The sequence below is a fragment of the Carica papaya genome, chromosome 9, assembly GCF_054855325.1.
Source record: "Carica papaya isolate Zhongbai chromosome 9, ASM5485532v1, whole genome shotgun sequence".
Classification (NCBI taxonomy): Eukaryota; Viridiplantae; Streptophyta; class Magnoliopsida; order Brassicales; family Caricaceae; genus Carica; species Carica papaya.
Window position 1 is genome coordinate 9259681 of NC_142317.1, and position 54450 is coordinate 9314130.

Below are 54450 nucleotides of genomic sequence, written 5' to 3' on the forward strand. Positions count from 1 at the left end.
TATTTTTGGTCTTTGCACATAAAAGACTCACACTTTATTTGATATACTAAAGTCTAGTTCTATTTAACCTTAACAGATCACTGTTACATTGGACTCAATTAATTTAATAAGCTTTCATGTACAATAAACCCACATATAAGTTCACATGGTTGGTTAAGTTGATATTAATCATGTAGTTCCATCTTAACCATTGGCCAAAAGGAAGACAAAAAACTTATCAATAAAGTGAAGATAAATTATTCTTTCCATACTTACTAGGACATTTCGCAATCTTTGATAGCATGAAGACCATCTTCCCTGACATGATCACATTGCCCACACTAGTCATCTATTGTAATATGACATTTGAGCCTTTCAGAATTAATCAATAATCTATTTAACGTAAGGAGCCACGTGAATTGTCTAACTCACTTAGGCATAAGATGGGTTTAAACATGCTTCCAAATGTTATCGGGGTCCAGAATATCAAATGAAATCAGATAGTCATAAACATACATAATAGTGAGGTTACCATCACTAAAGTGGCACCAAAATATTTTATCTTTGTTGTCACTCCTAGGGATGAGCATGAGGCAAGCTTGTGGTAAATGTATTTTTACCATACCTGCCCCAGTTAAAAATGTATATATTCATACCTACCTTGTGTACCCTTTACTCACTACTTGACCCGCAGGTGTTTTTACCTACCACTCTCCTCAATTACCCGCAATCACATGTTCTGTCATTTATCCATCCTCATTTGTCTGGGACCCCAAAACCCACTCTATTTACCCTTTTTTTTTCCAAACAATCTTATAAAATATCAAAAATTAATTTAAGTATAATTAAGAATATTAAATACTAATGAAAGTAATGTGTAATTTATAATAATATTCCAACATAATTAAAACTCAAAAACAAATATAAAATAACAATATAAAAATATAACAATATATATTTAAACTAATTTAACTATTCATAGAAAATGAGAATTAATCAAATAAATTTAATAATTATACACAAATGAATATTTAAAATGTAACTATATATATTAAGGGGTGATGTTGGTTGGGGAGGGACAGGTATACCACCAAATCCATATTGCCCCATACCTATTTCAGGTTTTTGACTTTTTACCTATACTCACCTTATTACTCGTTAATTATAAGTTTTTATCCATCTTAAATGGAGTGGGATGGGGTGGATTAGCTGGAAAACCTACCTCAATGTCCTTTCCTAGTCACTCATGACCCTAACTCTAATATAAGAGATGGCCAAATAGGTTCAGGATTAGAGGAAGTCCATAACTTCATCTCATTTCTAAATGCCTTCAGGGTCAATAAAAGAAGACATTTCTCTCAAGCTAAGGGGATGCAATCACACTCAAACTTTATGGGATGAGAGGTTGATCCTCAATGCAACTATCTCTCCATAAATTAATATGTCCCCCACTCCCCAAATTCTATCGAGTTCTCCCTTTTAAAGGATTTGGACATGTCTATAAAGGTTTTTCCCCATGCTAGAACATGTTTGTGGAATGTGATCTATATCCAAGACATCCTTGGTAGGAAAGTATTTAGCCTTGAGTATTTTTATCCATATGTTGTCTTGCTCATCTAATAGGCGTTACCCCTACTTCATATGGAAAAACTTGTCCAAGGTTTATTATGGATACCAAGTTCTCCTTTATCTTTACCCTGATATAGTTTCTCTCATCTCACATATTCTTCTATGTCCCACCCAAAAAGATTAAATGAATTTTTTTATGGGCTTGTAAATTTAGTTTGTGATGGATGAAAACAGGGAGAAAATCTACATTGTGTATGAAGGATAAAGTAAATGATAACCTTAGTTACAGCCAAAGAAGGATTAGGGATTTTGTCATCCAGTGAGTCTAGTCCTAACTCGATCCCCAAACACTTATTACATAGTCTTGATGATTTTAGTGTGAAAAATAGGGACCCTAAGATATCTTCAGAGATCGTTTATAAAAGAAAAGGTACTCCTGTCATTCAATTATTAGGCGAAGTCTCTATTGATATTTGAAATAAAAGATATGCAATTTAGCTAGATTGACCTTTCAATCAAAATATTCTTTAATAACATACAAATACTCCATGGATGCTATAATACTTGGGCCCAGAATTTGGCCTGAGATTAATTTTAAATTTTAAAAAATGTATAAAAATATAATTCTAAAAGTAATAAATTTTTATTTAATGTGAAAATAGGGGAAAAAAACAGATTGATGATGAAATTTAAAATAATTTTGAGAAAAATGGGTGAAAATTTGGGCTCAGATGATGTTTTTGAAAGAAAAATTAGAAATTAGAAGTCAAAATGCAATTAAAGAAAATTGGGCCACGTTGTACCACCCAGTCAGCAGTCCCGACGAATCGGAGTGCGTTGCATGGCAAGGTATGCTAATCTGGTGCCACGCGGGAGGCCACACTGGAAATCCGCGTGCCCGCAATCAGACAGCTCGGAAGCATTCCCGTATGCATGGACGATCCGGATATGTTCCCTCTTTAAGCGCGATCGGACGGTTACGATTAAATGCGATGAACGGTTCAGATTTATTCTCACTTTAAACGCGATCGGATGATCGAGATCAAATCGTAATGAACAGTCCATATTTATTTTTTCTTTAAACGCGGTCGGACGATCTAAATTAAATGCGAAGAACGGTCCAAATTTAAGTGAGACGAGTATAAATATCTCGCATCACACCAAATTCAAACCCTAGCCTTCAGCCTCTTGCCGAAGAAGAAGAACCAGTCGCGGGAGAATGGAGCTGATCGCTGCCCACCGCTACACCAGAGCCACCTCTGACTGCCAAAAAGGTAAAAATTCTTCTATTCGCTCAAAATTTGATTTCGTGCTCCTCCATGATCAAATCAGAGCAAAAAGAATGACAAATGAGCTGAAAACTGCATGTAAAGACCGGCGGCACCGTCGCGGGTAAAACCCGAAATCGCCTCCGATGAGCTCCTTCTCTTTTTTTGTTTCGTGTGATTTTTCTACAATTGTGTTCTCCGTTTTGCTTTCTACTGGTTGACTAAAGAAAAATACCCAGCAGCGAAGGTGAGCCGATGGAGTCGTTATATCGAAAAATTTTGTCGCCGGTACGTTTCCGTTTTTTGACTTTTTTCGACCAACTGAGGTCCCATAACTTATTTTCTCACAGGAATGGGTGTAAAACAGGTCAAAACTGGCCAAAACTGGTTGAAAGTGGCCAAACTGAGGTGAATTATCGCCGCAGATGGCAGTGTCGTCACTGGAGCATGGTGGTACCGCCGTGCTGAAATTCTGAAATTAGTCAAAAAAAGTTTTTAACACTGATTTTGGATTTTTTGGAGTATTTTTAGGTGAAATGTGTTTTAATCTCCGCAGCAAAATTCAAAAAAATCGGAGATTGCCAGTATCCGTGGTAGAAAGTTCGGTAGTTTAGACACCGATTCAGATAAGAATCTCTCACCTTATTCTCTGTTATGGAATTGAAGCTTAATAATCGATAATATAGTATTTTATATAATTTAGAAAACTTTGAGAATAATTATAGGTCACTCATGGAGCCAGAACTGATTAGTTCTTTATTTGTCATGTTTAACTGATTGTTAAATTTAAAGCTTTAAAAACATGATGATATAATGTAATGGTTGAATAATTCAGTTGTACTTCCTTGATATATATATATATATATATATTGCTTATTTTGCATGATTTACGGTTGATTTGTAAAATTAGAAATTAATATGCAAATAGAAAATTGATTGGTCATGTGAATTAATGAATGATAGCTTAATGGATATTCTGTGAGATGGTGGATGGACCGGGTACATAGAAAATTCTATCGTTAATGTTATTTCATACTAGACAGGGTATCAAGAAATGACAGTTTTGGCGCTCATATCGAACAGGAATGGGGACAACCCTATTCACCCTCATACCGGACGAGATATTGATGGATGGTATTTTTGGCGCTCATACCGGACGGGATATGGGGACAGTAAGTTAGTTGACAATGTTGAATATTGGTTCACATGTAGTGGAACATACTTATGGACTTCCAGGGATACTAGTAGACAAATAAAAAAGAAATTGATTGCTATTGCTCACTTGAAAATGAGATTGGAATATTATTTGAATTATTGTATTTCTATAGGTTGATTTTAGAAATCTTGCAACAGTAAATATATGAAATAAATTATTTTTCCTTATTATAAATAAATTTACTTAAATCAAAAGCTCTATTTGTTGTTTTTATGATTTTTACCAACATTCAGTTTATGTATCGTGAGTAGTGTGATATTCTTACTGGACTAATGTGGCTCACTCTTTCATTAACTATTTCAGATCAAGAGGATCAAGACCCAGATCCTGATCAACAAGAGAGTTGTGAATAGTTCACCACCTGGACTTCCTTCAAAGTTAGTGAAGGTCGTCCTAGAATGCTCAGTATATTGCCTTTTTGCTTATTTCTTTGATTTTTGTTTGTTTTTTTTAGAAATGACATTCTCATAACTCTATTAGGTATTCTAAATTATTGTGTAAAGAATATAAACTCTAAACTCAATTATTTTGCTTCTGCATTTAATTCATGATTTATTACCTTTTAAGTTTTAGGTCTTTACAGATGTTTTTATCAAAAAGATTAAATCATTAGCAAAGAAATGATGTGATAACAAAAGACCTATCCTCCCGAATTTGAGAGGTTTCTGCTCCTCTATAGATATTCTATGGTGTATCATATGCCCTAATTACTTAGTATAGGGAATAAAGATATAAAAAGACATGGGATCAATCTATCTGATACCCCTAAAAGTGGTATATTTCTCAAAAAGAGCATCATTAATTGCCACTTTCATCTTGGACAACTTGATGCACTCCATGGTGCAAAAAACCATTTTAAAGGGAAACTAGCAATTTTTAGAATGAAGTTACAACTCAATCTATCATAAGTTTTTTCAAGGTTAATTTTAATAGCCATGAAACCCTTTTTTTTTGTTTTTTTCTTTTTACCTCTCAGTCATTATATTGATAGGTTTCTGGGCAATAATAATACTATTAATAATTGATCTATTTGAGAAAAAAAAAAGTCGAATAGTTTTATTGTGAAAAGGGAATCGATCACCAATTTAAATTTATTTACAAGAAATTTATAGAATAACTAATTAATCTAAGGATGACAAATGTCTGATAAGAAGATGGTATGATCAATTATCTCAACGTAGCTTATTATATTGCCCGCTGAATAATCGTAGAAAATTTTTGCACTATAGTTTTATATTTAAAAATATGGTTTATAAATTTTTTTTTAAAAAAAAAAGAACATAAAATGTGGGCTGAAAAGAAGGTGGAAGATTAATTAACGAGAGTAGTCACTGGAATTTAGATTTTTATAAAAGCCTTATCCTATCTGCATCATTATTACTTTATTTTAAATAATTATAATATTTTTTTTACCAAGAAAAAATAAAAGAATAATTTTACTGACAAACCATTTTGGTGTCAAGTGATGGCCGTAAGAGCTCAAATTTATTTTAAAAATAAATAAATAAATAAATCGTTTTGGTTTTTTGGTTTTTTTATGGAAGAAACGAATTTAATTAATTAATTTATTTATTTATTATTATTATTATTATTATTATGTGCGTCATCAATTCAACTTATAACATCATCCTTCCAAATTGCTATTTTTTACTTATAATTTTTAAATAAATAAATAAAACGCCAAAGAGTGATGAATTGAACACACGACTCAAACTCATTCTATATTTTGTCTTCTCTGCTTTAATCAACATAAATTTTCACTTAAGATTACAAAATTATATATTTTATAAGTTATTGTGGAATCTATTATTTTAAAAAAAATTATTAAGAATAGTTGGATAATTTTATAGTTAATATTACATTTTATAATGATCAAATTGAAGTTTAAGGTTATATAAGTTGTAAAATAATTTATAAAGTATAAAAAATATTTGCTGTTTATCTTTTCAAATAAATTTTGTAAGTTGTGGTATTAGAATATTGAGGGCTTTTGTTTTTGTATTGCATTCATGTGTCTCACCTACACCAAAGTCTTACAAGAAGTCAATATGAGCTTGCTAAATGGAGTGTTTGTCATAATAGACCTTATAAATTCTATCCTCTCTTTTTTATTTTTTTATTTAATATGAACTATATTCTTAATAAAACAAAATTTATGCATATAACATAAAAAGTAAATGAAATTATAAAAAGTATCTTCCTATAAAAAAAAAAAAAAAGATGATTTGAAAGGGAGGTTGCAATATTAATTAACAACATATAATAATTTATTTATAATTTTTTATTTAGTGATATCAATAGTTTAATTGACAAATATTATAATAAAATTACAGTGAATAAATTATAATTCATTCGGACAAAATATAACATATTAGTTAAAAAATAAATAAATTATGTAGTGATTAAATTTTTTTAATTGAATTAATTACAATAAAATTAAAAAAAATTCTAACTCAGAACAATTTCATTCTAAAAACTAATAAAATATTAAATATTCAATTATATTGCAATCATATTACTAAAAAGAGTTTGTTGGTTCTGGGACCAAATGAAGGTAGGTTAGGTGTGGTAATTAAGACCTAAAACCTAGTATTGACTGTATTAATTATTTTTTACTGTATTTTTGGACAAATTAATCAAAATAACAGTTTTTTTAATTTTTTATTTATTATTATTTTTTTTTTTAAAAAAAAAGTAAAAGTAATTATTGTATAATGTGAAGATTGGAAGAATGATTTAAGATGCGACTTGTCAATTATTTTGGGTCACACATCTTTTCAAACTGTGGTTGATGGAGAGCACTCTCTCAAAGTTTCTATTACCATTTTATCAAAAAACTAAAAACAAAAAAGAATTATTTTGACATAGCTATGGGAAAAATTAATTTACTTTGTATCTAATAAAATATATATGTATATTAATTGTCAATGAAAATTAATTGAGACCCAAATAACTAAAACTTGAAATTAAACTCACCCATGTTGAGTGATTTTATAAAAAAAAAAAAAGTATAGTAATACACGAACAAAAAATTAAAAAAAAAAATAAAATAAAAAGCATAGAATTGGATGGTCTTGTCCAATTATTTTTGGAATTTATGAATAGAAAATTGGCACATCGAAGGCTTTATGTAAAAGCTAAAAGGATTTTCGGGTTCATAAAAGTAGAATATCAAAGCAATGGCTCTACCCCTCCAATAGCACCTTTTACTTTACCCATCACCTCTATTAGTGGGGCAACTAATCTAATTACTTAGTCATAAAGCCAACTATTTAATTTTTTGACTCACATTTATATTTATATATATATATATATATATATATACACATGAACTAAATCTTATAATATTGTTCAAATGTCTCTTTCTATTAATAATTATTTATTAATTAGATTTTTATTTTTTATTTTTTATAAAAATTCAAATCAATTTCACTTAAACTAATAAAATATCTACTTTTTCAATCTAAAATATCTTTAGAAAGACTCATACCCAATTCAATTTGAAGAAGAAGAACTAAAAGGAGGGTTTTGGCCTATCACAATCCATACTCATTACAAGCAATCTGGGTTTCAGCCCAACACCACCAAAAACGATTCGTGATCAAGGATCCCTTCTTCGTTATTATCATTACTACATCAAACAAAAACAAAAGAATGGTTTTGGAAGAAAAAAAGGAAAACAAATGTAAAAACGGTCAATTGTTTTTGTGTTTGGATATCCATTCTGATCTTCCTCTCACAATCTCTGCACCATCAGCTTGCAGGCGGAGGAGGTGTGTGTATTCCAACTCTGGTTTCCGATTGTTGTTGCCCAAACTCTCTCTCGCACTCGTCAGTGACTCCAGCAAATTTGTCTGCCGACATTCCCGTCTGTACTCAAGTGTCATGCTTCTCAGCTTATAATCTTCCAACACTTTTATTGGCACACTCTGCGTACACATATTTCTAATCTTGCATCAACACTACTCTTTATTAATTTCTATACACACACACACACACACAGACATATATATATATATATATATATATATACCTCCAAAATCCATCCAATGTATTTTACATTATTGACATGCTGGTTAGCATCCATGTCGTTCCATCTCGGCTGGAGTATTGCATTTGCATACATAGGAAAATCACGTTACCGCTGAGGGTGTGAAAACATATATATGATATATGTAAAGGTTTGGTGATGCATATATACTTACAGCTAGACCTGGGCGGATGATCTGTGCAGTTTGATGAGTAAGTTTGTCGATCTTTTCAGTGTCATTCTTTTCTGGGGCAATTGCATATCTGGTTAGGTAGAATGGCTCTACTTCTTGCTTTACTTGTTGAGGGATTTTTGATATTCTTCTTGTTTCTCTGTTCATCATCACCCATGTGCTGCATTTTCGTTCAAATTTTAAATTATATATATATATATACATATATATAGATGAGTTAAAGTGGCATAAAGATTTTTGTAAATTAAACATGTTGAGATGTTGCACCTGGTTGCTCTTGTTATGATCTCCTGAGTCTGACAGTCCCGGATAATCCAATCTCTACACATTCCGTTCTTCCCTGCTGCATCCACCCATGTATCTATCTCAACAACATCTCCCCTATCGCACATTAATTCAGCTTTTATATATCTATATATACTTTTGAAATGGTAAGATCTTAAGTAGAGTCATGATAAAATTGTGTTTTATACCAGCAACTGTATCTCTCTACTTGAATATGGATACGAGTAACAACCCATATGAGTTTTCTTAGGTTCATCTCACGAGTGGCGCCAAACCCATCTCCGGCAAGCCCAGAGCTCATTACATGATTCAACGCCGTCTCCTATAAACATCATATATACAACATCTGAAATCTGTACATATTTGTATATTGTGTTTCAATCAAATGATATAAAATGGGAGAAAAGAAATTATACTCTAACCTGTAGGAGATTCATGAGTGTTTCCATGGTGGCAGTCTTGTCTGGTCCAATCTCATACGATCGAATAACAAAGGTTTGCCTGTACACAAACATGTCCTCCACAAAGCTACCAATCATACTTCTTTCTTTCACATCTCTATCCTCCTTATGCTTTACGGAATTGGGAACGTAAACACCGTTCACTTTTTTCCCGTTGATCATGTCTAAACTCCCAGTTCCAGGATTGTTAATTCTCCCTCCAGGACCCATCATTAAAACACTTGTTTTTTTGGGTCTGACTATCAAATTCCTCTTCTTCCATTCCCCAATACATGATATTGCTCTCACATCACTTGCAGCTGCCATTAATGGCAGTCGTTGTTCATTCGTTTTTGTTGGGAATTAGATAGTAAAAGGAACCCAGAAATAAACTTTTTTCTTCAACTCCTCAGCGAACTACTAGGGCTATATATCTTCAAGCCGAGGTTATTGCGTTGTTTATTCACAACAAGAAATTGGAAGGTGAAAAGAAAACGAAGTGAAAAAACAAAAGAAAAGATTACTTGAGCGAGGGAGATGAGGCTTGTCGCTCAACCACCTTTAATGGGTGGGCAAGAAATTAATCAGGACTTGTTAGCGTTAGCTTACACGAAATTGTTCAGGGATTTCAAAGGTGTTTTTCTATTTTTTTAATGGAGAAGATGACTTGTAAGATGAACTGTTTGCCCTGTTAAACCATTGGTTCAGTTCCCGTAGCTTTGCCATTAATTTGTGCTCTGTGCTATAAAACAGGGACGCCTCTGAACTCTCCAACTTAGACCATTGGTCAAACCCTCCAAGAGTATGTAATATATATATATATATATATGTTAATATATAGTATAGATATAAACGTAAATATTATTGATAAGAAGATAGATAATATAGAGCATCAAATTGAAAGGCAAAACTCCAACAAACTCATATGGGAATCCCATTTCTCTTGTATCCATGAGTGTCTTCTCATTGGCTCACTAATCTTGGAAAACCCAGTTGACTAAAGATGAACATCATGTTTCTTATATTTTTTAGAAAATATTAATTCTATTTTCTGCAGTATTACTATTTTTTTTTTATATAGAAAATAAAATATATTTTCGTGTGCACAGATTGTATTAAATTACATTAATCACTGTTCTTTTTTTTTTTTGTAATTTTTTAAGAATTATGTTAATCACAAAAATTAGAATGTGAATATGTATAAAATTATTATTCAGAATTCATTGGGAAATTATATTGAATTTATTTCTTATTTATAAACATTGCTTCTTGGCATCTTTTATTAATGTTTTGGATTTTAATTTCTCATTCTCTGCTGTCTTGGTTTGACTGGACAGACTAATGACTTTTTCCCATATATATATTTCATTTTTAATATTTTATTTCTAATTTTCTATTTATATTTAAAATTTTACTCCTTTGCTTTTGTTCTCGACGTATCTTTAAACACACTTTATCTTTTTCCGTTCTTAATTTTCTTCATTCCTCTCTTAGTTTTATGAATTTCACTCTTCATCATTTCTTGAAATTTTTTTTCTGATTTGAATTTTCTTTAAAAGATTTTACATTATTTTTTTCCAATTAAAATAACATGAAGTTTTCCAAAACTACTCTCTTATATAAGAAAATAATTGGTAAGTTGCTTTAGTCTACTGCAACATTTAACATTACAAATGTTTTGAGATTTTTAATCTGTTCAAATGACTCTATTGTTCCCAACATTTATTTATAGCCAAAGAATGATTATATAATTCTCAAGTTTCAGTAATTTTTTTATGTGTTTTTCTATTAACAGACTCATTATTATTTGGGATCTTATTATGTTCTCAAGCTTTTGACTTAGGCCTCTAAATCTTCAAAGCATCTGGGTTCTGGATATTAGTATTGTTGAACACACTTTTTTTTTTTTTTTTTGTTTTCCCCTATGATTTCAATTGGATGATCATCCACCATTATCACTTTGGTTTATGGAGTTTGTTTAGATTAATGATTTGAACTTAGTTGTTGTAATTATATGTTTATGTTATGGTAAAAAAAAAAATGATTAAGTGAAGATAAAGTCATTACGGGCATCAAAAAAATATTCATATAATTATGAGATTATAAGAAAGCATGTACCAAATTACAAAATGATGATTTTTTTGAAAAAAAAAAAAATGTATGATAATTATTAAGTAAAAGAGTTTCTAATCCAAAAATTACAATATTAAAAAGAGATTGACAAATTTGAGATAATGGTTTTTAATGAGTATTAATAAAGATAAGCAGTATTGCCCTTGCAATTTAATAATGCTACGTGTCTCCGACAGATGAGATGAACTCGTGGCTTTCCCTCAAAGGTATTGGATTTTCATACGCGATTCATTTTAAAATTTTAACTAATTTGAATTAAAAAAAAAAATGTAAAGAAACTGCAGGCGGTGATGGATTATTTAGTGAGCATTAAACACCAATATCCATGGTGGACGGTGCGGGTGCCAAATCGAGTGCGACACGTTTAAGGCAGAATCCGATACTACCTCTTCTTCTGCTACGTGTCTCCTCCTCCTTTCTCTATATGTATCCACCTTCAGCAGTTGCTCCTCTTCTTCCTAAAATCTCTTCCTCTTTCTCTGTGTTAACCAGTTTGTAATTTGTTTGTTTCCTGTCCTCGGTAGTTAACTTCCCAGAAAGAAAACTATGGGTCGTCTCTGGACTTTGCTTACCCATGTTCATTCGCTAGCTGGGTAAACTTTCTTCGCTACTATGTACATACATACATATGGTTTCCTTTTTCCATAGATTTCTCATTACGATATTTTTCTCACATTTTAATTTACTGATGGATGAATGTTACAGGCCAGTGGTGATGTTGCTGTATCCCTTGTAAGCCGAACTCTATACACTTCACTTGCTATACGTACCAATTTTTATATGTATATAGAACATCTATGTGAGGGAATGATTTTTTTGAAATGAATTTATATAGATATGCGTCGGTGATGGCTATAGAGAGCACTTCAAAAGTGGACGATCAGCAATGGCTGGCTTACTGGATCTTATATTCATTCCTCACTCTTACGGAGATGTTGCTTCAATCCATTTTAGAATGGTAATATATTCAAGTGGCTGTTGTTTTATATATATATATATATATATACACGTATATCAGAAGCAAATTATATATATATGGATTGTAGGGTGCCAATGTGGTATACAATGAAACTGTTGCTGGTGACATGGATGGTTCTGCCACAATTCAGAGGAGCAGCTTTCATATACGAGAGGTTCGTGAGAGAACAATTCAAGAAACAGGGATTGGTTAGAGGAGATGGTGAACACTCCCATGCCGGCGCCAGGAACAAGTTTGTGCACTTCGTTCTTCCAAAGAAGGTAATTATTTAATTAATTATTGAAAGGTGCAAACAAGAATATATGTTTTAATCCTGAGATTTGACGTCAATTTGGACAGGGTGCACATGAAGCTTACTGAAGAAGAGACAAAAAGGAGAGGAGAATATGCATACGTTTTGGTTAATTTCCTTTTCTTTTATTTCCTCTTTCCATGTCTCACACATCTGTTGTCAAATATTCCTTCATCTTTCATCCACAACTTAGCTTTCGTATTTACTTTCTATATATATATATATATGTAAATGTTGCTTTGTTACTATCGTTATGTCGAATTATGTATACATATTACTTCAAGTTTTTTATATTCTACAAATACATACCTCTAAATTACAATTATATGAAAATTATAGTTAATATTTTTCACATTGTAGATTTACCTTTTTTCTAAAAAACGTGATTATAAAAAAGAAAAAAATTAAAATAACACTCATCAAAATTAGCAGCAAAAATAGAGAGAATAAAAAAAGAAAATGACTAAACTGCTTTCTTTAATCTATTAATTTCTTAACATAAATAAATCTTCTCCGTCCCATTGATAAAATTATCCTTATTTCTGTCAAATTCTTTTGTCTTCTTTATGGTCACTGTCAAAACTAGAAATAAAATTTGATAATGTTCTTATGATTTTTTCAATTCTTTGGTAAAAATAACCTTATATGTACAATCACAAGGGGTAAGAAAAAAAAAACCCAAAAAACTTTGCCTCTTCCTTCCTCAACCAAACCACACTTTCATCCTCATTCTAGTTAGAGACAAAACCAAAAGTTGAAAAAGAAAAGAAAGAAAATGTTATAATTTCTCTATATCCATATGAAGCTCTCCTCTTTCAGAAAACTCCTTACCTAAGATATTTGTATGTCATGAGCTTTTTACGATTTTCGTATAATTTTCTATGCCTAATATCTTCAAAAAGCTCCCTTGATGTTGCATTTATATCTTTTGATATTTAATTATGTTGAGAAGTAATGTTTATATCCGAAAATCACATTCTAGTTTATGTTTTTTCTCCATTAACTAAAGTGGTGATGAGCTCCTAAATTCTCCATATGTTGTGTCTTCTTCTATATACTTACATATGTATATGTATATATAGTTTGTTTAGAATTGGTGTTGTTGCTAGTTGAGTATTTTTGTGTTGTGGGTTTTGAGATGGTACTTATGATTAACTCTATAAGTGGACTACCTTAGTGCCAAAGTTCTTTTTTCGCTTAGAATGTTGTGTATAACTCAACTTATTTCAGTCATATTTTTAATAGATTTGCACTTTCTTTTATTAAAGAAGAATCGGAAAATTAACATTTTACTTTAATTCAAAATAGAATTTGTAAGAACTAGAATTAGAATATTGTGTTAATTATCATAAATTTTATTATATATATGACTATTTTATGGAAATAAAAAATATATATATAGAATCTTAATATAATTAAATCAAAAAATTTTAAATTTTAAAAAAAAAAATGGTAATGAAGTTCAGTCATCATAGTTTGAAGTGAATCAAAATAAAATGTTAAAACAAATATATATAAACTAATAAATTCTTCTCCATTCATTTACATTATTCAATATAAAAATGAACGAATGAGATAACGATTACATATAAAAGAGTATGTCATTTTTTAACTGAAAATATCTTAAAATTCATGCAGTAGATTAAATTTAATTAATATGTTATGTATAAACTTATGATTAACAATTAATTTAATTTACTAATGTTATGAATATCCAGCATACTTCATGCATACTTATTGTCTATGGTAATCATATGAATATGTAGAAACTAAATTCTAACCCAATAATGTAACGAATAGAAACTAGAGGAAATTGCTTTACTTTTTACTTTTTGAAGGGTCTAGATCCATTCTTCGTTAGAGGGAAATCAGAAATATCTCTACTTTAGCAAAAGTATGTCAATTAGTCTTTTCAATGTATACAAGAGCCAACTTTAATAACATATATATATATATATATATATGTGTATGTATATGCCCTTAGCGTCTAAGGTAACAACAATAGTAGAAGGATACCCACTAAACAGAAATTATATATTACATACCTAATCAATGAGAGACTTTGTCACTTTCACCACCCAATAAAGTTACTCCCCTTATCAAAATGTGATTTGAAATTTGTCACTTGTTAATTTATCAATTTGATTATCATTACAATAAAAATAAAAGATTGCACACATGTCTACAAACCCAAAATGTATATCACTAAGATAAACTGATTGTGATCTTCTAGGTCATCACCACTCCAATTGATGAGAATTCTGTCACATGGCACAAGTAAATAAATACGTGGGTTAATATTAATTTCTACTAGTATTTTTATTTATCATATTTATACTTAGTATATTAATTTTATAATATTTTATTATTTAATTTAAACAGATTAATTAATTACAGAGTTTAAAAAATTGTCATCGATGATTACAATTTATTTCATACATAATTTAAAATAAAAAGGTATCACGTAAAAAAGATACTTTTACTTTATATTATTTTTAATATATACCATACAATTTGGACAAGTGATTTGTTCTCTCTTAATTATCAGAGATTGAATTCTCGACTACCTATGTAAATGTGCAATAATAATAACATTGTTAATCGAACTTATATTTTTTAAAGTTTAATCTTTTTTTCTTTCAATATGCATAAATTATTTATTTATTAAGATTATCTTTTTATTCCACTCAGACAAATCTTGGTGGCAGAAGCAGAATAACGAGGTCAAAAGTTAAAGCCATTCTTTTTAACAATCCCACCTCTGCTCCAATCACTTATCTCCACACATTACCCTCCTCAAGTAATATACAAATGCTTTCTAAGCAATATAAATATAATACATATTGTAAAGTATTTTGAAAAACATAGATTATTATTATTATTATTATAGAGGTTTCTACAACACATAGTTGGGACGTGCGTCCCGTAAGTGTCTCAAACCCACTTCATAACTGAGTTAATAAACTCAAATCATCTTCTACACAAGTTTCCTAGAAAATTTAAATCCAAAGTTTAGCATTTAATCTCGTTTCCCTATTTACTAATTTGAACTATTATAACTAAACTAGAAATTAATTATGCTTTCGTGAACAAAGGAGAAGACCAGAATGTTTTGCTGGGTCTGGTTTCATCTCTTCCATCACACTCCAATCTCACCAATTCTACGATGAGTAGATGAGACCGAGCGACAGATAAAGGGAGGAGAAGGGCGAGATGGTGACCGACAGACTGGGGCTCAATTTTTTTCTGTGATGATTTGGATTTTATGGTTTGAAATTTTTTAAGTGATTTTTGAAGATGATATGAGATGGATGATGATTTTTCTGGGCGATTGAAAATTTTTTCCAAAAAAGATATTCAGTTAAAATCAAGTGTTATTGCTTCTGGAAAAATCTTGGAAGTTCATAAATTTTATTGTAATAAAACTTATATTTAAGATTAAAATAAAATTGGATGATAAAATTTAAATTAAAATTAAAATTGGGAAAGTAAAAGTATAATTTATTCAAAACAATTCAATATTCCCACTCCGAAAAAATTCAAAACCGTACGTGAAGAAATTAATAGCTTTTGAAGTAAGAGAATCCAATAAATATTAATCTGTCTCTCATATATGTGTCTCTGTATATACATACATACATACATATATATATATATTCAACTTTTAAAATAGTAATCTTCCACATACAAAGAAGAAAATGGAAGTGTTTAATCTCTCACCCAAAAGAATTCACCTTTTCTCCCCCCCCCCCCCCCCCCCCACTATATATAACCCCTTCCCTGCAACAATGCTTTACCTTCAGTACTTCAGATGGCAGTTCTTGTTTATATATAACATTGTTATCTTCCGAAACTTATTTTATCAGCTCCTGTAATTTTGCCTTTGCTCTTAATTAATCTATCAAATGATGGATTAATTAAGCCCTAAACCCATCCTTAAAATCCCAGTAAAACCCTTTTTCCTTGTCAACTATAATTTTATACACATGCATATATATATATATATATACATGGATCCTATCACCTTCCAAAAGATCCAAACCATCAAGAAATCCAAGAAGCATCAACTTGCGGACAGTTTTGTTGTGTATACATTCACAGCAGTGATTACTTGCAGCGTATTCATGTGCTGTAACCCTTTTTGGTTTTCCTCTCTGTGCTCTTCTTTTAAGCTGTTTATCCTTAATGGCCTCCCAAAATTTGGATCAGTCTTACTTGGCACCAAGGTTTTGTTTGTGATGGGCAACCTCATCGTGGTTGTTCTCCTTGCAGAATCCAAATCGTTTTCTTCAAGTCCTCCTTGTCTGGGTGCAAATGCATGCTACGATGAGTTTGTTGAGATTACTGAGAGTTGTTTGAAAAGGAGTGATCATCAGATGGGAATGGAGAAAGTAGTCGTGGAAGAAATTGTGAAGATCAGGGAAATTGATAAGGGAATACTGAGAGGTGAAGAAGATGATCAGGCAAATAATTTAACTACCGAGGAGTTGAACAGGAGGGCTAATGATTTGATTGCAAGAGTCAACAGGCGGAGGAGAGTTGAAGCTAGGCTTTTACTTGGTTGTAATGGTGAATACTAGCAACTAATAATTACTTCCAGCTTTTCATTTCTCAAATTTTGGTTTTAATATATTTTCTGTATTAATTTATTGATTTTGAATATTTATTGCACCAAAATATTTCTTCAGCAAATCAATCTTTAAGTTGGTTGTTTATCACAATTGCCTAAAACTATTTTTTTTTTTTTATTTCTTCATCATTAATTTGCTTTTGTTGTTAACTATTTAATAGTATCAAACCATTCCTCATCTTTGATAATAAACTTTAAATATTTCATCATAATCTTCACTAACTTACTTTTTTACTAAATAAATTTTGATATTATTTACTCCACGACATAAAAGCTACAATTTTAAATAAAACATATTTAAATAAAATGGATGAAGTTACAAAATTTACCTACTTTCTTAAAACAGTAAATAATAGATAAGTGCTTTTTTGTTTCTTACAAAATGCAATAAATAATTCAATCATTATATAAACAAAAATAGTTGGTATGTGAGAGTTTTTTTTTTCAATTATACAAATGAAATATTATGAGGCACCCGTGTCTACTAAAAAAGAAGAGAACATGTGATCCTTTTGAATTTGTTGACAAGCACATGCTGCTTATATTGTAATTAATCATAATTGTAAAATATGTGTCTAATTTCTACGCCTATAACTTTTCTGTTGAATTCTTATCTTTAAAAAAAAAAAAAGTTAAATTATATATATATATATATTATTATTATTATTATTATACGATTAATTTAATTAAAAAAAATTTAAGCATCAAAAATATTATTTTGTCAGAAGATGCAGATTAATTCAATTTACTTATTAAAAATTCAACTAATATACGGCTGAATTGATCATAATAAGTTTGTAATTCCTTAAACTTCAATCAGAGTTCAACCGTCTTAGATCATGTTCCTTTTACCTTTGACTTTGTCGATAAGCTTCTGTTATTTCATATTCTTTTGGGTGGAGAAGATGGGACTGAATATTGAAGGGTACGTGTCATAAGCATCCCATGCAATCCCGCCACCTCCTTCTCCTTCATCCTTCTAGACTCTTCCACTCTTCTTCCTCTTCTTCTTCTTCTTCTTACCCGTATTTAAAACCATGCACCACCACAAGTTCCTTCCCGAGCCTATTCCACAAGCCATGGATTTGATCCACAAGTTCCTTAATCTTGCAGCTCCCACTTTCACTTTCTTCTGCTTCTTCTTTTTCTTGCTACCTTTTTACTTTTTCAAGTCCCTCAAATCCATCTTCTCCACTATTTTCTCAGAGAACCTTGCCTGCAAAGTTGTTCTCATCACTGGAGCTTCTTCTGGTATCGGTGAGGTATTTATTCTTCGAATCATTAATGAGCAGTATCTACCATATTTATTGTATTTTTTTATTACTCATTTTTCGTCCATGGTATACAATGTTTATAAAACCCAGGTCTCTCCTAGTTAATTATTAATTATGTAGATAACTACGGGGAAAGAGGGAATTACTGAGGGAATTCAACTCATAAAAAGCATTAATTTATTTATTAACTTGTTGGTGGTGCGCAGCACTTGGCATATGAATATGGTAAAAGAGGAGCCCGCTTATCTCTGGCTGCCCGGAGGTTGAACAGACTCCAAGAAGTTGCTGATATGGCGCGTGAGTTGGGCTCTCCTCAAGTTTTAACCATTCAAGCAGATGTTTCAAAGCGTAACGACTGCAAAAGCATGGTTGATCAAACTATTAATCATTATGGCAGATGTAAGTTCAATTTTCAATCACTTTATTCATATTTTATTTGGATTCGACAGTTAATTGGATGGAGGTTTGATGGATGCAGTGGATCATTTGGTCAATAATGCTGGAATTGGTTCCTTCTCCATGTTTGAAGAGACGACGGACGTTGATGTTTTCAGGAAACTCATGGTAAGCAACTATGCATGGAATGATTAATAATCACGCAGGGTTTGCATATATGATGGATGGAATAGTCTTTTCGAATTTCTTGTAGAGGAATAAAATGTAATAATGTCGCAGGATACCAACTTCTGGGGTTCAGTCTACACCACTTATTTTGCAGTTCCTCATCTTAAAGAAAGCAATGGCAAGATCATAGCCATTTCCTCAGCTGCTTCATGGTTGCCCACACCCAGAATGGCCTTTTATAATGTAAGCTTATACTCCACAGATATATATGTTTTAATTATTTAATATACATTTAGTTATTGGTTAATGAAATACATGTATGTATATTAATGTCTGGTGAGGTACTCAGGCAAGCAAAGCAGCAGTTAAGAGCTTTTTTGAAACGCTGAGAGTTGAACTTGGAAACCAAATACAAATAACAATAGTGACACCAGGTTTCATAGAATCTGAACTGACCCAAGGCAAGATTCTGTCGGGCGAAGGTGAAATGCGAGTTGACCAAGAGATAAGAGATGTGATGGTGAGTACAACACCCGTAGGATCAGTAAGTGGGTGTGCCAAGGCGATAGTGAACAGTGCTTGCAGAGGAGATAGGTATTTGACACAGCCATCCTGGTACAAGATGACATATGTGTGGAAGGTGTTTTGGCCTGAAATGGTGGAATGGCATTTCCGCTTGTTCTATTTGACACATCCCTCTCGTAGGGATTTCCCCCTTGGCAAGATGATCTTAGATATTACTGGGAGTCAGCAAGTTCTCTACCCATCTTCGACTCAGTCCTCTGAAATCAAGACAGATTAATCACAAAACCATCTCTCCTGCTCCCTGCTCTTCAAATGTGTATATGTATATGTCTCTTTACAAACAGTGCTACGTTTATGTAACTAACAAACATATATAGCCACCAACTTGATTTCCCATACATGGGGTATATTTTGGTTTCGTCTTAATATGCTGAATAAGCTTCTGTGTCTTTAATTTAATTGGTTTTGTGGTGATTATATATCTTCGTTAATTACAATCCTTTTTCCCTGTTAATTAAAGACCACCCAATTTTATTTTTGGTCATTTTCTGAGACGTTTCGGCTGGTGGAAGATGTTGACTAAAAATAAAGAAGCAGAAGACTGTTAAAAGTAAACGGGTAAATGAACATGAGAAATGAGTCTGATCTTCATTTATCATTAAAGTAAAACAAAAAAGTCTTTTTATATAGGCTGTTCAGGTAACTAAAACATTAAAAAATATATGGAGTAAAAATTGTAGGTATTCTATTACTTACTAACAGCAAATTTACATAAACAAACATTGAGAAAAAATAACTACATATAACAGATTTGTAGGAAATGATTTTGACTCATTCAATTTTAGTGATTGATTTTTAATTATTTTCAACACAGCTCTCTAGATTCAAAACCAAATGTGCCTAATGGTCGTCGTAGAAAATAGTCTATTTTGAGCTGAGACAAAAGCTTTGTAAATAAGTCAGCAACTTAATCATTTGTAGCACAAAATTTCAGAACTATTTCTCCATTTGCTACCACTCTCTGAGTGAAATGATGCTGCGTTTCTATATGCTCGCTTTTGCAGTGAAAAGCTGGATTTTTTGTCATTGCAATCGTACCTTTGTTGTCACAAAAAATAGTAGTTGATGCTACTTATTCTTGATCCAAATCAACAAGAATTCTTGTAAGTCATACTGCTTGACAAGCTGATGATGTTGTCGTAATGTATTCAGCATCTAAAGATGATAATGCAACAGTATCCTTTTTTTTTTTAGCTCCAAGAGACAGCACTAGAACTTAGGCTAAAGTTGTAACCTGATGTCATCCAAGGAATCTGTCCAATCACTATTAGTGTAACCAAATAATTTGAAATATGATATTGTAGAGTACCAAATTCCAGAGTCAGCAATTCCAGCAACACATCGCAGGATTCTTTTAGTTGCTCCAAGGTAATGTTTTGTTGGATTATGCATAAATCTGTACATAATACTAATAAAAAATACAATGTCGGGTCGAGTGTGTGTCAAATAATTTAATCTGCCTATCAACTTTCGAAAATAGGTTGCATCAGCCTTTCCTGTGTTATCTTCAGCTTGCAATTTGTCATTTGAATTCATCGGAGTTGAAGTCTTGTTGCAACTTACCATGTTGAATCTATTGAGTAGATTAATTTCATACTTTTACTATATAATAAAAATTCCATCCACTCCCTGTTTCACCTCAAGCCCAAGAAAATATTCCAACATGTCTAAGTCTGTTATTTCAAATTTTTGCATTATGGAGGACTTAAAATTAGTAAATAGATGTTCACTTGACCCGAAATAAATCATGTCATTAACATAGAGACAAATAACAAGAAAATCAGCTTTTGCTTCTTTCTTTGAATATAAAGTGGGCTCATTATCACTTCTTTCAAACTCATTTTTACGAAAATAGTTGTCAATCTTACTATACCATACTCGTGTAGCTTGTTTAAGCCCATACAATACTTTCTTTAACTTAAAGACTTTATTCTCATAGCCGGCTACAACAAAACCTTCAGGTTGAGAAAAACAGAAAGAGATAAATGAGTAATTAAAGCAAGCAATACCCTTATTATTTCAAAGCGAGCAACCAGTGAGAAGTTTTCTTCAAATCGACGCGTTGTTACTGAGCATATCTCTTTGCAACAAGTTGAGCTTTAGGTTTTTTTATATTTCTATCAATTTGGTATTTAGTTCTAAATATTCATTTAAATCCGATAACATGTTTTTCTTTAGGTAAATCAATCATTTCTCAAGTTTGATTTTTCTAGATTGTAGCAATCTCTTCATCCATAACATTGCACCATTCTTGTATTTGTGCATCTTTTCATCATAGAATTCTGGATCTAAAACACATAAAGTAAAAGAACCATATGCATAAATTTTCCTCAATGACCTGAATTTCTTTGGAGGAGTTTCACTTGATGAGAAGGAATTAGAGTTGACTGGACTTGAAGAATTTGAGCTCATTGGACTTGAGGAATTACTGACTGTAAGAGAGGAACTTACTGAATTTGAAGATGAAGAATCAGCAACAATATCTTCTAAAATCAGAATTTAATCATGCTTTTGAGCACTTCCCTAATCCCATTCTGCTTCCTCATTAAAAACTGCATTTCTACTAACAATAATCTTGTCACTTAAAAGATTATATAACCTATATGCTTTTGCTATAACCAACAAAAATATATTTTGTAGTTTTCTCATCAAGTTTATGGTGAGTTTGATAATTAATTAAAGCATAGGCTATACAACCAAAAAAATTTAAGTGACTTACATGTGGTTTTCTTCCATTCCATGCTTCATATGGTGTTTTCTTCATAACAGCCCTTGTTGGAGAGATATTCAAAACATATATTGTTGTTGCAACTGCTTCAACCCACAAGGAATTTGAGAAACCTTTAGCTTTTAACAAACTTCTTGCCATTTCCACCACAGTTCGATTTTTTTATTCAACAACATTATTTTGCTTTGGTGTATATGGCTCCCTGCAGATGTCATGTTCTTCACAAAAAATATTAAATTCAGTGAAAATAAACTCACCTCTTCTGTTAGTCCGAAAGTACTTGATGCGACTGCTCATCTAATTTTCTACAAAGACTTTAAATATTTTGAAAGTGACAAGAGCTTCAGACTTAGATCTGAGAAAGTAAACCCAATTCATATGGATATAATCATCAATCAACAATAAAAAATACTAACTCTCTCAATAATGATTTTGAACCTGACATATGCTTGAACTGTCTTTATTTGCCAACTTGTACTCCCCGTCCTTGATTTCCACCGCAACTTCTGTCATGATAACCATCACGAGAATTACTTTTATTTGAGGATTTGTAATTTGATTTACTATGAGATGACTCTCTTTTCACTTAAAAAATATTTTTTTTTCATTTTTTGGTAGTGATCTATTTAATCTATTTTCATGAGCTTTCAAAAAACTCATTAAATCATCAAATGAATAAGTAGATAAATTGTTTGACTCCTCTATTGTAGGAATCACATGATCAAATTTATGAGTTAAACTCCTCAATAATTTTAAAACCATAGTCTCATCAGTAATTCTTTCACCATATGCCCTCATTTGAGCGAAATTGTAGAAACTTTCGAAAAAAAAAGTTTGAACAAATTCAGATGTACTCATTTGAAGCATTTCAAAAGTTTTATCAAGTGATTGAAGTTTGATAGTAATTATCTTAGATGATCCTTGAAATTTTGTTTTGAAAATTTGTCAAACTTTCTTAGAAGTAGTTGCTGCAGAAATTCGATATAAAATATCGTCTGTAACTACCTGTTGAAGAAAGAACAGAGCTCTTGTATCTTTTTTTTTTTTCTATTTTCTCAAAGCCTTTGCTATCTGGGTCATTGTACCCATTTCTTACAAACTCCCATAATTCTTGAGACATAAACAAAGTTTTCATTTTTATGCTCCAAAATTCATAACTCTCACCATTGAAAGAGGAATTAAAGGTTGATATGATATTGTTGTACCATTTACTGCCATTTTTTTAGGTTTGCGTGAACCACTTAAGTGTATTAATTTTCTCTTTGTTTTGCACTCTCTCAGCTGTACAAAATAATGGCTGATACTAAATATATTGGCTAAAAATAAAGTAAAAGATTGTTAAGAGTGTAAATTAAGATGAGAAAAGAGTCTGATCTTCATTCACCATTAAAGTAAAACAAAGAAGTTTTTATATAGAGTATACAGGTAACTAACAAATCAAAAAAACATAGAGTACAAACTTTAAATATCTTATTATCCACTAACAACAAATTTATTAGAACAAATATTAAGAAAAAACTAATGCAACTATATATAGCAGATTTATAGAAACTGATTTTGACTCATTCAGTTTTGTTGACTGATTTTTAATCATTTTCAAGAGAGGAGAGTGGGATTGGTCTGTTGTAAACCGGGTTTGGTTTAATTTCCATTTGATTTTTGATAACCCATCAAGATTACTAATGCATGGCTGTGTTTTATTCTATTACCACAAGTAGTGTAGTAATTTTGGCATTTTTGTGTATGTGTATATAAAATAGGCGTCTCTAATGATCTATGTACCATAATAAATACTGACTTGTATGGATTAATCTACTAGATTTTAATGTTGCTCTTCCTCTTACACTTCTCATTCTTCTTCTCTTCTTGTTTCCTCCTACAGTAATAAACATATATTATATCCGCATGCATGCGGCAAACCAACTTTAGAGAGACGAGAATATGATGGTTTCAAGTCGATGCAACAGTAGATCACTCTGACTTGGCTCTTATTATGATAATTGTCTTCCTTTCACAATAAACGCTGAAATTTTGGAAATTTTATGAAATTTATTTATAAAATAAAATTTATACAATAAAATTTATTGTAGGATATTAATAGAACAATCAATATAACAAGAAAACGGTACAATTAAGCTTCTAATGACAAACCGCGCTTCAATTCTAACCTACAATATCATAAAGGGAAGTGAATCAGTGACAGTACACGGACCAAGTCGGTGGGGAAATTCAATTACTTCAATATATATATATATATATATTTTTTGCTTTTGATATGTTGGGTCAGTCTAATTAAATGATACCTATAATTTACGGTTAGATCATTGATTCCTCTGCATATGTACGTCATATTTTGTATACATATTCTCTCAGCTGAGAAATTGTTAGTGAAAAATGGATTTCATTCACAAGTTGATGAACATTGTGCTTCCTCGAGTAATGCTCATCGTGCGTCTTTTGTGTCTCCCACCATACTTGGTTTTTACGTTTCTTAGTTATCTAAAGAGATCAATCTTCACCGAAGATGTTGCTGGGAAAACAGTTCTGATAACTGGAGCATCTTCAGGAATCGGAGAGGTAATCAACGTCAATTAATTCATTTGTAAATCTCATTTCATTATAAACTAACGTTTATATAATTCTATCTGAGGGTTAATCTAAGAATTATACTATATATAATTGAAGCATATTGCATATGAGTATGCAAGGAGAGGTGCTCGTTTAGCGCTTGTTGCAAGAAGAAAAGATCAACTTGAGGCAGTTGCCAAGAAAACCTGCGAGCTTGGCTCTCCCGATGTTCTTGTCATCTCTGCAGATGTCTCCAACCTCCATGACTGCAAGCGGTTTGTAGATGAAACTGTCAAGCATTTTGGTCAACGTAAGTTTCGTGTCTATCTTCATTATATGCATGTTTATTCAGGTATATATACGTATATAGATACTTTTTTTAATTAATTGGAAGTTAATTTGTTTCTGGGTTTTGAGCATATACACATATGCATACATAACAGTGGATCATCTTGTGAACAATGCTGGGTTTCTCAAATACAATTTATTTGAAGACATCACCCAAATCTCTGATTTCTCTCTCCTCTAATGGTAATACTACACGTGTGTACATACATACATACATACATATATGTGAGATTTAAAATTCTGCTTTTTTGTTTTAAAAATACAGGAGACAAATTTTTGGGGGTCAGTATATGGCAGGCATTTCGCAATTCCACACCTAAAGAAAAGCAAAGGGAAGATTATTGTGATTGCTTCAGCTGCTGCATGGTTAATTACGCCAAGACTCAGCATTTACAATGTAATTAATTAATTAAGCTCACTCAAAACTAATTAATTTGTTAATTCAGGCCGCCATAATCAGCTTGCTCGAGACATTGAGAATAGAAGTTGGATCACAATTGTTAGTCCTGGCCTTAATGAAACAGATATGACTAATCCTGAATATATGCCTAATTAATCTTTAATAATTATATTTGAAGGAATCTTTTAAAAAAAAAAAATGACATTCAATTTTCATCCACCATTTTAGGAAATATGTAAATAAAAATATATAAAATTTAATTATAAATTCATAACTGGTCACTTATGTATGGGCCCCAGTGAATTAGGAGGTAGATATGTTCCTTTTAAATGACATTTAAATATTCTTGTCCGCGTATAATACTAATTGCAATTCATTCATGATATGCATGTTTATGGTTATAATTGAATGGTATTTTTATTTATTTATAAAAAAAATTATTGAAATATATAAATTACTCATTACAGAATAACCTCATGCGGCCTTGAGGTTCACTCTCAACTTGTGAGGGAATTGATTTAACCATGTTGTTACAAAAATGTTATCTAATTTCTCTAAAATATTGTCTCAAGAAAAAGATTAGATAGGATACATCGAATTAAAGAAAGATAAAAACTAATCATGCTGCGGAAAATAATTAACAGGATACAAATTTTTGGGGCGTAATCTATGCTACTTATTTCGCCATTCCACACCTGAGAAAGAACAAAGGGAAGATCATTGTCACAGCTTCATATGCAGGAAGGTTTCCTCTTCCCGGAACCAGTATCTACAATGTAAGCTTTATAATTGGTATATATTATTATTAGCGTTCTTATCATGTTCAGTGCTTAATTTAGTGTTCGTGCATTAATGTAAAGTTATTTAAAATGGATTTAGGCAAGCAAGGCTGCACTTATATCTTTCTACGAGACACTCAGATGTGAAATTGGTTCAGACATTGGCATAACAATTGTCACCCCTGGCTTCATCAATACTGAAATGACTAGAAACCAACTCTTTATCAAGGTAAGACTTCATCTTGTTTAATCTGTTAATAAATATGTTGTGCGTGTACCTAAGTATATCAGAATAGTCTTCTCTGTCATTTTAGTAATATATCTTATCATAAAATGAGATTGATGGTAATTGAACAGGCGAGTCCATGGCTTTACCTTTCGTGGAGTCGTCTGAAGAATGTGGTAAGGCCATAGTGAAGAGCAGTTGCCGGGGAGACAAGTACTTGGTGGAGCCATCTTGGGTCAAGTTTATTTCTCCGCTCATGCTGCTTTGCCCTGAATTAGTTGAATATTTCACTCGCATATTGTTTCGTACTTGTCTTAAAAATTTCAGGCATGTTACAGAACAAAAAACAGTATAGGACCATCATCCTTAGCCAAACTACTAAAATTCCTTTCTGTATATCTAATCAAATTGCAAGAGGAAGGGAAGACTAATTAAATAAAAAGGATTTAGCAGATGGCATTACTTCTTAATTAATTCTATCCTCTATGATTACTGAACTTGACCACATACTAAACAGCTCATGGTTCTACTCAACGTCATAATAGAAATATTGAAACATCAATTGCAAGTACAAGTAGTAAGTATAGATTGTCCTGCGGTGTTCTAGTTTTTTCATTTCTTTTTTAAAAGGTCCAATCAGGTATTATTTCTTATGGTTGAGATTTCTTCTATGAGAAAACAGAGTATTCCCCTGCCCTCACATAGATGAGGACAGAAATTAAGAGGGAGATCCCCTTTTTATCCATTTTTTATCTTAATTTTATAATTTGAAATTTTTATTAAATTATACATATTGTATACATTATACATTTTACTTAACATGTATGGAACCATATAGATTTTGCTCAACAAAGAATCAGAAAGAAAAAATGCACATGAGATGAGTCAATTAAATAACAGGTCTCCAGGCTTGATAGAACTGCAGTAGTATTCCGGTATTTATAACATCAGTGCATTAACTTGACTCAGCGAAATGTAAACTATTGAGCTATAACTCACTTTGTGAAGTGTTGACGCAGAGCCTGACTTCTCATCAAAATAGCCCGTAATTTCTTTATTGCCCCGTGGGAGGCTCATGGAGCTCCTACAAAACCAAAGCAACATGCATTTCTAATTACACAAGGGAGTTGGAAATATAAAAATTTTAAATTCCAAAAGTTAGACAACTGACCAAATCAATGTGGATTGAGAAGGTGACAAAACTCATGTTAACGGGTGGGCCACTTGATACAGCTTGCTTCAAAGAAGTCTCAACTAACCCTAGCTTCAAAAGTCTCATTTGCTGGCATTCTTCTTAGCAATTCATTAGCTTTTCATTCTCCTTTGCTTCTCAAAGATGAACTAGCTTTCCTTATCTGCCGCATGCAACTTTTTATTTGATAGCCCAAAACATTTTTACTTGTAAACAACTTCAGTGAGGTCACCAGATACAAAGATATGATAACAAGCTCACAGCACCGAACTGAACCAGCATTGCCAGACATCTTCCCGTTAGTAGTATATAATTTTCAATTAGTGCTGAGCACTTCTTGTACATTTCCGTAACAAAGCCATTGAACAATGAATTTGAAGCATCATAATCAGGAGTGTCCTCTTTGATACCTGCAATAGCGACAGTTTCTGATCCAAGCCAACACTTTCAGCTTACCTCTTTGGCAGAGTGAAAATATATAGAGGCAATCAAGGTGATATATCAATTGGATCTGAGGGGCGAACGTTTGGAATTTGAGAAGCAGAGGACTTCAGTCTCCTGAGAAGCAACCATGCATCAGAAGAAGAACACCCCTGGCACATCTCAAGAGCGACAGGAAGAGATGCTTCATCTATTTGGATGAGCATTGTGCCCTGCATTAAAGCAAATCATAATGTCAAAGTATCAGACAAGTGAGCCAATCTCAAAATACAAACCAATTCCAGACAATTAAGCAATATATAGAACTGAAAATTTACGAAATTAAACAGAAACAGTTTGCAGCGACCTTCAATTGCACTTGGATAACATCAGTCACAATGTCAAATATGGTACCTCAAAATTCACCAAAAATATTTGGAACTGCCTCAAGGTCTCCTTCATACCACTGACTATCTTGATGTCTGAAGAAGAAAGTGCAGCAGAGACCTCCTCTGGAGAATGACCAATTCCTTTCTGGACAACCTAGAGAGCCAAAAACAATAGATTTTCCTATGAATTTAACAACACTTCCACAGAATCAATGGGAGAAGGCCAAATAGAAACTCACGCTGTGGTCAATCAATATTTCAGAAATGAGACTGCCGTCATCAACATAGCACTGGAGCTCAAAGGTTGACCGTTGCTTATATTGGAATTTTTTGACACCAGTCAAAAAGCACTACAAAATTATTTTAAAGTTTCAGAAACCACATATTACTAAAATTAGAAAGGTTATACAAGCTCAATAAGTTATCTTCATAATGAGATTTTAGACCACAGACTATTCCATCACCAGCATGCATATATAAAATATCAAACCCATTATTATATAACAGAATATTCATGAGTCTCGTACATACTTAAGTTGAAATTTGCAGTAAGTAATTTATAATGCAGATATTATGGCAGCATTTAGTGATTCGTGAGGATTCAACAAAATAAAATAAAGGAACTAAGAATGCCATTACAAAGAAAAACCATATTTTTAGAAAGTATAGATTTGGAAAGAACAATGCAATGCACAAGTACTTAAATACACTTGTGTCATTTAATGTTTTGTTCATATTTTAGACTTATTTAAATTTAATTACAAATTTATGTTTAATTAAGTAATAATTATTCATTATTGATCAACCAATAATTTCATTAAATATGTTAAAATAAAAATGAAAATGAAAATAAGTTAACAAAATGAAAGGAAGAAAAACACTATAAGCAGTATAAACAAAAAGGGAAAAAGAATTGTCTGCACACCTTAATTTTTCCCTGAACAGAATGTGCTTTGTCCTTCATTGATGCCCACTTGGTTGACAAGCTCGCCAAGTAAGTGAAAGGAATTTCTCGATGCCCAGACAGTATGAGAGGGTGTTCCAACTCATCAACCATGTGGATATCATCAACAACGGGTGTTAAATTGGAAGACCGATTAGATGTGGCTGTCATCCTGCTAATAGGAAAAGTATCAATATGCATCTCCTCAACATTTGAGGCAGCAACTGATGATGGATGAAGCACTGCAGTTTCACCCCCACTCGAAATAGACGGTCCTTCCATAATTGTTTCCCTGTTGTCAATTCTTGGCACCACAGTCTGGGTATGCAAATGTGGCACAGCATTTAAATGCAAAGAAGACACAGCTCTTTCTCTGCTCACAGAAACCACATCAATATGCATCTCCTCAACATGTGAAATGCCATTAGATGATGAATGGGATACAGCATTTTCCGCACTATAGAGAACAGGAGACTCTTCCATGGTTCTTTGGCCTCCACCAGTCCTAGATGCATATGAAGCATTCCCTACAGTACACGATCATGGCAAAAGAACAACATAAGGACCCAAATAATCAATGCCCCAAATAATATGTTATCATGCACTATTAATTTAATTACCTAATTGTTCCCAGATGTTATTCTATAACATATGACAAAAATTGCATATGTTCTTTCAAAGTCCTAAAAGTTCACCAAAAATATTGTTTGAAAATAAGAGTCAAGAAATTGCCCCTAAAAATCAAAATTTTCGTAAACTGGGGCCAAGGCAGAAATGAAATACAGATATCACATCCAACTTTCATTCAAATAACAATCCAAAATAAAGATATAACTAGTTGTCTAACCTTCACCTCTCATACACATTAGAACACACCAAAAGCAACAGGCAAAAATAACCCTTACATGAAACATATGGTAACATCGATCTTTGAAGATAGAGCCAGATGCTGATTACCAACTTAAACTATTAAAATATCTAAATTTAACTTCTTGAACCATATAAGTTTTGCTCTCTCAAACTGAAAACATTAAAACAAATTAGAACAAGAACAAAAATGCTACCTTGTCCATCTGCCTGAGTGGGAGTAGCATTTCCTGATAAATACGCATTCCCATGACCATTAAAATTTCCGCTATTCAATGGCCATGCAGCTCTAGTTGCTCTAGTAGATAAAGAAGGCACCACTCCAGTCCTTGATCTGCAAAAAAGAGGATGGAAGTCAACTTTTTTTCATGTGTAAAGAACGTCAAACAATTGTAGACCAAGTCACTTTCCAGAAAATTAATATATTAATCAGATTCCTTCAAAGGAATAAACTGGAAAACAACCTACTTTGGTAAAGCAAACATAAAGAGAACAATAGAATCCAACTTTATAGACCAGAATCACCTTAGGCAACATTGTTCTGTTTTACTATTACAGAAAGTAAATTACAGATGAAGCTTGAGAAGTGTTCATTGGTGAATTCAATACCCTATTGCATTATAGTTGCTTGTAGTAGCAACAGTTTCAAAAAGTTAAAAAAGGTGATGGCAAAAGAAAATCATACCATCAAGTTTGCTATAAATTTTCAAAGAGCAAGATTAATTTCACAACAAATTGAGAAAATAAGAATTTGATATAGCCTAGTAGACTACAAAAGGATTCATTAGAGGAAAAAACATTATTTCAATTTTTATGACACATTCAGCAGCACAATAAACAGCACTGAACATGTTGTGACTCTATGAAAGCATGAATAAATCCTTGGAGCTACTACCTTTTTCCCCTAGGTGGTTTATTCACTTCCTCTATCAGACGCTTTTGTGCCTCATCCAACTCTTCAACTACTCCTCCTAGAACTTCTAAAACTTCGGGAACCAGCATTAAAAGCCCACGCCGTATATGTACATTACAGATGAGAACCTACAAGCCAAAAGATAACCTGTTAGTGCCTGGTATTAACAAGTCTAATAGTGGTTAAGCAACTTTCTCCATTTTCTGTCAACATCAAGTAGGTAAGCCACGAAAAAAGAAGAAATCTAAATGCCAGACCTCCAGTGATAACAGAAGAAGTTAGCTTGATCAATGCTCAGATATAGATAATAGTCCAGTTTATAGAGCTAAACCATTTTCTTACCTTCATTATCCATAAACTCCTAATACCCTACAAAATATTATTATTCCTAAATCCAGAATTGGTGCTGGTAAGAAATATAACCTTTTTTTTCTGAGAAGAAAAATATAACCAGATTATAAAACACTAATAGGCAATAGGTAAGAGAAACCTTCAATCCAGCAGGAGGGAGAGCTTTGAGATCCTTGATAGGCCTGTATTCCATGCCAAAAACACGCTGAACACCATCTGTCATGGAAAGCTTAAGGCACCTCTTAAATCCAGGCTGTGCATCCTGATATCTGCCTCGGAGAGGACAGCTGATATTAACAATCTCATCAACCTGGACAAATAATAAGCAAATTCTTCTCACAAAAAAGTTTCTTCTCCAACTGATAAATCCATTGTTTTATGTTAGCATAAGACTTCATTTTACATTTCAGTACACTTCTACCAACCACAAAAAGGAAAATAAAATGTTTCAACTGATTGATTCTCAATTGGCTGAAAGAACAACGTCTTTCATGCAAAAGTTTGCTTCAGGCATTTATACCAGACTCCAGAGATATAAATTGTATTTACCTAGTCAATAGGATTACTTTCTTCGAAATTTTCATTGCTGAAGTTGGCTAAATGTTATAAGCATTACGAAACCATAACATACTAAGACATAAAAAGCTACTCACCCTTGCTTATCAAATTACTCTGAAACAATATCACATTCAATTATCAAATTCCAAAATATATGACGAGGAAATAAAACTGCCATATGTATTGCACCAAAAAACAAACTCAAAAACGGAAATTCCATTATTTTGACTAAAGTTCTGTAGCATATGCTAAGCGTATAGATTTGATCAACATGAGTAGTCAGCAATAATTAAAATAACCGTCTAAAAAAACAACGATTATAATAGAATAATGTCGTGATGGTTTACATTCAATAACAATTTAAATAGAATCACATCTAGAAAACCGCTTGCAGCCACTCAAACCGATAAACATAGGCAAGAACTGACAGAAAAGGCAGGCAACATTAAATTGAACCTGCACAGAGAAAATGCAGCAAACCTGCAATACAAACGGCCCCGGAAGGTCGACAAGGTGCATAGATGCGACGTTATGGGGTAGCACCGCGCCTCCAGAGTAATTCATATCAGAAAACAAGAACTGCTCGAAACAAAGCTTGGCTTTTGCAGCGACATCAAGGCTCGAAAATGCAGGAAGAGATATCTGGAGCCCGTGAAGACAAGATTCCAGCCATTCCCTTCTCAAACTCAGTCCCATCCTACTCAGGAAGTCCCCGACAGGAGAACCGGTGGTAACCACGTGATTAAGAGGAGGAGGAGGAGACGGAGGGTTGAGGTCGTCGGAAACATCAATGAGTTCGTCATCGTCTGAGATTGAGATTGGTTCGGGGGCAACAGAAGTAGGGTTAGGGTTAAAATCTGAAGGAGGAGAGGATACAGGCGGATGAGTGATGGTAGGCTGTTGGTAGGTTGAATTGTTGTTTTGTTGACGGTTGTTGTCTTCTTCATCTTCGTCGGAAGGGTAGCTAAGCCGGAGGCGTCTTCGGAGCATTTTCAGTGTTGGAGGGACGTTTGGGTTTTAGCAATTTATTTTTCCCTCCAGTTTTTTGTTGGGACAAAGGAGAGAGAGAGAGAGAGAGAGAGTTCAAAATGGGCCGGACTGGGGGCCCATTTTGTCTATGACCCAAAAGTAGGTTAGCTTTTTATTTGGGCCCGGGAGATATTCAAGGTTAGCCCAGTCAAATACTTTTTATTTAAAAAAAAAAAACTGTAATATGAAGAACACAATAAATTAAGAGATATTATAAAAGAAATTAAAATCATCTTTTATTACTAGAGAATTAGTTGTACTATAAAAGTTGGGGTACATATATAAATTTTGGTTGCTTTTACTTGAAAAATAGTTGTACTAAACAAATTTGTTCATTTGGCATATATGTATTATATTTTTATTAATGATTATATTAGTAAAATTATAATGCATGTTAAAACAGTAATTAATTATTAACTATATACCCTTAGGCTTGACATCTTTTTTTTTTTTTTTTTTTTGTTGGTGACAAATCGCAAATCCCTAATTCACAGTGTTTATTACTAATTTTCTTGCAAAAATTAGGTCAGATTTAGATAATTTATTTTATACTCAATAAATAAGTGAAATCACTCTGTTCACTATTTAAAAATATTCAAATAAATTTTTATACATTTTTTTTTTGTTTCTATTATGTTTGAATAAATTCTTCATTTGATGAAAAAATTGATGGTGTAATACGTATTTTAACTAATGTTAATTATTGCACATGTAATAACTGATCCGAAATTCATAATGTATTTGCAAAAAAAATTAAGTATCAAACTGTAACAATGAATGAATGTCAGAAACTAATATGACAATTTGTTTAAAAATACCAACCATTCAATAATTAGTAAAACTTTGAGAAATTAGAAAATCATTTCTGTGTTAATTAGTTGAAGTACATGACAGGTATAAAGGAAATTGCTGGCTTTGAACTCCTTATTTCTAATGACTTCCATTAGGTTCTATTCCAATTGAATTAACTTTCATTATTAATGCAGTCTGCATTTACTCCAACAAGAAAATGAGACAAAAATTAGAGTTCACCTAGCAGGTTAACATCAAGGTTCAAGACCCATGGAAGGAATAGTCACTCTATACCGAAAATTCTAAGAAACCTGCACAAATATTCAAAAGAGTATTCACCCAACAATGGTACAGAAATGGTGATGTTCATCAGCCCATTTCATGGACACAATAGAACAGAAAAAAGAGAAACTGAGCCGGGACCGCAATCCTCAACTGTAAGAAATGGGCAAAAAAAAATGTAAACACTGAAGCATAGGCTATAATAAACCTTGAAGGTTCACATAAGATCTACTCTATTCTAACTTCTGCTGCTTTAGGTTTACCATGCTACAAGCCACTACTAGCAACTTATGGTCTTAACAATGTATGGTCCCACCGTTTAGATATACCAGCTTCAAATGCCTTTTGTAAGACAGCAATACGCTCTCCTAAAATACACTCTTTTAGTTCCTCAATTTCCAAAAATTCTTTCTCCATTATCAGCTCAAGTTCTTCAAAATGCTTTATCTTGCAGTGCATTTTATCCAACTGATTACGTATACATGCAAAGGACAAAGATTAGGAGATAGGAACAGTGCAAATCAAACTGGATCACTTTCCAATGCAGACAATATAGAGAAACAATAACAGGAAAATTAACACACCTGTGTCTCAATAATGGTTGCAACTAAATTTTCAATCTCCCTATCTTCTTGATCAGCCAATAATTTGGCATGAGCAGCAGCAGTTCCAAGAGCTGTCGCCACTGCAGCTCTAATTCGTAAAGTTAGAGGTATGTCATTCTTCTCTGAGGATGCCTCTTGAGTGTCTGGAAGAGAAGATAGAGTCATAAAGAAATGTTAGGATTGGCAAAATGTAAATAATTGTTGGCTAGCAGATAATCAAATGGAAATGGTTGTGGAAATTTGATAGCTAACTTCACTTCAACAGGGCGTTGTATTTAGTGAAATGCTCATTTCATTCTCATGTAACTTTTAGATCTTGTTTGCAGATTATTCTTCGGTTGCATTTGGTTAAATCATCATTCAATTCTCACCTAATATCTAAATTTAAGATTTATATTAGTCTGAATATGTAAATTAGAACACGGTTTATACGTTTAATCTCACCTCTATCCTCACCTTAAAGTTCTTTACAAAGTGAAAGATGAATTTCCATCCCAAGTAATTCACGGGGTGAAAGGTGAAATTAAAGATTAAAATAAGTTCTAATTTTATATGTTAAAAGTAATACAAAAATTATTTCTTCAAGAGGAAAAAGAAAAGAGTAACCTAGAAATTATATGTGAAATTTTAAGTGGAAATGAAATGAAAAATTGAACCAAATGAAACTTTAATATATAGAATTAAAAATAGTTTCATGTTTGATCTCACATCCATCTGACTATGAATTCCTTAAAGGTATGATTAAATATGATCAGGATAGGACTCTAGTTTCATAACTGGAAAAGGTACACGTCATTTCACATGATTGCAGTAATAATAAATACCTAATTGAGAGGGCTTGTCCTTCATTTCTGTATCTTCCACCTGATCAGTTCTGTAACATATAAAATAAAAGAGAAATTCAACACTTTGGAATAACTAACTAATTTGGAGAAAAATAGCACACAAGTATATAAACAATAAACAACCATTCAGGCTCATAAAAACAGAGTTGTTGATGGCTACCCGCTAGTTACATAGGCCTCATTGCCATCAAATATTTCTCTTGGACACAACGTCTCGTTACAAAGTTCTGTAACTGAAGCCTCAGCAGCAGCAGCTGTGATATGTGGGCCAACCATCCTTGAAATGAGAGCCACCTATTAGGAACACTATCAATTATTTGCAGTGTAAAAATAAGATAATGTGGCCATTGGAAGCTAACAAAACAATGCAGATTTAGAGTCCATTAAGAATTATGACAATCTGTTTCTGAAATTAAGAATAAAACATTAAACAAGAGTACACAAGTCCCTGGTGGTGGCGACAGATTCCTGGTCGCCACTGATTTTCTATTGGATCTTCCGGGTCTCAGTCAACAGGTACTTCCTAGACCAACCTTTGATCCTTTTCTTATTTACCTTGTTCTGGATAGTATTCATTGGGAACCCATTTCTTTCTGGATTGACAACGAATGGCTTTCTGTTGATAAGTTCAAATCCCGGGTGGTGGATCATTGGAAGAACATCATAGTCAAAGGCACTGCCAGCTTCATTTTGGCTAAGAAATTCAAGTCCCTGAAATCTGTCATTAAGAATTGAGTTAAAGAAGCAGAGCTTGTTGAAGACATGAACATCAAGGGGTATTTGACTGAGATTGACAACCTTGACAGGTTAGAGGGGGATAGCTGCACTGTCTCAAGCCGACAGAGAGAAAAGAGATTTCCTCAAAATCAACTTGGCTAACTGCTTACATAGAGAAGTCATCACATGGAAGCAAAAGGCCAGGGAAAAATGGCTCAAGAAGGGAGATAAGAACACCAAGTATTTTCATTGTTTCGCCAACCACAGAAGAAGAATCAATTATGTCGAGGAAATCATTGTTGATGACTGTTGTGTAAAGGGCAATGACAACATGAGGGAAAATGCCATGTTATGCTTCAAAAATTTGTACACCGAAGAGTATGAAGGCCAAAGCTCGACGATTTGCATTTTGGCTGTTTAGGCTATTTGGACAGATTGCAGTTTGAGGCCGACTTCACCGAAGATGAGATTTATGGATGTCTTAGAGATTGCAATAGGGATGAAGCCCCGAGACCCCACGGTTTTAATCTAAAATTTATGCAACATTATTGGGAGGTGATCAAAGATGATATATTTGAGTTTTTTAGGGATTTCCACAAGAACTGCTCGATGGTGAAGACCTTTGAATTCTACGTTCCTTGTCATGATCCCTAAAACAATTGTGCCAAGAACATCAAAGATTTTCATCATATAAGCTTGGTGGGATGTGTATACAAGCTTCTATCCAAAATGCTGACTAAAAGACTCTCAAAAATCCTCCATGTGATCATAGGGGAAAGTCAGCAAGCTTTTGTTTCGGTAGACAAATTACAGATACCATATTGACTGCTAACGAAGTTCTGAATGATGTTTTCAGGAATAAGAAGAGTGGTATTCTATGCAAATTGGATATGGAGAAGGCTTTTGACCATGTTTCTTGAAACTTCATTGACAACATGCTTGATAGAATGAGCTTCGATGTGAAATGGAAGAAATGGATTCAAACATGCATCTCCACTTGCAGTTTTGCTGTCATAAAATGGGGGACCCTCATCTTTTTTTACAGCTACCAGGAGCTTGAGACAAGGTGACCCTTTTCTACCATTACTCTTCATTACCATAATGGAAGCTCTAAACAAACTTATCGAAAAAGCCAAAGACCTACGGCTGTTGAGAGGAATTAGTGTTGGCAACTTTGGCAAATAAATGGAAATCACTCATCTATTTTTTGCTGACGAGACATTAATCTTTTGTTAACCAGACGTTAACACACTTCTCATGCTAAGATGCATCCTTATTTGTTTCCAAGTGGTGTTCGAGCTCAAAATTAATTTGAATAAATCCGAACTTGTGGAGATTGGCACTGCTGTAAATAGTCAGATTTTTTCTCGGGTTTTAGGCTGTAAAAATATCTAAGTTACCTATCAAGTACTTGGGTATGCTCCTCGGTGCTAAACATAAAGATGAGAGAAGCTGGGATCCAATTATTGAGACAGTGGAGAACAGATTGGCAGGCTGGAAAAGAAATTTTCTCTTAAGGTGATAAGTTAACACTTATGAAAAACACTTTGTCTAATCTTCCGATTTATTATTTATTTGTGCTTCATATTCCTACAAAGGTTGTTAAGAAATTGAAATAGATTCAAAATCGTTTTCTTTGGGGAGATGAGGACAACGACCGTAAATTTCATCCTGTTAAATGGGAGGAGATCAAGAAACCGATCGTGAATGGTGGTCTGGGAATCATATCCTTAAGCACCCTAAACAAAACCCTTCTTGGAAAATGGATTTGGCATTTTTGGAATGATAATAACAGCTTATGGAAAAATGTCATGATTCACAAATGGTATGGTGAGGATCTGCATAACCCTTCCTTTCTGGAAAACAGTTCGTTTGGATCAAGCTTGTGGAGAAACATCATGCAGACTGGGTTAACCGTGCTTAAATGTATAAGTTGCGTTGTTGGTAAAGGTAGCAATGTGAGATTCTGGCTGGACATGGCTCAGTCAAGAAAATTTCCAGAATCACTTCCCTAACATTTTTGCTATCACCAGGATAAAGATGTCCTCATTGAGAATATTCTTGGGTCTGATTTATCTAGGGACTGGAATCTGGTGTTAAATAGGAATTTACAGGATTGGGAAGTGGAGGAATACTTGACTTTGCTCCAGCTTTAACTAATGTTAGCATCAACAACAAAGATTATAAACTTATATGGAAACTGAAGAATGGTGCATTCTTGCCTAAATCTCTCTACAATCATATGGCTGGTCACAGCAGACACTCCCACTTGGGTTTTCTGGCCAATCTGATTTTGAAATCCAAGGCTTCTCCAAGAATCTCCTTTTTTGATTGGCAAGCTGCTAAGGAACTCATGCTTACAATTGACAACCCTACTAAGAGAAGGATTATCATGGTCAATAGGTACTACCTCTGCAAATCAAATTTAGAATCGACCAACCACCTGCTCCTCTGGTGTCCGGTCTCTCACTCTCTTTTGTCCCAAGTTTTTAGTATCATGGGAGTACATTGGGCTATTGCTGGTATGAACAAAGGGAAGTTACTTGCTTGTGAAGGTTTTTGTAGGAAAGATTCATCCCACAGACTCATTCCTTTAACTATCTTTTGGATCATTTGGAAAGAAAGAAACCCTAGAGCTTTTGAAGGGAAAGAATTAGATTTTGTCTCTATCAAGGATAAATGACTTCACTATTTGGGTTCTATTGTCCTAGGCCACAATCTTGATAATATTGTTGATCTTGGTTCTATTGTAGATAAATTCATTGATCTATAAATTTTATGTACATAGATGGCATTCCCTATGTGCCGACTTATCAATATAACTCATATTTTTATCTCAAAAAAAAAGGAGTACACAAGATATACCAATACAAGGTCTACCAAATATTACCATCCAATCTGATGCTTTTTTACTGCACAACTCTTATGCATTTTGCCAAAATTAAATTTGCAGTGTTACTATGTAGTTAATCAAATGTTGGTTAATAAGTCTTAGGTGTATAGTTAGCAGATTAGTAATTTGTTAGCAAGTTAGCTAACCACTTGACCAATCAATTTGTGAGCAATTATAAATTAGCAGACACACATGCATGATTGAATCTTAAGTGATTAGTAAAGAAAGTTTTGTGATGAATTCTCACAGCTTCCTCTATTTTGCTCTCTATTCTTCCTCAACTCTACCTTCTTCCTATCTTGTTATGCCCCAGTAACAGGGAAACGAAAAGAAGAAGGAGAAAGTAAGAAGCACTAGAAGGAGAAACTGAGAAAACACTACAGTGAATGTGGGAGCCCAAAGAGAGAGAAGGAATCCGGGCTGATTTCCTTAAGCATGTCTAATTAGGAGATTATTTAGGTAAGGAATTTTTAATAAGGTAGGATAAGAATTGTTTTATATCAATTAGGAAACAGTATCATGTAAACAACCTAAATTAAGATTTTAGATCTTCATTATTAGGGATACACAAAGAATTTATTACATCTTTTAAGATAGAAATACTACGCTACATCTTACACATAAATATATAAACAGTATGCAATAATCAAAGAATATTTAATTAAAAACAGTTTGCAGAGTACCCTTACTATAGAGATCAGTAAGCTCTCTCTAGCAGGTCCTAAACCCCATATTCTACATATTTTTAATATTTCAACCTACAAACTGATCCTTAAATATGAGATTGCAACATATCTTGCAAGTCTCCTTTTTCATTCTTATTCATTTCACCTAAACTCCTCTTAAGTATCTTGTTTATAAACTCAAGTTCTAACATTTAGTATCAAAGGATGTTTGGGATTGTTCAAAAAAAGTATTTCAAACAGTAAGATGTCTTTACTTAAAGCAAGTAAAGTTCTTACTCAAAAATAAGCAGTTACATGTTTGAATAAAATGCTTATTGCAGAAAATAAATGGTTTCTTTTTTTGTAAAAAACAAATAATATATATTTTTACTTCAAAAATTTTGTAACTTAAATTATCTTTTATATATAGTTAATTTAAGAAAATATCAAGAAGGTAATTATGTAAATTAGTTCAATAAAAAATAAAAACCTCTAAGAAAATTGTGCTTACATCCTTCTATCTTCAATCATTTTTAAGAATCAAATAAGCACTATTTTTTTATATTAACAAGCACAGAGATTCGAATATAAAGCTTAAAGCTACTTATAAATAACAAATAAGCAATCCAATAAACCCTCACACAGTAGCGTAATTCTCCAGAAAATTCATACATTGTGCTCTTCAAACTCCAATTGAATCCCCCAACCCTCACACAGTAGCGTAATTCTCCAGAAAATTCATATATTGTGCTCTTCAAACTCCAACTGAATCCCCCAATCTGGAATTTGCCAACAAATGTCTGGTATTTTTTCTAAAGCATTCCAATAACCTCCTTTCCTTCTCTCATTCTTTGTTCTTCAATATTCTCTTGGTTTCTTCTCTTGGTCCTTTTCTGGTTAAATATTCTTCTGTGTTTGTTACTCAAAAGCAAAAGGTTTTCATTCTATTATTTCCTTCTTTCAAGAATAGCCGTGAAACTACTCTCAACTGGTTCCACAACTGTAAGGCAACCTACTCTTCAATTTAAAGCCTAACTCATACAACCAAGTAGGCATGTCTATCTCCAATCTCAATACATTCTTGGGAGTGTAAGAAAATTTTTAAAAATTTTACAGATATGTCAAAAGCAAATGCGACGAAGCAAGAATAGATAATTAGGGTAATCATTTCAGGCAACAAAAACCATCAGACTGATGATGCAGAAGCTAAACGAGAAATTTGAGAAGATGATGAAATCCCTCTTGAGAATGTGGAAAGGGAATCATCAGCATCTTCTATTTCTGATTTTACTCTTTCCTGCCTCTTCGGAAAGATGATGCCCGTTAGCACCATCCTTTCCTCCCTCTTTGAGAAGGTGATACCTTTTCACACCGTCCACTTCTCTTTTTTTGTTATAGAAAAATGCAAAGTAGATTTATGCAAGAGAAACTTTGATTGTGAACCTTTTGATAATATTGAAAAGTTGGAAGTTGATAATCAATTTCACTAGACTTATTTCAAGTGAGTTCATAGATAGCAGACACCTGAACCAACTTTGTGAGGACAAAATACCCTACAGTATCTGGCCGAATAGTGTTGCAAGATACCCTAATAACCAAAATGGCTTCTCTGGCTAAACTCCATTTTTTCCTGCCTCTTGATGATTTGGTGCATGTGAAAATTTACCCTCGTAGTGGCGGTATTCCAAGAAGGATACCTCCCTGGATAGATTGAAGCATGAAGCACTTTTTCTAAGCACTTTTTCTGGCTTTTCAATGTTATGTTGTGTTGCTTGGAACTGTAGTTTAATTGCTAGAACTCATGTGCCTACAATGAGTGGATACCATACTGATAAAACAGTTGATTCAGACATTACTCTTTATGTCTGGGGCAAATATGCTGCCGCAATGAGACAGGACTTCCGACAGTAATGGGAGCTTCCTTTGCTCTAAGTCTGCCTACATTGACCATCATTAACAGTTACTCTGACAGGAAGTTTTCATCAATGACTTATCCAGACTAGATATTTTAGTTCTATTGTTGTACCAATGGTCTGGATGGGGGATCTTGGTATGTTCTCGATAGGCTTCCAATGCTTGGTGAGTTCTGAAACTTGGCCTGCATATGATACTTGTCATTTTCCCATAATACTTGAGCAGCAATGATTCAAGGACATGATCTAAAGCTTAGTCATGGTGTAGCTTTATGTGCTGTTGCTGAAATTTGCTTTGTACTGTTACTGCGTAGCATTAGCCCAATGTTGGCTAGTTAGTCTTAAGTCAACTAGTAGCAGGTCAATTGGTTTGTTGATCAAATGGTTAATCAGTTTTACAGTAAGTATAAGTACAATTCAATTTTAAGCAATTAAAGGAAAAGGAATAACCTGACCTCTTTCTGTCTCAACTCTATCTTTTCCCAGATTTTTGTGCAATTCTCTGCTTTGTTTTTCTTGCTAAGTCACTCTTATATCTTAGTTATGAACTCGAGCTCATAACACAGTTCAACCACCACAACTTTGTAAGTTTCAAGAACTTAGAGTCATAACTACAGTTATGTTATGAATGCAAATATAGAAGGTGCAGCAAAAATAAGAAATTAACATTCAATTAAATATGAAATGTTAATTAATATTAAATTTTTAAATAATTAAAATTCTAATTAGTATTAAATTTCTAAATAATATATATATTTTCTATTAGTACTTGATTTCTAAATAGTGTATGATTTCCAATATCTTAATAAAGTATTTTTAAGTAGATTAACATTTTTAAATAATAATCGTAACCTCTATATAAAGGGGTATGCTTAATATTAATGAAAACAAGTCAGAATATTATTTTAAACTACAAGATTGGAACTCTTTTTAACAAGATCCAAAGTAGCAGCTCCCTTTAATAAGCTGTAATTTATTTTCACAAAATAAGTCGTTCTCGCAATAAGAATAAGGGAGTTAACCCTTTACTAGAAAACGAGTTTATTGTTAACCGACTGGTGACTCGATCCTTAATCAGGGAATATAACAATTTGGTATGAGAGCAAGACACCATGGGCGACCAAAGTTTACGCGAAGAGTTGCAGAATCTAAAATCTCGGATGACGGCTTCTAAAACTGCAACAAAAGAGAGTTTGCGTCAAATCACACAGCAACTAAAACTTCTTCTCAACCGAACTGCCCAAGTCCAAGAAAAATAAGAAATTGATAACATAAAAACTGACAACGGTGGTTCAAATCAGAATCAGGGAGAGGAAAGGCGGCACACTAAACCAGGGCACAAAGAATCAAGCATCAGTTCCTATAACAACGGATAGATTCCTCGTTATACAAAACTTGATTTTTCCACCTATGATGGATCGGACGACCCGTTGGCTTGGCTCCATCATTACGAACAATTTTTTATTAATTAAAGAATGGCTTACAACGACAAAATTGGATTGGCAGCCTTCCACTTGTTAGGTGATGCTCAACTTTGCTACTACAAACTACAACAGCAGGAGATAGGGATATCATGGGCCCAGTTTGTTGAACTTTGCACATTGCGTTTTGATCCGCCCTACAGAACAATTCATTAGGAGAGCTAATCAACCTAAAACAAACAGGCACAGTGGATGACTATATACGGCAGTTTCAGAGACTTTTGACCTATGCTCATAAAGTACGGCAAGACCAGCAAGTTGACATATTATTGCGAGTTTAGTATGTTCAATCAGACTAAAAGTCGAAATGCAATCACCCACCACTCTTATGCACGCAATGAGTATGGTCAGAACTTTTGAAAGAAAACAACAGTTGTGGAATATGACCGAACACAATTATAATGATCATTTTCAGTCTGTTACCAAGCCTAACAATTCAGTTCAGAAAACACCACAGGGCAGCATCTTCACAATACAATCTGGTAACACTTCCTCTTCATTTATAAAGAAACTAATAAGGGCAAAGATGACAGAAAGAAACTGAAAGGATTGTGTTATAACTGCGATGAGCTGTTTGTTCTGGGTCACCAATGTATAAAAAGGTATGCTTGATATTAATGAAGACAAGTCAGAATATTATTTTAAACTACAGGATTGGAGCTCTCTTTAATGAGATCTAAGGTAACAGCTCCTTTGATGAGCTGTAATTCATTTTCACAAAATAAGTCGCTCTCACAATAAGAATAAGGGTGTTAACCCTTTACTAAAAAACGATTTTGTTGTTAACCGCCTGATGACTCAATCCTTAATCAGGGAACATAACAATTTGGTATCAGAGCAAGACACCATGGGTGACAAAAGTTTACGCAAAAAGTTGCAAAATCTAAAATCTCTTATGACGACTTCTAAAGCTGCAACAAAACAGAGTTTGCGTCAAATCACACAGCAATTAAAACTTCTTCTCAACCAAACTGCCCAAGTCCAAGAAAAAATAGGAAATTGATAACGTAAAAACTGACAACGATGGTTCAAATCAGAATCAGGGAGGGGAAATGCGGCACACTAAACCAATGCGCAAAGAATCCAACATCAGTTCCCATAACAATGGATGGATTATTCGTTATACAAAACTTGATTTTTCCACCTATGATGGATCGAACAACCCGTTGGCTTAGCTCCATCGTTGCGAACAATTTTTTATTAATTAAAAAATGGCTAAAAATGACAAGATTGGATTGGTAGTCTTCCACTTGTTAGGTGATGCTCAACTTTGCTACTACAAAATGCAACAGGAGGAGACAGAGATGTCATGGGGCCAGTTTGTTGAACTTTACACATTACGGTTTGATCCACCCTGCAGAACAATTCATTAGGAGAGTTAATCAACCTAAAACAAACGAGCACAGCAGATGACTATACACGACAGTTTAGACTCTTGACCCATACCCATAAAATACGGCAAAACCAGCAAGTTGACATATTATTGCGGGTTTAATATATTCAATCAGACTGAAAGTCGAAATGCAACCACCCACTACTCTTATGCACGCAATGAGCATGGACAGAGATTTTGAAAGGAAACAACAGTTGTGGGATATGACCGAACACAATTATAATGATCATTTTCAGTCCGTTACCAAGCTTAACAATTCAGTTCAAAAAACACCACAAGGCAACATCTTCACGGCACAATCTAGTAACACTTTTTCTCCATTTATGAAGAAAACAATAAGGGAAAAGATGACAGAAAGAAACTGAAAGGATTGTGTTATAACTACGATGAGCTGTTTGTTCTGGGTCACTAATGTATAAAGAGGTATGCTTGATATTAATGAAGACAAGTCAGAATATTATTTTAAACTATAGGATTGGAGCTCTCTTTAATGAGATCTAAGGTAACAGCTCCTTTGATGAGCTGTAATTCATTTTCACAAAATAAGTCGCTCTCACAATAAGAATAAGGGTCTTAACCCTTTACTAAAAAACGATTTTGTTGTTAACCGCCTGATAACTCAATCCTTAATCAGGGAACAAAACAATTTGGTATCAGAGCAAAACACCATGGGCGACCAAAGTTTACGCGAAAAGTTGCAGAATCTAAATCTCCGATGACGGCTTCTAAAGCTGCAATAAAAGAGAGTTTGCATCAAATCACACAGCAATTAAAACTTCTTCTCAACCGAACTGCTCAAGTCCAAGAAAAAATAGGAAATTGATAACGTAAAAACTGACAACAATGGTTCAAATCAGAATCAGGGAGGGGAAATGCGGCACACTAAACCAAGGCGTAAAGAATCCAACATCAGTTCCCATAACAACGGATGGATTACTCGTTATACAAAACTTGATTTTTCCACCTATGATGGATCGAACAACCCGTTGGCTTGGCTCCATCGTTGCGAACAATTTTTTATTAATTAAAGAATGGCTAAAAATGACAAGATTGGATTGGTAGTCTTCCACTTGTTAGGTGATGCTCAACTTTGCTACTACAAAATGCAACAAGAGGAGACAGAGATGTCATGGGGCCAGTTTGTTGAACTTTACACATTACGGTTTGATCCGCCCTGCAGAACAATTCATTAGGAGAGTTAATCAACCTAAAACAAACAAGCACAGCAGATGACTATATACGGTAGTTTAGACTCTTGACCCATACCCATAAAATACGGCAAGACCAGCAAGTTGACATTATTGCGGGTTTAATATATTCAATCAGACTGAAAGTCGAAATGCAACCACCCACTACTCTTATGCACGCAATGAGCATGGACAGAGCTTTTGAAAGGAAACAACAGTTGTGGAATATGACCGAACACAATTATAATGATCATTTTCAGTCCGTTACCAAGCTTAACAATTCAGTTCAAAAAACACCACAAGGCAACATCTTCACGATACAATCTAGTAACACTTTTTCTCCATTTATAAAGAAACTAATAAGGACAAAGATGACATAAAGAAAACTGAAGGGATTGTGTTATAACTACGATGAGTTGTTTGTTTCGAGTCACTAATGTAAACAACTATTTTGGCTCGAGATTGAACGCAACACTAGTCCTGAACAACAAGAAAGACCAACAAGGCAGTTATATCCACAATTCAAGCTTGAGGACAAGCTTGAAAACTAAGGGGGAGTAATGTTATGAATACAAATATAGAAGGCGTAGTAAAAATAGGAAATTGACATTCAATTAAATATGAAATCCTAATTAATATTAAATTCCTAAATAGTTGAAATCCTAATTAGTATTAGATTCTTAAATAATATATATATTTTTTATTAGTTCTTAATTTCTAAATAGTGTACAATTTCCAATATTTTAGTAAAGTATTCATAATTAGATTTAGATTCCAAATTAGATTAACACTTCTAAATAAAAATTATAACCTTTATATAAAATGATATGTTTTATATTAATGAAAACAAGTCAAAATATTTTTTAAAACTACAAGATTGGATCTCTCTTTAACGATATCCAAGATAGTAGCTTCATTTGATGAGCTGTAATTTATTTTCACAAAATAGGTTGCTCTCGCAATAAAAATAAGGGTGTTAACCCTTAACTAGAAGATGACTTTATTGTTAATCGCCTGATGACTCGATTCTTAATCAGAGAACATAACAAGTTGGCGTTCGACTAATTCAAAATTAATTATTTGAAGTTCTATTGACTTTTAGAAGTCAGACAAAATTTCAACATCGTAACAAATTTCGACAAAGCCTCTACAATCAGTAAGTTCGTTTTTCATGATAGATAGGAAATCTTAGGTGAGATTCAAGATATTCACAAAATAAGTGAGGACAGGATCAAGCAAAGGTTTTCTTTCCACTTCTTTAATTAAGAAATCAGATGGTTTTTCCAATTCTTGTGATTTTTTCTGGATTAAAGGTCAGAAGTCATGAGTAGAGTTCTCAAGAATGCAGACAGGTCTCTCTTCATCAGACTAGGAAAGAGTTATTGTGGTAGGTTCTTGGAACTCAAGGAGTGAAATGTACGGGAATATTGGAGGATCTTGTTAGCAGTTAATTTTCTATGCAATTCGAGTCTAGTGGTCGAGAAAACAAAAGTGGTCAAATTTTCATTTAGCTCTAAGTTTTTGGATGGATTAGTGGTGAGGGGAGAGATCATTCAATGTGAGATTTTCTAGCACTTCCTTATTACTAGGGATATTTGAGACTACAGTTAGTGATGTTGTCAGAACCAGCACCTTGCCTCCGGTGTCATGCCTAGCTCATGCTACACCTCAATTTGGGAGATTAATAATATGTATTCCCCTTTGATTTTTCTTGAGACCTACTTTTTTTTCCTAGTGATTGTTTTTTTTTTACTTTTTTGGGATAAAAGAAGACTTTATTGAGAAAGACAGAACAAGATTACAGAAAAGGAGAATGAGACATCCTCCTCAATAGAATATGATCTCAAAAAAGACAGTAAAAGAAAGAAAGAAACATAATACAAAGGCTATATGCTGTAAATAAATACATCCCATCTTCGATGGAGAATAGAGATGCTAATGTCATGGAAATGACCATGCGCTGTAGTCCATAAAGAAACCAGAAAAGGAAACCCTCTCCCAATGCTCATTGTATGAAGTATGCCTATTGTTGAAAATTTCTGAATTGCAAGCAAAGCCAAATACACCATAGGGCTGCAAAGAGAGCGTTTGGCTTCTCTAGTTACCCCTTTCACACTGATGGAAACAGTAAGGAAAGTCTCCACTGTTGGGGGTGAAACCCAATAACAACCAAACAAACTTTTTCCTAGTGAATGTACTCGCTCTATGTGGCCTTTTCCTTAGAATGGAGTGTGCTTTGAGATATCATTTTACTAACATCTTCTCTTTCAGATGACATAGCTGCAAGATTCTTGAAGAAACAGATGTCGACGGAAAAGATGTCCCCCCATCTGGTGTTCTTTACTTGGGAGGCCGCTTGTGGTAGAATTTTAACTAAGCAAGCAAGTCAGACTCATTGTTTATGGCTATCCAGTATGTTTGCAAGAAGGTGAATCCCCCAATCATCTCCTCCTTTGGTGTTTTGAGATTAGAAGGTTATGGGATTTATCTTTTTCCTTCTTTAATATGTCTTCAGTGGTAAGTGATTTAATTGTGGATAAGTTATTGGTTTGGAACAACATTGGAGCGTGCGAGTCCAGGAGGAAATTCATCTCCCTTCTTCCAGTGACTATCATGTGGTTCATTTCGAAGGAAAGAAATAGGAGGGTTTTCAATGGCAGTATATCTTCTTTTTGCTAGTATTAGAGATCAGTGTTTCCAGACCTTTAGTATATTGTTTAACAGTTGACCTCTGTTTTTCTGAAGAGGATTTAGGAAACCTTGTGAGATTTTGTTTTCTTGAATGTGGTATAACTTTTATACTCGGAAAACACCCTTTTGGTGTCCTGTTAACATATTTCACTCTTTTTTCTTCTCCAAAAGAAAAAAAGTTTCAATAACTTACAAACGTTTAGCTTCAACTGACACATTGTACTTTTCTCAGCCTTTTGGCTCAGAACAAGAACAAGTATAGTAATTGTTCTTACTAGTTAATATTCGATGTGTGGACCATTATTCCGTGATATTAAATTAATTTTCAAGGAGATGACCTAACCAAGTAGCTCGATACTGGGATGTCCGTGCTTTGTCCAAACGGCGCACTACATTGAGGGCCAGGCACATCCTCTTTTTTAAAATTACCATAGAGCACACACTTCCCCCAACTTGAGGAAAAAACTGCTAAAGCAGTTAAACGTAATCATAATGCATGGAGAAAACAGCAAATATTCATGGTTAGATTCTTGACAAGGACATCTTACCTGGTTCATCAGTGAACTACCAGCATCTGAAGGTAAAGCAACCTGTCTTCTTTTTAGTAAAGGTTCTTCACTTGCAGCACCTCCATTTAGCTCATTATCATTGATCTGCTCATGATCTGGATCTCCTCCTTTGATACTTTCTTGATGCTCAAATGAAGGTAATGTTACATTTTTCGTGCCATCAACAGTCCCACTGGATCCAGCAAAATTATCGCTTCCATGAACAGAACTCAGCATGAGCTCCCCAAAAGGCAGCTCAATTAACTTTGAAATACAATCTAGTTTGGTCTTTGTTGGAATATTTTGAGCAACAAGCTCCCAGTCATCTCCATGCTTCAAGATAGATTCTAGAAGAAGGAGAGTTTCAGCCTCGGTCCAGACAACTCCACAATGACGATCACTTTCAATGCAGTTACTGAGCTTGAAATCATCTGCAGACTTGTTCTCCCCATAGTTTCCATTTTTGAAACATTTTATACAAATAATGAAATTACCCTAATAACATATAACAAGAATTTATTAAATAAGAACATGAAAAAACAGAGAGAGAATTTCAGTTACCTGATCTTAAATAAAAAGGGATTAAGGTTAAGAAGTCATGAAGATATTCTTTTACTATTTGAAAATGGAAAACTTACATTTAATTCGAAATCTCTGTTAGGAAAAGAAGTAACATTTAATAATTTCAATATTAAATTGCTAACTTTCAAGTCTATTACAATAAAATCTGCATATCACATGTGTGCCTACAAAGTAACTCTAATTCTCAATACTAGCAGGTAATTCACAATTGCAACAATGGATTCCATGCAGGCAACAATCTAAAGCACAGCACATAGGAAGTGTTTGCCAGATAGCGTTAAAACATTAATGGGGAGATGACCGAGTGCTGACTCTTAACAATCAGAACCACCGAACATAAACATTAGATCAAATGTTAAACACAAAATAAAAGGAAATCCATGAAAAACAAGTAGAAGAAAGAAAAAACATCCCGCGGAAAGATAATTCATATGGTAGTTGAAACATTCAGCACACAACTGGAAAGACTATTAAGAAACTGAACACGCTAACCAAAATCATACATCTTCAATCCCCATTTACCTGAACATGCAAATTATTTTCAACTTCCATAACTTCAATAATTAATAAAATTATACATTCATATACCTTGGTACACTCGTAATGGCCAGAATCACAAAGCCCTCCGCAATTCCCACAAACCAATGAAGTTGGCTTCTTCATCAGATTGCCAAAAACATCTGAATATGAAGTCAATGGTGGCAATTTGAATCCACTCTCAGCCAATTCCCCCCTTCTATACCTCATGCTAGGGGGCACTGAAATAGGCTTCAGAGAATTTGGCATTGCAACAACCCGAACCCCATTTGGAGCTCCTTCCTCAATTTTAACCTCATGCTTATCCTCATTATTCACCATAAAATCATCTCCATCGGAAGGTGCACTGAAATTGATCAACCCCCACTTCTCCAAGGAGAGAAAGACCTTGTGAAGCAAACTAACATCACCAACTAGTGATTTCCGAACCTCTGTGAATGTGAGCCTCCTTGAAGGATCTTCTCTATACTTATTAATAATAAAATCTCTGTATTCTTTGTATACTTTTGGTGTTCTTGTAATAGAGCTTCCATCAAAAAACTCCTTTAGAGCGACTCTTTCAGTTTCATGGATGTCGTCCCAACAAAACCAACCTAACAATAATTAAACTATAGTCAAAAATTTTGCCTACTCTTCTTGTTTTTGAATAAACCATGATATTATAAGCTCCAACAGCTTGAATGAATATAATAGTTTTAAGCAACACACATAACATTCAATTAACTAATTTATCCGAATAACTTTTCAGCGAAATAAAGGAACACCATACGCACTGCCCAAGCTCCTGTGAAGTAGTTGATTCTATTTCCCAAAATGAACAGAGGTTTTAGGAGGCACAATAAGTATGCCAAGATATAACTAAAAGCACAGGTTGGAGAAGAGAGAGAGAGAGAGAGAGAGAGAGAGAGGAAGAGAGAGTTACAGGAGTGGCTAGGGATGGTGTAAAAATCGAGCTCTGGTTCCTCAGGCTGGATATGTTTCGAATTCAGATCCTGGCTAGTTCCCTCCATACCGGACCTTGTGACCTGGCGAGGTAGATGATTCGTTCGAGTCCGATCGACGATTTGCTCTATTTGGTGTCGACATATAATAAAGTGAGAACCGAGAATTCACATATTAATGTCAAATTTCTCTAAAGCACCTAATCACCCAAACCGTTAATTACAATTTCGTATTTTTTAATTTGTAAAAATATTATAAAAATATTAAATTTTAATTAAATTATATTGATTTAAGTTCGTATATTACAGCAACACTGGACTTAATAAAATCATATACAATATCAACAGCATTTTACATTGATATTTAATTAATTTTTTATACTTTTGCTACTTCAAAAACAAACAAACCATTAACAAAAAAATGACTCTCACCAAGGGTGCCCTAATGAAGGTGAAGAAAGATTTGAAACCTTTTTTAAATATTAGTCAAACTGTATATTTTTACTACATACTTTACACGAACCAAGCTAAAAAAATACATATATTTAAAAGAAAAATGTCGTCACTGACGTAGTAAAATTGGGGCAACCACCAAAACACATATCAGTCACAAACTCACATTTTCAAATTCAAAATATTACAAGGAGGAAAGCATAAGATACTTATTTATAGTGGGAACCAATTAATTGAGCCTAAATTGTATGCATGTATTCATATCTTATGTTTATCATCAAATGAAAAGATATACAACAAAAAAATAAATAAATAAAAAGGTTAATGCCTTTGTTCTCTTTACCAACTGCCTTTAAGAATCCTCCCTCAAATTGTCAAGCACACATATAAGCCCATCTACATCCATATAAAAGGGTACATTTTATCGAACAACCACTTCGTCATTCACATGCAAAAATTGTATAACGTTATTCTTATCAATCTAACCACTTAGTTGTTTTGACAAAGAATAATACTTTGACCAAGACCTCCTCGAGACACAAAATCATCTCAGAACTCCAACCTTAAACTTACTTTATCAAATAATTAATAAGGAAAAGTAAGAATTTGCTGGCATGCAAAATAGGAAGCCAATAAAGGGACAAGGTTTTGATGAGTGTTTATTAATAACTTAGAGATGATGATCCAAAGAATGTGGCAAGTCAAAGAAACAAAACTCACACATGCAATTAGATTGATTCATATGCATTGCATCTATGAAATCTCATATGTAAATCCATGCACCTTCACACAGCAATATTTAGTTATCCTTATTTGATAGGTTATGCTCTACTCTACTTAGAATCTCAAAATTATATTTAGGTCCACCATCTTAAAATTATATTCATCTAAGGTATATTTAAAATAAACATAAAACAACCATCAATCCCCTACTTTATAGCATTCTCTTTTTTTGTCACATATCATACCCCGTCTTATAAGACAATGATTGGAGTACATTTAAAAATAACTTAACTTTGCTAATTATAACAAAATCACAAAAGTATTATGTCCCTTGAATGTAAAATAAAAATATATGACACAAAACTTTAAATTTCTTTCTTACATTACAAAACAAAAATATGGAATAGTAATTTTAATCTTATAGTTTAACTTGAAGATTACTTTTCTCTATATCATCAATCACTCTACAATAATATCTTCATCATCTGAATGGTGATAAAGGAGTGAGATACAATATTCCAATAAGTAGTATTATGAAACTACAGTATAGTAATATATAGTTTTTACATATAACTAAATATATATCGTATATACTTTTTGAAAATAAATATATGAATCAGAAAATAAATGCACAAATCAAAAAATGGATTCGCAATTGCTACATTGTACAATGAGTTACACGTTATCACTATTATAGAAGACTAATCAAGTACCACACATTATGTATAGGTACATATACTTATTAGTGATTTCTCATGTATCCAAATACAGAACGACATATGTGGGTGCCCTAAAATACTGTTATCCCCCGAAGATGAAACGGTCAGGCCAACAAATCACATGGATCCTCATACACTCGAACATAAAACGACATGTATGAGTACACACTTATCATATTGTCAATACACCCAAACATGAAACGATATGTATAGGCACACTGAAACCTAGCATAATGCATGTATTTTTGGAATAACTCATTTCTACAACGAGTGATACATATATATCAAAATCACATTTTCAAAATAAGAATGGAAGATAACATTTATGTCAAAATAAAACTTTAACAAATACTTACTTGGCGTATATAAAAATACGCATAAAATATTTCTTAAAAATTATGTAGGTTATAATATCACAACATCTACTTACACTTTTTTATATTAAAAATACGTAAAATATTTTAAAGCTACGTAGGTTAATGAATTCATAATACCCACTCACCTTACATCCTAAATCGTCGTATTTCAAATATTTTATTTTTAACTATCGCTTTATGGATCCCCTAAGCAGCATTCCGCTATAATTCTGGTCACTTTCTTTATTTCTCATAAATTTACTTCATATTTTTTTCCCTCACCTCTCTACTTTTCTCTTTCTCTTTCATGATTCTCTCTCCATTCTCCCATCCTCTATTTATAGGAGTGGGAGCCATAAGAAAAATGTTGCATCATTTCACCATATCACTTCACCCAAAAGGTTGTTTCCTTTTATCATAGCTCTTCACCCGAAAGGTTGTCACCCTTATATCATGCTTCTTCACCTAAAAGGTTGTCACTCTTCTATCATGCCTCCTCACCCAAAAGGTTGTCATCCTTTCATCATGCCTCTTCATGTTTCTTATAGATTCTTCCACACATTTCCACTTGTTTCCTCCTTATCCGTCATTTAGTTATTTATTGGATTGAAATGGTGTAACGCCCAAATAATTTTAAATTATTTTTATTACAATTATTAATTTTATTTTTATTTATTTTATTTTATTTTGTTTATTTTAATTTAATTTAATATAATAATAAAAATAATAATAATTGTAAAATTGGGTAAAAATATTATTTGGATTTAATTGAAATTGATTTTGGGAAAAAGGGGTGAAAATTAGGATTCTTGGGGTATTTTTGAAAAGAAAATCGAAAATCGGGGGTCAAAACGCAATTTAGAAAAATTGTACCCCGTCAGCGCCACGTCAGCAGCCATGTCAGCAGTCCTGGCCAACCAAGACCTGCCGCGTGGCAAGACCACGTCGACCCGGGAACGGGCCACGTGGGCGATCCGCG

The 54450-nt window shown here is 33.2% G+C and overlaps 6 protein-coding genes, 1 non-coding gene and 1 pseudogene across 12 annotated transcripts; 5 read left to right on the forward strand and 3 right to left on the reverse strand.

The window, feature by feature from the left end:
* Positions 1 to 7531: 7531 nt before the first annotated feature.
* Positions 7532 to 9650, reverse strand: LOC110823017 (palmitoyl-acyl carrier protein thioesterase, chloroplastic-like). 2 transcript variants are annotated; one of them, XM_022053282.2, is made up of 6 exons: positions 8963 to 9646; positions 8729 to 8862; positions 8523 to 8636; positions 8238 to 8415; positions 8066 to 8134; positions 7532 to 7961 (listed from the first exon to the last, which is right to left on the reverse strand). In XM_022053282.2, the coding sequence occupies exons 1-6, from the start codon at positions 9305 to 9307 to the stop codon at positions 7728 to 7730; spliced, it is 1074 nt and encodes a 357-aa protein (XP_021908974.1). In that variant the 5' UTR covers positions 9308 to 9646; the 3' UTR covers positions 7532 to 7727. The 2 variants fall into 2 exon arrangements, with proteins under 2 accessions (XP_021908974.1, XP_088067854.1); XM_088211728.1 differs by having other exon boundaries at positions 7793 to 7977; positions 8963 to 9650.
* Positions 9651 to 11415: 1765 nt separating this feature from the next.
* Positions 11416 to 12632, forward strand: HVA22E (HVA22 homolog E). The gene is made up of 5 exons (XM_022053297.2): positions 11416 to 11706; positions 11819 to 11845; positions 11949 to 12071; positions 12160 to 12352; positions 12432 to 12632. Exons 1-5 carry the CDS (start codon positions 11660 to 11662, stop codon positions 12450 to 12452), a joined length of 411 nt encoding a protein of 136 aa, XP_021908989.1. The 5' UTR covers positions 11416 to 11659; the 3' UTR covers positions 12453 to 12632.
* Positions 12633 to 16165: 3533 nt separating this feature from the next.
* Positions 16166 to 17080, forward strand: LOC110822950 (uncharacterized). The gene has a single exon (XM_022053171.2). The coding sequence runs from the start codon at positions 16371 to 16373 to the stop codon at positions 16962 to 16964; it is 594 nt and encodes a 197-aa protein (XP_021908863.2). The 5' UTR covers positions 16166 to 16370; the 3' UTR covers positions 16965 to 17080.
* Positions 17081 to 17840: 760 nt separating this feature from the next.
* Positions 17841 to 19803, forward strand: LOC110823028 (11-beta-hydroxysteroid dehydrogenase 1A-like). The gene is made up of 5 exons (XM_022053294.2): positions 17841 to 18276; positions 18495 to 18687; positions 18767 to 18852; positions 18964 to 19095; positions 19202 to 19803. The coding sequence occupies exons 1-5, from the start codon at positions 18052 to 18054 to the stop codon at positions 19652 to 19654; spliced, it is 1089 nt and encodes a 362-aa protein (XP_021908986.1). The 5' UTR covers positions 17841 to 18051; the 3' UTR covers positions 19655 to 19803.
* Positions 19804 to 24485: 4682 nt separating this feature from the next.
* On the forward strand, positions 24486 to 26756 carry LOC110822949 (11-beta-hydroxysteroid dehydrogenase-like 4A; annotated as a pseudogene). Its single transcript, XR_015816345.1, has 7 exons — positions 24486 to 24742; positions 24851 to 25043; positions 25177 to 25264; positions 25347 to 25478; positions 26126 to 26257; positions 26361 to 26489; positions 26618 to 26756. The product of XR_015816345.1 is annotated as an 11-beta-hydroxysteroid dehydrogenase-like 4A (transcript).
* Positions 25919 to 33160, reverse strand: RMI1 (recQ-mediated instability protein (DUF1767)). 4 transcript variants are annotated; one of them, XM_088211459.1, is made up of 12 exons: positions 32600 to 33160; positions 31701 to 31871; positions 31193 to 31338; positions 30495 to 30631; positions 29413 to 29957; positions 28727 to 28837; positions 28513 to 28641; positions 28089 to 28331; positions 27658 to 27948; positions 27486 to 27570; positions 26636 to 26755; positions 25919 to 26176 (listed from the first exon to the last, which is right to left on the reverse strand). In XM_088211459.1, exons 1-8 carry the CDS (start codon positions 33107 to 33109, stop codon positions 28167 to 28169), a joined length of 1914 nt encoding a protein of 637 aa, XP_088067585.1. In that variant the 5' UTR covers positions 33110 to 33160; the 3' UTR covers positions 25919 to 26176; positions 26636 to 26755; positions 27486 to 27570; positions 27658 to 27948; positions 28089 to 28166. The 4 variants fall into 4 exon arrangements, with proteins under 4 accessions (XP_088067585.1, XP_088067587.1, XP_088067584.1 ...); XM_088211461.1 differs by having other exon boundaries at positions 27658 to 28331; positions 28563 to 28641; XM_088211458.1 differs by having other exon boundaries at positions 27658 to 28331.
* Positions 33161 to 34213: 1053 nt separating this feature from the next.
* Positions 34214 to 51395, reverse strand: SWI3A (SWITCH/sucrose nonfermenting 3A). Its single transcript, XM_088210836.1, has 7 exons — positions 51202 to 51395; positions 50331 to 50872; positions 49161 to 49655; positions 35833 to 35966; positions 35652 to 35701; positions 34807 to 34970; positions 34214 to 34690 (listed from the first exon to the last, which is right to left on the reverse strand). Exons 1-7 carry the CDS (start codon positions 51287 to 51289, stop codon positions 34511 to 34513), a joined length of 1653 nt encoding a protein of 550 aa, XP_088066962.1. The 5' UTR covers positions 51290 to 51395; the 3' UTR covers positions 34214 to 34510.
* On the forward strand, positions 48833 to 49026 carry LOC148239792 (U2 spliceosomal RNA). Its single transcript, XR_015816622.1, has one exon. It is a non-coding gene; the product is annotated as a U2 spliceosomal RNA (small nuclear RNA).
* Positions 51396 to 54450: the final 3055 nt, after the last annotated feature.

Bases quoted from the DNA above. Each gene is read 5' to 3' on its own strand.
- LOC110823017 (XM_022053282.2), bottom strand. From the start codon at position 9,307: ATGGCAGCTGCAAGTGATGTGAGAGCAATATCATGTATTGGGGAATGG. The intron at 8,863-8,962 runs GTTAGAGTATAA...TGATGTTTATAG, and splicing joins CACTCATGAATCTCCTACAG to GAGACGGCGTTGAATCATGT. The intron at 8,416-8,522 runs GTGCAACATCTC...ACGAAAATGCAG, and splicing joins ATCATAACAAGAGCAACCAG to CACATGGGTGATGATGAACA.
- HVA22E (XM_022053297.2), top strand. From the start codon at position 11,660: ATGGGTCGTCTCTGGACTTTGCTTACCCATGTTCATTCGCTAGCTGG. The intron at 11,707-11,818 runs GTAAACTTTCTT...TGAATGTTACAG, and splicing joins CATGTTCATTCGCTAGCTGG to GCCAGTGGTGATGTTGCTGT. The intron at 11,846-11,948 runs GTAAGCCGAACT...GAATTTATATAG, and splicing joins GTGATGTTGCTGTATCCCTT to ATATGCGTCGGTGATGGCTA.
- LOC110822950 (XM_022053171.2), top strand. From the start codon at position 16,371: ATGCATATATATATATATATATACATGGATCCTATCACCTTCCAAAAG.
- LOC110823028 (XM_022053294.2), top strand. From the start codon at position 18,052: ATGCACCACCACAAGTTCCTTCCCGAGCCTATTCCACAAGCCATGGAT. The intron at 18,277-18,494 runs GTATTTATTCTT...GGTGGTGCGCAG, and splicing joins CTTCTTCTGGTATCGGTGAG to CACTTGGCATATGAATATGG. The intron at 18,688-18,766 runs GTAAGTTCAATT...TGATGGATGCAG, and splicing joins TATTAATCATTATGGCAGAT to TGGATCATTTGGTCAATAAT.
- RMI1 (XM_088211459.1), bottom strand. From the start codon at position 33,109: ATGCTCCGAAGACGCCTCCGGCTTAGCTACCCTTCCGACGAAGATGAA. The intron at 31,339-31,700 runs GTTTCTCTTACC...TTTGGCTTGTAG, and splicing joins TCCCTCCTGCTGGATTGAAG to GTTCTCATCTGTAATGTACA. The intron at 29,958-30,494 runs GTAGCATTTTTG...CGTGTACTGTAG, and splicing joins CACTCAGGCAGATGGACAAG to GGAATGCTTCATATGCATCT.
- SWI3A (XM_088210836.1), bottom strand. From the start codon at position 51,289: ATGGAGGGAACTAGCCAGGATCTGAATTCGAAACATATCCAGCCTGAG. The intron at 35,967-49,160 runs GTAAGATGTCCT...TGTTCCTAATAG, and splicing joins GTAGTTCACTGATGAACCAG to GTGGCTCTCATTTCAAGGAT. The intron at 34,971-35,651 runs GTATTTATTATT...CTTCTCTTCCAG, and splicing joins GGACAAGCCCTCTCAATTAG to ACACTCAAGAGGCATCCTCA.